The sequence below is a fragment of the Zalophus californianus genome, chromosome X, assembly GCF_009762305.2.
Source record: "Zalophus californianus isolate mZalCal1 chromosome X, mZalCal1.pri.v2, whole genome shotgun sequence".
NCBI classification, from domain to species: domain Eukaryota; kingdom Metazoa; phylum Chordata; class Mammalia; order Carnivora; family Otariidae; genus Zalophus; species Zalophus californianus.
Window position 1 is genome coordinate 89,510,300 of NC_045612.1, and position 67,406 is coordinate 89,577,705.

Consider the following 67,406-nt stretch of genomic DNA (forward strand, 5'->3'; position numbering starts at 1 on the left):
ATATCTCAGCTAATTAGTTACAGCAGAGTTCTGATGTTTACCTTCAATTTCTTCTTACTATAACCCTTGGCCAGGTCTGGCTAGAGTAAACGCCCCCATTTTGATTTTGTCAGTATCTTCATCTTCTGTCCACTAATTGGCCAGGGTGGCCAATTGTCATCTCAACCCATGCTGACCCACATTGCAGTACTCACTGTTTTATATTAGGACTGATACATGGATTGGGCAGGGAATTTTTCTGTTACTTTACTTTAATTTTTTTAAAAGATTTTTAATTTATTCATTTGAGAGAGAGCGAGAGAGTGAGAGAGAGAGAGAGAGAGAGAGAGAGGGAGCAGGGGAGGGTCAGAGGGAGAGGGAGAAGCAGACTCCCCATTGAGCAGGGAGCCTGACCCAGGGCTCGATCCCTGAGCCAAAGGCAGATGCTTAACCCACTGAGCCAACCCAGGTGATCCTTAATTTAATTTTTAATTAAGTTTTTAATTTTAATTCCAGTATAGTTAACATACAGTGTTCTCTTAGCTTCAGGTGTACAATGAAGTGATTCCACAGTTCTATACATGACTCAGTGCTCATCACGACCAGTGCCCTTCTGAATCCCCATCACCTACTTCACCCACTTCCTCATCCCTCTCCCCTCTGGTAGCCATTAGTTTGTTCTCTATAGTTAAGAGTCTGTTTCTTGGTTTTGTTTTCTCTCTGCCAGTACTCAGAGTTAAGAATTCACGTCACAATGTCTACATCACCAATGATTCCATAGCTATTTCCACTTGCTAATGGAGAGATACAGGGAAAAATGGATACTTAAGGAGGATGGCTCCACATTACTTTTCCTTTTGGAAAAGGTATGCCCATTCCCTGCCTGTGCAGAAGGGTTTCACACATCAACCTCAGGTTTGGCAGAAACAAATAACTTTCAGGCTGAGTTATTTCTAGTAAATGATCCTCTCAAAACTAGGGATCCTTAAAACGTGTGCACATACGTGTCCCAAATGTCAGAGCTAGAAGCAGGCCTAAGTACAGTAGATAGAAAGAAATAGAAATGGGTGGAAAAGGGGCGCCTGGGTGGCTCAGTCGGTTGAGGGGCCGGCTCTTGATTTCAGCTCAGGTCATGATCTCAGGGTCCTAGGATCATGCCTGAGTCAGGCTCTCCACTCAGCAAGGAGTCTTCTTGAGATTCTCTCTCCCTCTCCCTCAACCTCTCCTCCTGCTCACACTCCCTCTCTTTCTCTTTCTCTCTCTCAAATAAATAAATAAATCTTTTTCAAAAAATTAAAAAAAAGAAATGGTGGAAAATAGTAAATGGAGAGTATTCTGGAGCAAAGACTTAGAACAGGAGCTACTAAGGATAATAATAGCTTCCCACCCTTACTAGCTTCAAGGTGCTTCACCATCCCTTGCTGGTTCTCATTTCCCTGCCTTCATCTTTGTAAATATTCCCCTTATTACATTCGGATGTGCTTTCTGTTTCCTGTTGCTGAAACTCTAACGAAGTAAGAGTCAGTGAAATGGATATTCACTATAGTTGGCAAAAATTCTAAACATTTCTGAATGGCATCGCTATCTGTTATGTAAGCTTGTATTTTTTTTTTTAAGATTTTATTTATTTATTTGACAGAGAGAAAGAAAGAGCGAGCACAAGCAGGGGAGTGGCTGGCAGAGGGAGAGGGAGAAGCAGGCTCCCCGCTGAGCAGGGAGCCCGATGCGGGGCTCGATCCCAGGACCCCTGGATCATGACCTGAGCCGAAGGCAGACGCTTAACGACTGAGCCACCCAGGCGCCCCTGTAAGCATGTATTCTGTGCTATAACTCACCTTTCCATGTAACTTGTGATACAGGAAGAAAATGCTTTGTTCCTACCTTTTAGTGGCTTCTGGTCTGCCAAGATGACAAGATTGACACACAGTATTATAACACCACAAAGGAATTGCCATAATGCTGCTAAATATAATGGGCAAATGAAAGATTTACCCAAGTTCCCTTGGCCTTTTTGGTAAAATTCTCTATTGGCAACATGAAGAAAGGAATCACTGCTGGGTTGATGATCTATTACCTTCCCATGACTTTGTAAAGACAGAGACCTCCTTCTTGGCAGACATCTAAGCAAAGACTCAGCTTGCTTATTGGTGTTTGTTATATCTTTTTCTTTTTTTCTTAAAGATTTTTATTTATTTATTTGAGAGAGAGAATGAGAGATAGAGAACACGAGAGGGAAGAGGGTCAGAGGGAGAAGCAGACTCCCTGCTGAGCAGGGAGCCCGATGTGGGACTCGATCCCGGGACTCCAGGATGATGACCTGAGCCGAAGGCAGTCGCTTAACCAACTGAGCCACGCAGGCGCCCTTGTTATAACTTTTTCGTATAAGACCTTCCCGAATCAAGTCTATCTTGGGCCAGGTTTCCCAGAGCAGAGACTGCAAGGAAGACTCAGGTAGAAGCTATTTCTGAAGGAAGTGCTCCCAGGAGAAACCAGTAAGGGGGATGGGGCAAGCAAGACGGGAGGGGAAAAAAGCCAAGAGTGTGAGTTCAGGTGATGTCCCAACGGAAGCTCAGGAGTGTAAATTGCGCCTCAGAGTTTGTTGCCCTTGTGACAAGGGAAGGGGGATTTTTCATATGCCTGAACCAATTAGTTATGGCTAATGGGCTGCCCAGGGTAGGAGGGTGAGGTGGGAGGAACATGAACCTGCCAGCGGGTCCAGCAAACTGGATCCAGTAGCCCAAGGATAGGTTGCTGAAGACAGTTGCAGGTGTGAGCAGTTAGGAGCAAAGCAAAGCACACAGAAGCTAGCGGATGGATACGCAGAACCCATAAAGGAGGGTCTAGGGGATCTGACCAGAGTACCAGCATTATCTGCTACACAGCCTTTCCAGAGGCACATCTGCAACTGGTTAACACACAGTGAAGCAAACTGGAAGGGAAAAACAAACAAACGCGACTTTCCTCATATGCATATGTTTAGGTTCTGGAGACTCTGGAAGAGATTACTAGTGATATCTTGTTCCTAAGGTGCCCAACAGTATCCCAGGAAGCTGGACTTTTCAGTGCTAACACCCAGACAGTCCGATGTAACCTAGGATGGTGGGTCACCCTACCTGTATCTGAAATGCCACTCAAGGAAGACCTCTCGGGTGGTGTTACGGAAGATCTAACCCAAGCAGAGCCAGCCGTGAGTGTAGAGAGGTTGCAAACCGCCCCTGATGTAGCACTTGGTGGTTTTCAGAGCTGCATTTATTTTATTTTTTTTAAAGATTTTATTTATTTATTTGAAAAAGAGAGGGAACAAGAGAGAATACAGGCAGGGAGAGATGCAGGCAGGGGGAGAAGCAGACTCCCTGCTCAGCAGGGAGCCTATGCGGGGCTCTATTGATCCCAGGACCCTGGGATCATGAGGTGAGCCCAAGGCAGCTGCTTAACCAACTGAGGCACCTAGGTGTCCCTCCAGAGCTGCATGTAGAGTCTGGAAATCTGGAAAGAAAACTGAGTCTCCACAAGGGGCCTGGGGGCTGCAGCAGAGGATGGGGGAGGGCTTCAACTTCGGACTGCCTTTCAGGTACAGCAATGGCTTTTATGACCCAGGACAGACACAGGGAGTGCGCTTCTCAAGATGCATGTCTAAGGAAGACTCTCATTCCCCAGGATAAGAGAGGGTGCAATTCTCCAGAGAGCATCACAGGAATGGGGCTAGCTCAGGATCAGAAACTCTCCAGGGAACTTTCCTGGGAGGTTTCTCCCGGATAAAATTCCCACAATAGTGCTTTCATGTTCCCTATTCTCCAGAGAGAAGGGCATGGGTGGAAGATGTTTGACACACGTTTGAATTTTGTGTGTGTCACTGTTGAGTTCTATTGATGTGATAATAAATTTCCATTTAGCAATATTCTTGTTTAGCTTCGGTTCAAATCTACTGTGAATGATGATGAGTAATAACACTTCAAATTATATCAATTTTCTATACGAGGAAAATATGCCATTTTTGTGACATTTTTGTTTTTGAAAAGGGGAAATCAAAAGGTGATTCATGACTCCAGCTTTTAACTTATGTATGAGTCGAAAAATTTTCTAAAGAATGTTGTCATGATGATTTCATCCAGGATAAGCTGAAAATGTTTGAGTGAGGGTTTTGAGTTATTGAATTACAGATAAGTTTGTATGCAGGTGTCAATCGCAATGGTAAGAATCTTTTGGCTTTAGCGGTTCCCAGAGCTAAAGTGAGGTTTCATTTATTTTATTTTATTTTTTTAAGATTTTATTTATTTATTTGACAGATACATCGAGAGAGGGAACACAAGCAGGGGGAGTGGGAGAGGGAGAAGCAGGCTTCCCGCGGAGCAAGGAGCCCGATGCGGGTCTGGATCCCAGGACCCTGAGATCGTGACCTGAGCCGCAGGCAGGCGCTTAAGGACTGAGCCACCCAGGCGCCCCTAGAATGCGGGTTTATAATCCTAAATGCATATATCAAATATTTAGGGACTTTTTAAAAAAGATTTTATTTATTTATTTGACAGAGACACAGCGAGAGAGGAAACACAAGCGGAGGGAGCGGCAGACAGAGGCAGAGGGAGAAGCAGGCTCCCCGCTGAGCAGGGAGCCCGATGAGGGGCTCGATTCCAGAACCCTGGGACCATGACCTGAGCCAAAGGCGGACGCTTCACCGACTGAGCCACCCAGGCGCCCCTCTGCCTATCATTCTTAAACATTCTACAAGGAAACATTTACGCTTAACGACTGAGACACCCAGGCGCCCCTTAGGGAGCTTTTAAATGCCCCAGGGCCTACACCCCACTCAAGAATGAAATCTGGATTTTGAGAGTGGAGTCCGGGCGGTGGGCTTCATGGGCCCGCGATGGGTGGCAGTTTCACGGGGCCCTACACGGACGAGGGCCCTGCGTTGGGTTTAATGCTCTGCCACCGTCTTGAAAACTCTTAAGTAATTTTTGAACGAGGGGCCCTGCAAATTATGTAGCAAGCCCTGGGTCCGGGCATTAGCATCTTTTTAAAAGCTTCCCAGGCGGTTTCAGCGTAGGAAGCACTGAATAAAGTGCACTAATAAAGAAGCCTTGGATCAGCTTGCCAGCAAACAGTGGACTCTCTGCTGATGAAAGAACCCGGAGCCAAAGCCTCTCAAAAAGACTGGCGGTTGCCCCGCCCCGGGGCTGCTGTGCTGGGCCCTTCCCGAGGCTTCTGACCCCGCCCACCTACCCTGGAGACTGAGCCAGGAGACCTGCTAGGGGCCAAGCGGTGTGAACCTTGTGGGAAGCGTCTACCACATCTCCTACATCCAGCCCGAGAACCTAGGGTGAGACAAACAAGGATGGGCGATGCCTTTCTCCTGGTCCACTGCTTTGGAAATGAACAGGCGGAGAGGGCTGGGTTTACCCTGTACCCTCTGCCAAGGTGAGGTGGGGAGAGCAACCCTTACGTTTCCCTTTGAGCCAGGTACCCGGAGAGGTCTTGAAACCCTGTGAGAGACTTTGCGAGTCTTCTCCTGCTAGAAATCTCGGACCCCTCGGCACCAGAAGGAGTGACCTGACCGTTGGCAGGACAGAGACTAGAGAGAAAAGAAGGCAGAAAACCCCAAAGCCCTGAGTGCCTTTCCTTATTGTCCTAGCTCTCTGGAGGGGGACTGAACCTGAATCTTGTGTTCTTTGAGTGAGAGACACCCTTCGTCATCTCTGTGGTTGGAACACTTGGACTTCTGCACAGAAAGCAAGGCGAGACCAAATTATGCAAAAGAACGGTCTCGAATGGACAAGTCCTATGGTTCAAAAATTGTCAGGTAGATCTATGTTAATACATTCAGAAATAAAAATTGAGCTGATGAAGAGGAGGGACACAAAGTGCTCATCATGAATCTTGTTTACTTTGTACACTATCTCATTATTATCAAGTCTTTGCTACAACAAAATAAAATTAGACGAAAAAAATGAACTGGCTTATCCTCTTCAATAGGTAAGCACGTTGAACATTCTTCAGTCCTATTCCGGAAACATATGAAGTTTTAACACATATTTATCGAGCACCTACAATGTGGCAGATACTGTTGCAGGGGCCTGGGCCTCAACAGTTAACACAATAGACAAAAAAAAAAAAAAAAAAAAAAAAAAAATCCCAGCCCTCAGGGAACATGTTATTCTAGTGGGGAGAGTTGGACAATAAAAATAAATGAGTAAAATATAAAGGATGTTGATGGGAACAGATGCTACAGAGAAATAGAAAGCAGGAAATGGAGCTGCTGGAGGTTGGAGGTCCGTGGGGGTTGGGGATTCAGGGAATATTTAGATGATCACTTTGGCCTTGGGCAGTGGGGAAGTTTTGTCCTCACTTCTGGCTGGGATTGGCTCCCGTTACCCTGCTACCCCCCCGCTCCCCCCCCCCCCCCCGCACCCCAGAAGGCTTAGTGCCCTGAGACCCACCTGCTGGGTAGCATCTCCAGACACGAAATCAGCCACCCTAATGAGACCATCGAGTAGGTCTAGCAGTTGATGGAGTTCATGTGCCTTGTAAAGAAGAGCGACCCTTTACTGCGAATATCCTAACAAAAATACCACGAGTAGACCACTAACATTTTGGGTTGTCAACTTTTCTTCAGGGGCCCGATTTCAGATTACAAAAAAAAAGATCGGATATAAAATTGGTTTGCATTCTACTGTGACACTTTGATTCAATCTGTGGGCTACCGTTGAGCTCCGCCCGCGTATTTTCATGAGGGAATACATCTAGTGAGGTCTCAAAGCAACTCCTGACTGCTTCACACATTTTCAGAAGTTTTTAGAGTCTAGGTATCGAGATCCAACAAGAGACACACAGGGAGAATTATTCCAGTTTTCCTTTCTTCAGAGAATCGACGCTTTCCTTTTTTTTTTTTTTTTTAAATATTTTATTTATTTATTTGACAGAGAGAGACACAGCGAGAGAGGGAACACAAGCAGGGGGAGTGGGAGAGGGAGAAGCAGGCTTCCCACGGAGCAGGGAGCCCGATGTGGGGCTCGATCCCAGGACCCTGGGATCATGACCTGAGCCGAAGGCAGATGCTTAACGACTGAGCCACCCAGGCGCCCCATGACGATGCTTTCCTTTTTATTTCTCCTGGCACTTCTGGCTAAAGCACCGCTCTATTTATGTTCAAGTTGGTGCGGACTTCTCTCAAAAGTATTTGGTTCTGATGGTGACTGTGGGTCTATCTCGGGGTCTGTCCCCGGCATACATCGCAAAATGAGTTCTTCTCTAGGCAGGGGCAGCTCCAGCATTTCCATTAAGGAAGGACACGGGGGCCCGCTTCTAATTGGAATTTGGAGGTGGGGGCGGGCATAGGGAGTCCTGCTGGGGCCTGCTTGAGGTTGCATTTGCATTGCAAATACATTATTTTTCTTCAGTTTAGGTATTTTAGGGGAAATGGCTGGAGAGGGGTTGAGAGCTGGTGGAGGGTGTTAGAGAGGCTCAAAGCCTCCCGCCCTGCCTCCACACTACCCTTTAGGGTCACAAATGCTTCCCGGTCTGGGAGGAGCAAAGAGAATAAAGCTCCTAGCTGACCTGTCACTCCTATGTTCCAGTCCCGTGTCACGATCGGAGTCAAGTCTAGGAGTTCTATATAGAGCTCTGAGATTAAGTTTGCCTTGGGCTCTCCTTTGCTTCCTCTTCTCTGCTTTAACCTTCACCGAGCTCCTCCTAATCTCTGCTTCTCACTTCAGCTTGGCAAATATTTATGGAGGATACTCTATGAGCTCAGCATTCTACTAGGCATGGGGGGGGGGATAGAATGATGAACTGATAAACATACAAGTTGGGAACCGACATGAGTTCAGGCTGGGAAGTCTTCCAGACTCATTTACATTTTAATTTGGGATTACTGAAGACCAAACGCTCTAACACAAAGGGAGGAAGCTATTATAACCCAACAACTGGAGGTAGGATTGAATCAGTGGAGCCTGTGGGGTGTTGGGGGTGCAATGTGTGCAGAGGACCCCATCCTGCACATTTTTAAGTCATGCCACCTAGGTATCACGTAATCTCAGAGGAAGGAGAAAAATCTCCAAACGTCTTTAGACACGTTAAGATTCTGTGACTATGATTCTTAGTTGTGGCCAAGTCCCATTTTGGGGGAGCCATGAGATTAGATAAATGCTCAAGATTCCTTCCAATTCCTGGATGATTCCACCCTGCTGTTGTCCTTCATGTACAGAGATGACTCCGCCTATCATTTTTTTTTAAAAGATTTTATTTATTTGACAGAGAGACAGCCAGAGAGAGAACACAAGCAGGGGGAGGGGCAGAGGGAGAAGCAGGCTTCCCGCCGAGCAGGGAGCCCGATGCGGGCCTCGATCCCAGGACCCTGGGATCATGACCTGAGCCAAAGGTCAATGCTTCATCGACTGAGCCACCCAGGAGCCCCTCTGCCTATCATACTTAAACATTCTACAAATAAACATTTACTCTGTGCTGGATATGAGAGATTATGGGCTGGCATCTCCCGGAGTTGATGATTCCCTGGTATATTGGTTTCCTAGGGCTGTGGTAAAAAAGTACCACACAATGGATGGCTGAAACAACCGAAATTTATTGTTTCATGGTCAAGGGGGCTAAAAGTCCACAATCAAAGCATTGGCCGGGCCTCTAAGGAAGGATCCTTTCTCTTGTCTCTTTCCATTTTGGGTAGTCCCAGGTGTTGCTCGGCTTGTGTCTCTTCTCTTCCAGCAAAAACACCAGTCATATTAGAATAAGGGCGCACCCTACTTCAGTATGACTTCATTTCAATTTACATCTTAAATACATCTGTAAAGACCTTATTTTCAAATAAGGTCACATTCACGGGTATCATGGGTTAGGACTTCAACATATCTTTTTTGGGGACACAATTCCACCCACAACATCTAGTGGCCAACAATGTTTGTCTATGTCGAGGAATAAGGTTTCGATCGGCAGCCATGAAACAGACCAAAACAAAATGGTCCTCGGGGTAGGAAACCATGATCTGACTAATCTGATGTGCTTCTCAGTTGTGCTAATGAGTCATACATGTATTTACCAGATCTATCACACTGGCTTAACCCTTCCTTCCTTCCATCATGGAATGATATGGTTAAATATTTGGTGCTCGGAAATTTATGGGAAGATCTGGACAGAAAAAGTTACTCTAGGGGTAACCTGGTTGGCTCAGTCAGAAGTGCATGGGACTCTTGATCTTGGGGTCATGAGTTTGAGCCCCATGTTGGGTGTAGAGATTACTTAAAATAAGTAAATAAAATTTCAAAGAAAGGTATTTTCCTGTGAGTAAGGGAAATATTGAAGTACTCCTTAGTTTATCACATACCCAAAAACCATAAGAGAGCTTACCAAGAGTTTCATAACTGAAGGATCTGTCGTAAGTATTCAGGTTTATATTTAGCTTTGAATTATACATATACACTCCCCCCCCACACACACACATTTTAAGTAATTTAGCTTAGAGCATCAACATTTCAATCTGAGCATTATATGGGTACTATTGTCTCTGTCATTGTCTTGTGTGATAACTGGTGACATAGTTTCCTAGCACTAGGAGACCAATTATAGTCTGGTATTCTGCAAATTCGCATCAATGATGTTGCTCACTAATCCCAATCAACCAAAGTGAAGAAACTCAGTTCATGCTTTTCCTAGAGCCAGAAAAGGAGGCTGGCAAAATGGCTATCCTATCATTTTACCCTTACCCCCATAAATGATCTCCAATCCTCAATTATCACAGAAAAGAGAGGAGAGAAGACTATGCATAATATGTTCGGGCTCCCTGTGAGTTATAACACAGCCCAAAGAGTAAATGACCAAAAAAATTGTTAAAATCATTATCAGGAGAAAATTGCTCAAGAGGGGTAAGCTGGTGTGTTCCAGAACTCTGTGCCGGGGTGAGGATCAGAAAGGATTAAGCTGTTACAACAAACTCGTGTTTTGTTTCAAGCTCACTGTTTTGAATTTGGACTGGTCATCGGAACTCTCTCTCCATGGGTCCACATGGGATGTTCAGATCTGTCCCTATCAATGGCATGGACATTTCAAAAAAAACTTTTGAAAACAAATGGAGGGTGACACAGGATGCCTTGGAGACTGCAGGAGTGTCTGGTTGCACTTTCTTATTTAAAGATTAGTGAAAAATTCTCAATAGCACGGGAACTAAAAGGGAAACGTGAAATGTAATGGTATTTGGTCAGTGGAGCAAGGGATTTGCAGTGGTGAAAGAAAATACAGATGAAGTTATTTGGATTGTGCTTTTTATATATCTCTTAGCATAATTCAGGCTTAGAAAGGATCCGGAATGTGATTTTGTTGGCTTAGTTTTTGACCTGAACAAAACGGATTTGCCAGTTTTGTTCTTCTTATTATTCAAATGGGACACACCCTCCTGGTTTTGAGAAATCTGATTGTCATCTCTTAGTCAGAACCGTGCTTGACGAAGTACTCTTTCCAATTTTGGATGGTTAATCATGCTGGATTTTTACCAAAGACCTCAAGGGAAACTTCACTTGAAGGACAAAGATGCTTGTCAAGTGAGCTATGGATTAGAATCTGATTCTTGGGTGGAAGTTCAATGAACATAGTTTAGGCCAAGGTAGATTCAGTAAGGCAGACACAAAGAAATAAAATACGCTTCTGGGGAATGGGCAAGGCAGAGCAAACACACTGGAACTCATTAAACAAGTAGCTGATGAGCAATTCATAACCAATATCTGATATATCATTGAAGACCCAAAGGTCACGTAATATCAACTCTATTGCAACACACATGCACCAAAAGAGTCTGGCTGGCCATTGTTCTTGAGCTAGCCTTAGCTGTTTTTATTTCATACAAAGTGTTTCTCCGGAGGCACCAAAAAAAAAAAAAAGAAAGAAAAAGATGTAAGAGTAAAATCGGATTTATCGGAGGCATTTACTTGGATTAATTAGGTAATAAAAGCATTTTCAAATTGCTAATTTACTAAGCAATGTCACCGGAATGCTGAATTACTTTACTTTTATTATGATGATCAAAAGAGATAAATGCAGGCCCAGCCACAAAACCAAAGCAGAGAGAAGAGAGGCAGCAGTCCTTCTTTGCATAATTACTGGTATTTGTTATCCTTGCCTTGAAAAGGGGATCATCAGTTTTTCTAAAGACTGTTTTCTTTGCTTCAGAGCCTCTTCTTCAGAATGCTGTTTATCATCCACGTTGTCCTCATTTACCCAGCAACAAATGCACTACGAATATGCTTTTCATTAGTCAATTTAATTTTGGTTCAGAATGTTAATTAAAAAGTGTGCATTTCATTCTTCTAGGGATGGAAATAAAAAAAAAAAAACACACTCTTGGTTCTCAAGTGTTAGGTTAAATTGCCAAGAGCAGAGTCGAAAACCAGGGTTAATCAGTGTGAAACTTAGTTATCAGGAGCCTGGAGTTGACTTTGATAATCGATTATAATTCATTTCCCTATCCCTTCAGGAAAACAAAGGCTCAAAAATCATGGAGTCTATAGCTTTATTTATATTTAGGGGAAAAATTTTGAACAAAACAAATATAAGAGGAAGCAGAAAGGAACTTTGCCTCAAAGAGAAAAACACTAAAGAAAAAGCTGCTAAACCAGACATCCCATCCCTAGAAAATGAATGAGAATTTTATCATTTCTTCGTTAAAAAAAAAAAAAAATCCGTCCTTTGCCAAATCCAAGAATGTTGCCAACTCGGGAGAAAAAGGATCCATTTTTCTACATAACCACATTTAATAATTTCCATGAAATTGACATTTTAGAATAATGGCAAAAAGCCAAATTATAAATTATGGATTCCTAACCCCTAAATTCTGAGCTCATTTTCTTAAGAAATACCTAAAATACACTTTAAAAACGAACCCAATTAATATAATTACAGAGGGCTTAAATAACACATACAAACTGGATCTGTTACTGTAAAACACAGCTGTTCTGTTATTTATATTTTGCTATTACTTAAAATTAGAAATGTGGCCACATATATTAAGTAACTTTTTAAAAAGAGTGAATCGGTTGTCTTCTGCATCATTAAATTTTTAAAAAGCCCCTACAACCAATTAGCTTGGAAATCTGATATTCATGCCTCCTCTGAATATTGCTGCGGTCGTAACGAGGAAAACAGCACATCCAGGTATTTAATGTAACAGAAACAAGGCACAGGCAGCAACTTGTATCCCCTGGCAGTTGACATGCTAATTTCTTTGCCTTCTCTCTTTTGCTGCTTACTCCACCCCGCTTCACCAACCCCCTTCCCCCCCAAGAAACGAGGCACCCTTCGGGCCCGTGGAAGGTGCCTTGCGGGGAGTGGAGCCGCCGGAAGAGCGAGGGCAGAGCGCGCGCGGTGCCCACACCCTTGACCGCGGGGTGAGCGCGGGTGGCCGCTGCTGGCGCGGGAGAGGGGAGCGGGTCAGGAGCGCGGGGTCTAGGCGGAACCCTTCCACCCCCCACCGCCCGGGTGTGGGGAGCTGCGACACGAGGCCCGGGGCCCGCAGCCCCCGGCTGGGCCCGGGCGGGGAGGGGCGGGCGGGGGGCGGAGCGCGGCGCTGCGCGGGGCGGCGGGAAAGGGGCGGGGAGCACAGTTCAGGCTCCGGCGAGCAGAGGGACGGTGGCAGAACCTGCGGGCTAAGGTGGGAGGCTCACCCTCAGGGAGGAAAGGAAGCGAGGACCGCACGGCTGGGCAGCGAGGAGACGTTTGGAGTCCGGGGCTCAGGCCGCCTACACCTCCTCCTGCAGCGGACACGGCGCAGCGGGCGGCGCACCGGCCCCTTCGGCTACCCTGCGCGCAGGTGGGCAGCCCCGAGCGCGGCGCTCTTGCTTCCTCCAGGGCCGCCGCAGGCCGGACGCCCTGGCGTCCAGGCCACCAAGCTCGGGGACGAGGACCGGGCAGGTCCGGGGGCAGCGGGAAGGTGCACGGCCCCTTGGTGTGCCCGCTTGTGCGCGCACGCTGTGTTAGGTGGGGAGGAGGTGCGGAGAAGCTGCCTCCCTGGGGATTCTCCCCCTCGGGTCTCACAGTCCCCACCCCCACCCCCTCCTCAAGAGCCGAGCCCCGGAGTGGCTTCGGAGGACTGCGACCGCCCGCCCCCCCCCCCCCCCCCATCTCGGTGGTGCGTGCAGGTCGCTCCTCTCTTCGCAGTCTACACCCAACAACCATCCGGAGGCCTCCTGCTCGGGGCTCTCGGGACTGTAGAAACCTGGGGAAACGAGAGAGTGGTGGCAGGACCAGCCGGTGCGTGTGCGGGGAAGGCAGGAGTTGCTGGAGTATTGTCTGCCGGGCGGGTGCCTGAGCCCGCGCGCTCGCTCGCGCTTTCGGGGGCCGGAGTGGGGTGGGGGGGAGGGTGGGATGGGGTTTGCCGAACTTATCTCCGAAGGCGGACGGTGCACATGCACTTGGCGCCTTGTGCACGTTTGGACGAGGGTTTAATGGAGGCACGTGGGAGCAGGACTGGTCGCTGGCGCGCCCCCAACGAGCCTCTTGGGATGGCCCAGCGCGTGTTCAGGGTCGGGAAGGAAGGGAGTGTAGTGTGTGTGAATGTCCGTCCTAGGGAGGAGGAGGAGAGTGGCTCCAGGAGACTTGATTTTCTTGGATTGGCTGCAGTTCTTTCAACCAAGCCAGACTTTCGGGGCGTTAGAGTAAATTGCAGGTAAGTGGGGAACGGATCTCTGATGGGGCCAAAAAAAAAAAAAAGCCCGCAGGGTTTTGCGGGTTCGGCGGGCGGGCTGGCTGGGTGGCTCCTGGAGCTAGCTCGCCTAGCGGCTGGGGGTGGGGCTGGGGGTGGGGGTGGTGCTTGCGTCTTTGGCTTAAGGTGCTGGTGCTGGGGCACTTGTTCTCGGTGGACTGTGGGACTCCGAGGAGGTAAAGAGCTGCGCGGCGCGGTGTGTTTGTTATTCTCATTTAACTCTAGAATCTGTATCTCTCTCTGTCTCTCTCTCTCTTACACACACACACACACACACACACAGGTTTGGTCTGTTAGTCTCAATTAACCCGAGATAATCTTTGTCTCTCTGTTCTCTCTTACACAAAACACACCCTGGTTTGGTCTGTTATTCTCAATTAACTGTAGAATCCGTGTCTCTGTCTCTGCCTCTCTTCACAGGCGCGGGCACACACATATCCCTTACATCTCATGGCTCCTTTCACTAACTGATAGTTGTTTGTGGATTTTTATTTATTGCTTGTTCTGCTCATAGATTTTGATTCATCTGACTTTTTTTTTCTTAAAGAAAAAAAGACCTACCTGTATGAAAATCTGTGGGGTGTCGGAAAGACCTTTCAGCACTCTACATTCACATTCAAAACGGGAGTAGGGCATTAGATGAAAATAACCCCACCTAACTGCTGTTTAGAATGGAAAAAGCACCAGTTCATTTTAGAATTGATATTATTATTCTAAAGAGACATTTTACATTTTATGACCGTGTGAGAAAGTACCCTTTGCCTGGATCTCTCCCTCATTTTTTTTCTTCTTTGTGGTAATTTACGGAATTCTTAATTACCCAATTAACAGAGTGATTAAGTTGTCTTCTGATTTGAAATGGCAGATCTTGAAATGGTTGTAGGTTGGCATGTGGATGAGTTCTGTGACTCCCATCTCGTTCTTTAATGAACTGATCAGAGAGAGTGGTGTTGATCTGAGACTTAATGCATGTTTCGATATCTGAGTAATTTACCAAACCATTGGGGGAGAGGGACTCCTTAGAAATTTTCCACAGAGGAGAAAGAACACTTTTATCTCTTGGAGCAAATATTTTGCTACTTGTTTCCCAATTGTCCCTGTTAGTTGCCTAGAAAAGATGCGTGGTTGATGAATAATACATAAAGCTTATTTCTTTTTTATGTCTACAGGTGGCAGTGTGGAAGCCCAAAACGGGAGCTTTCCAAAGTGGCTTCTGAAAAATAAGAGTGAATATACATGAGTAAGCTAGTACAGGAATCAGAAAAACCACAGGTATGTAGAACAATTAATACACCTAGCCGGCTTTATAATTATTGCATTCCAATATCTTGACATTTATATAGACTTTTATGAAGTGAAACCTATTTTGAGGTATTCTCCAAGGAGAAAACGGCTTATTCTATTCTAGACAATGTATTTAAATAAAATCCCGCATGTCGTTCTATTGCATTACTTTTTACTCTCCTAAAAAAAGCATTGCTTTTCTGTTGTAACCGTGTGGCTTTGCATTTAACCAGTTGTTGTTTGATACTTGCTTTGAAAAACACTTAATGAAACTGTATAAAATGGCCAGTTTGGGGGAATACTTTCATTTGGGACACTTTGAACAAGTCACCCTGTTGAGCCGACATAACTGCATCTGCTTTTTACAAAAACTACCTCTCACTGTTGACTTGGCGTACCACGTATCAGAATATGGATGCATTAGGCTGCTTCTTTTAAATCAGCCTTTTTTTTTTTTTTAACCACCTTCTCCGTTTTCTTCTACCAAGCTGAAAGCTGAACATACACGACGTACTTTCATAATTCACCCATTTCACTCAATTAACGGCAGGTTGCATATGGGATCAAAGACAATCATTGAGACCATTTTTCATTTTGACGCAGTTTAAAAGAATTTGCCTTTGAGGATCATTGAAATACAAAGTTTTGCGTATTAAGGCCGTTTTCCAATAGCTGGGTAGCACAGTGTTACGAATGGTAGAAGAAGGGGGGTGGTTTCGTCTCTGGATTTTTATCTTAGAATGGTGGGCCATGGCTCATGATACTCTCAGAAGGAAGCTAAAGTTATTACTATATTGGCTGTTAAGGGACAGGCATCAAAATGGCTGTTAAAGAGAATGAAGCCTTCTCTTTCCTAGGGGTGTATGCATTCATCACAATGCCGGAATGTGGTGATATCTTGTGATTTTTGACATTCTGCCTTTATGGCTGAAGAGGGATTTAATTAGCCCCTGCCAGTGAGGGTGTAAAACAAAGTCAGATGCTGTTCCTGAAGCTTAAAAAGGCCAAATTGGACACTTACCAGTAGAAGGCAAATTGGGAGCTCTGACTCAGAAAGTATAGGCTACACTAAGGACTGAGGAGCTTCAGGAAAGGTCGTGGACATTTAGGAGCACGTAAGTTTGCACTGCGTGGGACTTAGATTCCTTATCTGACTCCGGCGCCTGGAAAGTAACTAATCATCTCTCTAACGCTTCTAATAGGAATAGGGTCTAATCTTCTAGGGCAGAAAGGAAGAGAGCAACAAGTTGAGGTTTTATTCCATTTTTGAATCCTACCAATCTCATTGTAGAGACATGAGGTGCTGTAGAGATACTTTTGTTTTATGAGGTATGGCATCCATACAATAAAGTGTAAAATGCATTATTCCAACGTGTCCTGCTCAGTGAATTTTGACACGTGCGCACACCCATGTCAAGATAGAGAACACATCCACAACCCCCGATTTTCTCCTTTTTCCCCTTCTGGTCCGTTTTTACCCTGCTTCTAACCTGATTGAAGGTAGCCATATTATGATTTTTTTTTTTTTCACATTGTGATTTTAAAAAACTCCATCCATTAGTTTTGTCTCCTGTTAAGTTCCATATAAATAGTATGCTACAGAAGGGATCCTTGTGTATGTCTTTCACATTAACATATCTAGGAGATTCACCCATGTTGTTGCGTGTAGTAGTAATTCATTCTAGTTTATTGTTGATTTGCAGGTTCAGTGTATGGACATAGTACATTTGTTTATCCGTTCTGTTGGAGTTTTGGGTTGTTTTCAGTGTGTGGCTAATATGAATAAAGCAGCTATGAACATTGTTTTTTTATTTTTATAAAGATTTTATTTATTTGAGAGAGAGAGCACGCGGGGCGGGGGAGAGGAGCAGAGGGAGGGGAGGAGGAAGGGGGAAGGAATCTCCAGCCGCCGACTAGGAGGCTGAACAACAAGAGGACGACGCGGGGCTCGATCTCATGACCCTGAGATCAGACCTGAGCTGAAACCCAGGAGTCGGAGGCTCAACCGCCTGAGCCATGCAGGTGACCCTGAACATTCTTGCTACGAACATTCTTGCTATGAACATTCTTGCTTGCGTTTTTTGGTGCACATGCCCACTCATTTCTCTTGAGCACATAACCTAGGAATGGAGTTGCAGGGTAATAGAGGAGGCTTCTATTTAGCTTTAGTAGATAATTGGGCCAAATAGCCTGCCAAAGTGATTGTATCAATTTAAATTCCACAGTGGTGTAAGGAGTTCCATTTGATGTGTACTTTTGCTAACACTTGGTTTTGGGGCTCTTTTTAGCTTCAGCCGTTTGTGGTGGGGGGCAAATGGGTATCTCCCTGTGGGTTTTAAAATTTGAAAAAAATTTAGTTGTGGTAAAATACACATAACATAAGATTTACCACGGTAATCACTTTTGCATGTGCAGTTCGTGGCATTAAGCACATTCACCGTGTTGGGTAACCACCATTAGCACCATCCATCTCCAGAACGGTTTTCATCTTGCAGAACTGAAACTGTGCCCATGAAACAGTAAGTCCCTGGTCTCTCTTCCCCCAGCCCCTGGCAACCACCATTCTGTTTTCTGTCTCTGAATTTTTTTTTTTTTTTTTAAGATTTTATTTATTTGACAGGGAGAGACACAGCACAGCGAGAGAGGGAACACAAGCAGGGGGAGTGGGAGAGGGAGAAGCAGGCTTCCCGCCGAGCAGGGAGCCCGATGCGGGGCTCGATCCCAGGACCCTGGGACCATGACCTGAGCCGAAGGCAGACGCTTAACCACTGAGCCACCCGGGTGCCCCTGTCTCTGAATTTGACCACTTTAAGTACCTCATATGGGTAGAATCCCAGAGTATTTGTTCCTTTGTAATCAGCTTATTGTACTTAGCACAATGTCCTTAAGATTCACTCGTGTTGTGTTACGTGTCAGAATTTTTTTCAGGCTGAATGATCTTACACTGTATGCATATACCAAATTTTGCATATCTTTCTGTCGGTGGACACTTAGGTTGCTGCCACCTTTTGCCTATTGTGAATAGTGCTGCTCTGAACAGGGGTGTACAGATATTTCGAGACCCTGCTTTCAGTGTTCTGGGGCACATACCTGGAAGTGGAACTGCTGGGTCATACGGTAATTCTATTTAAATTTCTTGAGAAACCACCACACTGTTTTCCATAGCTACGGCACCATGTTTCATTCTCCAAAGTGTGGAGGGGGTTCCGGTTTTTCCACATCCTTGCCAACACTTGTTCTGCTCTTCCTTTTTTTTTTTTTTTTTTTAAGAGAAACTGCGTGTACATGCACGTGAGTGAGTTGGGGGGGGGGAGAGAGAGAGAACCCCAGGCCCCAGGCAGCCTGCACCCCCAACCCAGCACAGAGTCGGGGCTCAATCCCACAACCCTGAGATCACGACCAAGGCTGAAATTGAGTCGGACATTCAACCAATTGAGCCACCGAGGCGCCCCTGTTCTGTTTTTTTCTTTTTTTTCTCTTTTCTTTCCTTTTCGGTGTCCTCTCCACTCCCTTTTGATAGTAGTCATCCTAATGGGTGTGAGGTGGTCCTTATGGTTTTATGTTTCCTAGTGACTAATGTTAAATGCCATTTCATATACCTCCTGGCATTTCGATATCTTTTCGTGAAATTTTTGTTAAAATGTTTTGTCCGATTTTGAATTGGCTTTTTTTTCCTGTTTGAGTTCTTTTCTATTCTGTAGAGAAGTCCTTTGTCAGATACACGTATTATTACAAATATTTTCTCCCAGTGTGTGGCTTGCCTTTTCACTATCTTCGTGTAATCTTTTGATGATTTTTAATGAAGTCCAATGATGGATTTTCCTTTCCTTTTATGGCTCTTGCTTTTTGTGTTCTGTTTATAAAGCTTTTGCCTACTTCGGGGTTATTTTTTTAAAACCTCTCTTTTAGTTATTGAAAATATGTAAAGGCAATCTGTTTGGAAAATGCAGTATATTAATTATAAGCTCATTTCCAATAAGTGCCCTGAGAATGAAAGTTGGGAGTGTTCTTTGCTGCAGCAGGTGCCAGAGAAGGGGTTTGAAAAAGCGTGTTTTTCAGTATGATACGTGGGCACAGGTGCTGTTACTCAAAGTGGCCCCTGTTTTGGTCTCCCCCTAACACTGGTAATGTCCTCAGGGCCCCTCTGGAGTGGGAAGAACCCTAGGGAAGAGCCTGGTGATGACGTGGCTAGAGGAAAGAATGTGGCAAAATGGATGAGTATCCATTTTTCCTTAATTCATAATCCATACTTGCTGAATGATCCTTCCCCTCTTCCGTTCCCAAGGAGGGTTGCCACTGGTCGATGCTCCTTCTTTCCTTTGCCTCCGAAATATCAATGCCCCTTGGTATTCTGCCATTTATTAGCCTTTTCTCTTCTCCACCTAACATTTTTTCCCCTCGGTGCCCTGCATTCATGTTCACTCTTGGGTCTTGAGTTGTCCCTCTCCCTCTGCCCTGTGTTCAAAAGGCCCCGCATGTCTTTATCTCCTGCTCTTACCATCTGTCTTTCAACGGAAGGTCTAGATCTGTATCCTTACCTGCCTCCTGGACATCGCCCACTGGATATCCCATAGGCGCCTTTATAAAACACACGTGTTGTTCCTTTTCAGTCTGCTCCTCTGCTTTCCTGCCTTAAGTAATGTATTTACCATTGATCCAGGATCCCAAAGTAGAAATCTTGGCACTGTTGCCATCCTCGCACACGGCCCCTGTTCCGCTCAGAAGCTATATTTGGTTTGGTTCAGGTCCCCTGTGGGATTTGTAGTAATAGCCTTCCAACCGATCTCCCTGAGTCTCCCCCTTGCCTCTAATCCCCCACTTGGCATCAGCTTGCCTTTCCTAAGACACAGATTTAATCATGTCGTTTCCTACTCAAAAGTGATTTGTAGCTCTCTACAGCCTACAAGAGGCATTCAGGTTCCTTAGCATGATTTACAGTGTGACATCCTTCGTTATTTGCCTTCAACCTGCTTTTCCTGTTCCGTCATCTGCCATGTCCTCCCCACACTCCATCTGTCCTAAACTATTTGCCATTCCTAGAACATTCCTTGAGTTCTTCCCTGCATCTGTGCTTTTTGCACATGGCTCTTTCTCGTCTGCTTCTGATGTCCATTCCTATCTACCGGTGACTTCCTATTTTTTCCTCTAAAAACCAACTCCATTGTGACCTCTTTGAGTGAGCCTTCCTATCCTCTGAGTAGATCTTGTTATTCACCCTTCTTTTAATGTCATTAAAGAAGATGCCTAAATGTCGGCATGATTGCATATTAATCTCTGTGCTCCCAGTAATGACTGAGAGCACTGCTTCACATATGAGGGCATTAACTACCTGTTCACTGAGTGAATCCATTCCTTTTGTAGCGGTTAGCTTTTTGCTGCTTAACAAAACACCACAATATCATTTTATCAGTGGTTTATTTTTATTTATTATTTAGTTATTTGAGAGAGAGCGCAAGCAGCAGGGAGGGACAGAGGGAGAGGGAGAAACAGACTCCCTGCCAAGCAGGACCCCGGGATCATGACGTGAACTGAAGGCAATGCCACACAGGCTCCCCTAGTCAATGGTTTAAAACAACCAGCACTTAGTTTAGGTCTTGATTCTGCGAGTTGGCAGTTTGGACAGCACTCAGCCGGGCAGTTCTTTAGATCTGGGCAGGTTGTCTGCTGGGTGGGTTGTGGGGGGTGGCGCTGGCTCTTCTAGAATGGCCTCAGCTCTTCTCCACATACGGTTTTTAAAACTTCTCTTTTTAAAAGTAATCCCTATGCCCAACGTGGGGCTCAAACTGAAAACCCTGAGATCCAAAAGTCACATGCTCTACCGACTGAGCCAGCCAGGTGCCCCAACATTTTTTTTTTTTTTTTTTTTTTTTTTTTTTTTTTTTTTTACTCTTTAACCAGGCTTGCCCCGGGTTCTTCACACTGTGGGTGGCAGGGTCCTAAGAGTGTGGGGGCGCACACAAAGCCTCCTGAGGCCGTGGCTTGCAACTGCCACAAGGTTACTTCCTCTGAATTCTGTTAGCCCAAACAAGTCACAAAGCCAGCCCTGATCCAGGAGGTGGCAAAATAGATTTCCATCTCTTGAAGGGAGGGAGCTGTGTCATGTTGGAAAGGAGCAGAGATAGAGGAGGATAATTGCAGCCATTTTTTTTTTAAAGCAATATACTGCATTTACCTGGGAACAGGGTATGTGATTAGTGACTTGGGTCACCAGCAGAGAGGGCAGTTTTGACTCCAGATGCATCTAACTGTATCTAAGATGAGTCCAGCTAAGATGGTCCCATGTTTCCTAGCATCCTCCTTTGATTCTCCTGCCGAGTCCTCTGTCTTGATCCTTTTATCCAAAGCATATTTAAGACAGCCCCAGTTTCTTTTTGGCCTTGATGAGATACCATTGATGCTGTAGGATGGGGAAGCTGCTCCAGTGTGCTGGAGAACGGGGAAACCTCTCTTTCCTTCTCATTCTGGAAACTGCCGTGGATACCCTTGAGCACTGGGGACCTTCTTGTTATGATGCACGCTTTAGTATTTGCCATTGATTTGTCCCTAGCATCCAATTTAAAAGGCATTTTGGGGGAGGGAGAATGTCAGGAAATGAAAAGAGATCTGATTGATGGGGGTTGTTCATCTGTGTTCTTCCTCGCCATGGGTGAAAATTGAAGATCTCGTACTGAGAAACAGTAGTAGTTTACCCAATCTTAATGTGTGTGTGCTTTTGCAGCTGTTACAAACTGTTCAGAGTGGAAACCTGAATTTAAATATTGGGTTTTTTTTAGAAGATTTTATTTATTTATTTGACAGCGCACAAGCAGGGGGAGCGGCAGGCAGAGGGAGAAGCAGGCTCCCCACTGAGCAGGAAGCCCGATGTGGGGCTCGATCCCAGGACCCTGGGATCGTGACCTGAGCTGAAGGCAGACGCTCAACCGACTGAACCACCCAGGAGCTTCTGAATTTAAATATTTCTGATGTACTACCTATTCAAGGATTCTTTTTAAGGACTAGTGTACATTAAGAGGAAGTATGGTTACAATATATGTGCAGGAGCTTGGTTGAAATATACATGAAGTGTATACTGGTAAATATTCTTAGAAAAACATACACGAAGTGACCCTGACTTCCAGAGGTAGTAGAGTAACCTTGGATCAGTTTGAGTTTCTCCAGAACTTTTAGTACAAATTTATATGTGTTAATAGAGCTGTTGGAAGTAAAGAACGCAGATCTAAATTTTTCCTGCTTCAAGCCCATTTCTACTGATCCTAGCAACAAAGGTGAACTGTGAAGTGACCAAAACGCATGAAATAGGAGGCACTTGAAGGGCCTAAAGACCCCTTATCACTCTCACATGTTTGCCTCCTGCCTTGTGCCATTCCTCGATTGGCCACTGACAGAGGCGTGAAACCTCCACAACGCGACTAATCCTCTGTCAAAATAACAGATGTGTTACTATTTATGGGTGAAAAGAGAACTTTCACTTACGTTAACAAATATCTTAACATTTTTTCTTACGGCATGCTTTTATTTTGTAGAGAATGAACGATGTAGATCATATCTCACTGTATTCTATTTATAGATCAGTTTCTTACTGAATCTCTGTATTGTCTTTGCTGCTGGCTTAAAATAACGTAAATTCAAATGGCCGTAGTTCAGTATTTTTAGAAGGCCATGACTAGTTTGAGTTAGAAAAGTCAATATTTTTGTATGGTGACTAACATACAATAAAATAAAATTAAAAGAAAGAAAAATCAATATTTTTAACTATTCCCAATTGAGCAAATCAAGGCATTTTAACAGATTGAAATAGGATACTAATTGAGATAATATTGGCAGGTATTCATGTTTTGTTTTTCCAAGAGCTAGTTTGATAGCCTAGACAATAGTGTAAAATGTTTTATATACTGTATTCCTGGCATGTTGCATAATGTGAATTCTCACTGATGTATAAATACATAGCCTATACGTACTATAATACCTGGGGAAGGAGCGAGGGAGGGAGACGGAGAGAGACAGAGGGAGAGAGAACACACATCCTCCTGTGTAAGGTTAAAATCCTAGCAAAAGCTGTACGGAAATCATGGGTAAGCATAGAGCTGAGTTATTGAAACAGCCACATAGAACAGTGGTTTGGGTTTTACCAGGGCAGCCCAGCTGTATGTGTGTGGGGGGAGGGTCTTGGACTGTGTTTTGATAATGAAAATAAACAAAAACATGACATGTATTTGACCAGGAAAAGGTAATGGAGGAAAACAATGGAGTCTTAATGAATTTCCGGAAGAGGAAGAGGTATGGCTAGTTTAGCTAATCACAATGTCTCAGATTTGACGGGCGATATTTTTCCCCACAACATCTGTGGGAAATTAAAAGGCCACGTGTACTGAGGGGACACCAGGTGCTTTGGTGATAAAGAATCAATGCAGAGGGTCAGCCGTTGTCTTTTTCTTTACCTCTAGGGAGGGCACTGTGGGATATTTTCCTTTATTCACCATGCGTGTTCTTACCCATGTTACGGAGAAAGGCCTTTAGACACACAGAAATAGCCTGACTGCTGGGGTTTAAGTGATAGCCCCTGGCCATACCTTTCTCTACCTCTCTGACATGTTTTTCTGCTCTGCCTGTGAACATCAGGTTCACAGAGTGACCAGAGTCAGTGTGTGCGTGTGCGTGTGCGTGTGCGTAGGAGCTCTTCCCAGTGATGATGTTGGGTCTCCATATCTACGCGGTCAGTGAATGAGCACCTGGTGTGTGGTATTTTGCATCACCAGCAGGGATTTTCCATCACTATCAGTGAAAATATATATTCGTTAAAATCAAAGCATTACACCAAGAGTTCTCACATTTTATTAGATTTGACCTTGGACTGGTCTGGTGTGAGCATCACAAGGCTGGACTAGAAGTTAGAAGGATGCTGTTCAGGTTTCTAGTCAGCTTCTAAATAGCTGTGGGTGCTGGGTACATCTTTCTTAATGCTATGGGCTTCAGTTTTGGCCTCTCTAATGTGAAGGTTGGACTGTTCACCTCTAGCGTCCCATCTTATTCGGCTGCTCCATCAGTCTTAATGCCACGGTTGTGGCTTTTCCCCCTGATTTCAGTAAACTCCACGATAAAACTATTACTGGTATTAAAAACATTTTTTTAAAAGATTTTATTTATTTTAGAGAGAGAGCACGAACAAGGGGGAGGAACAGAGGGAGAGGGAGATTCAGACTCCCTGCTGAGCAGGGAGCCGCATGCCAGGCTGCATCCCAGGACCCTGAGATCGTGACCTGAGCCGACGGCGGACACTTAACTGACTGAACCACCCAGCGTTGATGTCTTTCATCAGTATTGGAAAATTTTCGGGGCACCTGGGTGGCTCAGTTGGTTAAGCAACGGACTCTTGATTTCGGCTCAGGTGATGATCGGAGGGTCATGAGACTGAGCCCTGAGTCAGGCTCCACACTCAGTGGGGAGTCTGCTGGAGATTCTCCCTTTCCCTCTGCCCCTCTCCCCACTTGCATGCTCTCTCTCTAAAAATAAATAAATCTTTCTTAAAAATTCTGAGCCATTATCTCTTCAAATACTGCTATTGCCCTGTTCTGTTTCTTACTTTCTTCTGGCTCCCCAATTACATGGGCAGGAGACCTCTTCATGTTCCTTATGATACGTTTTTTTTTTTTTTTTCTTTCCTCTTTTTTCAAAAAAGTTCTATTCTTCATTTATTTTTAAGTAATCTCTACACCCAACATGGGGCTCGAACTCACAACCCTGAGATGGAGTTGTTCACTCTATGGACTGAGCCAACCAGGTGCCCCTCCCCTTTTCTTTTTGGGCTTTACTAGGGGTGTTTTCCGTTAACTTATAATCCAAGTTTACTATGTCTAGTCTGCTATAAAACCCAACCCTGCTAATTGACCCATCTGAGTTATTTCAGACATATTTTTCTTAAATTAAGGTATTTTAGTTTTCTATGATGTCCATTGGATTTTTTTGCGTAGATTCTGATTCCTTTTTGAAATTCTCCACCTTTCCGTCCGTTTCCTCTTTTCCTCTCATTTCCTTTGACCAATTAATCAATTATTTCAAAGGTTTTGTCTACTGAATCCCATTATCTGGATCATCTATGAGTCTGCATCTGTTGTCTTTGTTTTCTCTTGAATATTGGTTACATTTTCTTGCAATTTCTCTCATGCCATAACATTATCATAATATTTAATTTTATAACAAGCAGTTTTGTGTGAAAGAATCTTACTAGTTCTACACCACGTCTTCCTCCAGAGAGGATTTCCTCCTTTTCCTCTGTTAGGTAAATATAGTGAGGAGCTGATCACCTTCGCGCCATCCGGAGTTGAGCTAAGTCAAGGCCAGGTTGCAGTTTTAGGAAGACTCAGCCCAGCTATGGCTGCCTGTGCTCCTCAGGCCTGGTTCTTCCAGGCTTTTGATTGAAACCCTAAAGGATCTTTTGTCTTTTTGGCCCTGAAACACTGTGGGAGATTAAACTTTGCCCTTTGGGGGTCTTGACCTTAGCTTCCTGTCCCCTTGATTTTAAATTCGTGTGACTGTTTTGGGGGCGCCTGGGTGGCTCAGTTGGTTAAGCGACTGCCTTCAGCTCAGGTCATGATCTCAGGGTCCTGGGATCGAGCCCCGCATCGGGCTCCCTGCTCCGCGGGAAGCCTGCTTCTCCCTCTGACCCTCCCCCTGCTTGTGTTCCCTCTCTCGCTGTCTCTCTCTCTGTCAATTAAATAAATAAATAAATAAAATCTTTAAAAAAAAAAAATGCTTAAATTCGTGTGACTGTTTTGAGAAGAAACCTGGCTATGTATTTGGGGGAGCATTCCTCTTTTAGTAAAAACTTCATCCCTGAAATGTTGTGAAACTGGAGACCTCACTCTGCCTTTTAATAAATAGCCTTTGGCCTTAATATCTCAGTCTTCCTCTTAACAGCTCTAGAACTGGACAAATGTGGGTATTTCCCATTTGTCACATTAGCCTCCATTAACGTGTTCACCAAAAAGTTTTGCTCACTTATTTTCCTCAGTAGAAATCCTTTCTCTTGGCAAGTCTTACCATGATGCTCCCAAGGGCCCTGAAGGAAGGAAATCAGAGGTTTTCTGCTCACCTCAGAAGGGCTCCCCTTCCTTTGACATACTTGTCCTTGAATCCTTTATAGTCTAACGGAAGCCTCATACTGTTTTTTTCTGCATAAAACGTAGAAGGTGGGATCTGCAGTTTCATAATATACATCATTTTCATGTCATCTATTCTCGTGGAGTCTTCGTTGAAACATTATTTTTTTTTAAGATTTTATTTATTAGAGAGAGCGAGAGAGAGCAAGAGAGGGAACACAAATAGGGAGAGTGGGAGAGGGAGAAGCATGCTTCTTGCCGAGCAGGGAGCCAGATGTGGGGCTCGATCCCAGGACCCTGGGATCATGACCTGAGCCGAAGGCAGACGCTTAACGACTGAGCCACTCAGGCATCCCGAAACATTCAGTATTTTTCAGCTTTGTGATAAAAGTAATTTTGGTAGTGAAGCACCTGCTGACTCATTACAATATTGCCAAAGGAGGAAAATGGGACTACTTAGACAATATGGTCCTCTTCAAAATATTTGCATTTCATTTTTTTTTTTTTTTTTTAGTTTTTCAATTTTAATTTGTCTAGAAAACACTTTTTAGGTAGAAGATGGTAATGGAGGCACTTTCAGTTGATTTAAAGTTCTCTCAGATGGGTTCCTTACTGGACACATTTACTTCTCTTTTGTACTAAAAGGAGGCATGACTCATTACAAACCCTCCCATTTGTGAGGAGAATTTGCTCCAGAGAAATCTAGGACATTAATAGGCAGCATCCATATGGTTTGCACGTGTAAAAAGGAGAGAATGAGCCCCTCGTATTATTTAAATTGGAACCATTTCAGTGTTAAGGAGCAGTTCTGTTGTTAACTTTTCTTAGAAGCTGCGTAAGACCTGGCCAGTGCCAAGAGCCCTAGGCCTGGTGGGAGCTCTGAGTTCTAGTATTGGCTTGGCCTCTCACAAGCCGTTTGTCCCAGGGGAGGCCTCCGTTTTCTCATCCTGAGAATGTTAGGACATTGGAACAGTTGATTTCTAATCCTTGACCATCTCTGCCCTTTGGATTCCTGTCATTTATCATGTGGAAATTAAGGTTGTACTTGCATTTCAATGAACTATTTGCCAGGCTCAATTGAAAGAATAAATCCCTGCAAATTTCTTTTGACCCCTGCATTCTCTACGCTTGTGACACCAAGTGGGAAATCTTAGATCCTGTGTCTCAGCGTCTAAGAAGCAATTTTTGTTTTGTTAAATCGTGTGTCTTGAGTCCTGAGTCCCTGGATTCGAGTCCTGGGTTTGTTACTTGTCTGCTCTGGGGCCTTGGGCATTTCACCAACCTTGGGCATTTCCTTAACTGGAAAATGGATAGAAGAATACTACAGCCATGCCGGTTTCACCGAAGAAGGCAAATGATTCATATGTGAAGGCGCTTTATAAACAGTCAAGAGCTGTAAAAACATCAGTTATCATTAGGACTGTAATGACACATCCCTTGTCAGCAGTAACCATCTGTTTGTTGTGGCTGTCACTATTAAAAGTGAGATGTGAAATCAGCCCAAGGGTATTTAAATTATATACACCTTGACTTTTGTTCCCACTTCGTTGTTTTTTTTTTTTTTTTCTTTTCTTTTTTTTTCTGGGGGCTGGGGTGGGTAAGCTGACACTGCAAAGGATAAACTCTCCGCTTGAAACCATTCAAACGTAGAGCTGGAAGGCCAGTGGGATTATTTTAGCAAATCCCCTTCTTTGAAAGATGCCGTTTTAAGAAGTTTAACTGACTTAGCAAAGGTAACAGAGCCGCTTCGAGATAAAACCGCAACTAAGACACACTGTTCTCTGTTTAAACCTTGACTTGTGCAGTGACTTCTACTGTTTTGGTCAGGGACCCGGATAAAGAGATTTCTTTCGCTTTTAAACATTGGGGTTCTCCATTTCTCTTCTCCCTAACCTTCCGACATCCTTGACTTCTCTCCTGCCTCACAGCCAGCCCTCCCTTTCTAACCCTTTCTGGTGGTGGTGCCTCGCCCCACTCACCCCACTCTGGAGAAGAGAGCCCCCCACCCCTTCCCCAAAGCTGCTCCCCCCACCCACGTGTTCTCTGGATTCTGACTCCGCTTGCCTCTTCTGGCATTTATTTATTCTAAAAGTTATACTGTCTCTGTCCCATGTTGTCTTTCTTTCCCTTACAGTTGGTTCTTCCCCTTGGCCTACGAAGGTGCCCAAGCTTCTTGTAGGATTTTTTTTTTTTTTTTTTTTTTTTACTTACAACACCACTTCTCAATATTTGGCTACTAGGAGGAGAAATTGGTAAGCAGAGTCCCTCCTTTCTCAAGTTCCATCCATTCCTTTTCTTTTTCTTCAATTTAAAAAAAATTGTGACACGCCCATAATGTAAACTTTACCATGTTAACCATTTTTATGTATGTAATTCAGGAGTACTGAGTACCCTCGCGTTGTTGGGCACGTTGTTGGTCCTCTCCAGGAGCCTTTTCGGCTTCCAAACTGGAACTCTGTCCCCATGAAGCACTGACTTCCCACAGCCCCCTCCTCCCAGCCCCTGGCAGCCACCGTCATTCTTGGTCTTTATGGGTTTTCCGTGCATTCCTTCTATAGTCTTGCACAAATGCAGGGACTGGCGCTTGGTGGTGGCCAGAAAAGTTCTCTGCCTCCTTCCCCTGCCTCTGTCTCATCCTCTGCTCCCCCGGTCCCCCATTTGTTGCAATGCGTTTTCTGGTTTCTCCTGGGAACGATTCGCTGCCCAGCTTCTGGGCACTTTTACTTCCTTCTTTGGCCTCGGATCCCTTGTCAGAATCTAGGCCGGCTTCCTCCTCTCCTGATTCTGTCAATGGTGCTCTTCTGCACTGCCCATCAGAAGCAGCTCATAGGCACCTGCCTGCTCTGCCCCTTTCTGTGCTCACCAGCCAAGGGGGGCTGTTTCCTTACACACCCTTGGCACACCATGCTGAGCCTCCATGCCTTCAGCCCCTTGCTTCTCTTTTCTTCATACACATTTAACCCAAATGCCTTTTTCAGTAAAGCCTTCACCCACAACCTTAGCTTCTGCTCCACAGAACTTCAGAAGTCTGATTTCAGTGTTACTGGGATTTCACTTCGTCCCCCCTCTCCCTTGAGTTGGTGAGTGATTCATGGGTAGAGACTGTGGCTGATTCTCCATCAGACGTGGCCCTCACACTAGGCCCTTTGGCAGGGCTGAATAGATGGAGAGCATTCATTCATTCAAGGACACCTCTTATAGAAATGTGCTTTTCTGATTTAAGAGACTGAATGTTGATCAACCACAGGGAACATCGGAGTATAAGACCAGAAGAGAGCGACTCACCTTGTGCTCTGTTGGGGGAATCTATGATATCAGCCAGTTGGTTAAATATGGAGTCATTGTACATGAAATCCCACAGTGTGCTGGGTAAAATAATGGTCCTCCAAAGATGTCTATGTCCTAATTCCTGGAACCTGTGAACACGTTCGATAGGAAAGGGGAATTAAAGTTGCCCATGGAATTCGGTTGCTACTCAGGTGACTTTAAAATAGATTATCCTGGGGGCGCCTGGCTGGCTCAGTCTGTAGAGCATGTGATCTCAGGGCCGTGAGCTCGTGAGTTCAAGCCCCATGTTGGGTGTGGAACCTACTTATTTAAAAAAAAAAAGAAGAAGAAGAAGAAAAGATTATCCTGGATTACCTGGGTGGGCTCAGTGTAATCAAGGGTCCCTAAAAGGGGTGTGTGCTGTAGAATCAGCTAGTAGCTAATAAGTTCCTGGACTGCTGAGGGTCTTAAATTGCCTTGAACATTATCTTTGGTTAATGCTTCATTGATAAATTCCTTTCTATAACAGATCTACTTAACATCCGTTTTCTGTGTTATTAGCTGTAGTGAAAGAAAGGTATTTCATTGAATGCTTGTATAAATCAGGTGCTTTATATATATATATATATATATATATATTACCCTATTTAATGTGCTAAATAACCCAAGAAGTTGATATTATTAAGTCCATTTATGGATGAGGACACAGGCAGGGTGGTTAACTTACACAAGGTCACATTGCAAGTAACTTGGCGACCCTGAGTTTTTATTGCACATAAAAAGAAAAAATTCTTGAGGTGTGGCATTCTCACTTTTGCAAGGCATGCTCATGGCTTCTACAGTCTGATGGTATATTGTACAAAGTCTTGCCTTGAAATCGGAAAGGTGATTAAAAGTTAACCAGGAGTCCAACAAAATCTGGATTATATTTTGATATATTTCCCTTTTGTCCTCCGCCCCCCCCCCCCCCCCCGCCGTGCGTATGTATGTTGCAGTTTCCCAAAGCTGCAGTCCTAGTTTTGTTTTTTTTTTAATTTTACATTGTCTGTTCTTCCATATCCTGTGTCTTTATAATTATTATCTTTAATAGACAATAGGTGGTGTCCAATTTTTTATTGTTAAAAGGAATGCTGAAGGAACAGTTTCCAGCTGGGACATGCTGTTCTCTGGAGAGCAGGAGCCCAATCCAAACCACGCAACGCAGTTAAAACCTCGGCTTGGAGGTGGTCGGCACCGTATCTGCTCACATTTGCATTAGTCAGTGTGTGTCCTAGGGCCAAACCCAAAGTCAAGTAAGTGGGGGCCGTGTACTTCTCCCCCATGATGATCAAAAGGATGAGTAATCCTGTTATACAAAAGAAGAACATAAAAATAGAAATAAATAAAAGTAGCAGATAGAGACAGGCAGGTGGATTGTGATTCTGACCTTGAGCAGAGGCTCTGGTCTTCAGGCGCCTCCTCTGTGATGTGGAAAAATGAAAAGAAATGATGTCTCCAAAGCATGCTGTGCTCGCCTGACAGGTGAAAGGCTGCCAGCAAATACGAATTCCCTTTGACGGTGTAATTTTGCCATGGTACTGGATGTGCTATTTTAGTGTCTGTTTGGATGGAACTTGACTTTCTTGGGTTTTAACTCAAATACACACGAGTGCTGTGGATTTTCTCGTCATTAAAGAAAAGATGGGCCTAATTTCTGGATAATTCTCCTTAAGTCCCTTTAAAAAGTACACAACCACCGGGAAGCTAATGTCAAATTCCTGACCCCATTTCCCAAGCAGCCAAAATCAACATTTCCAAGGTGGGAGCTTGTTAGAATTGCACATCTTGGGCCCCACCTCTGACTTAACTGAATTGGATTCTGTATTTCAACAACATCCCCAGGGGATTCATATCTACATTAAAATCTGAACAGCACTCATCTAGATTGTCCTTAGAAATGCTGTTCTATTTTTATTTGTTTTTTTTTAGAGAGGGATGGAGGAGGGGCAGAGGGAGAGGGAGAGAATCTTAAGCAGGCTCCGAGCCCCAGAGATGCTGTTTTATTTATTTATTTTTTTAAAGCTTTATGGCTCTTTTTTTTTTTTTAAGATTTTATTTATTCATTTGACAGAGAGAGACACAGCGAGAGAGGGAACACAAGCTGGGGGAGTGGGAGAGGGAGAAGCAGGCTTCTGTGGAGCAGAGAGCCTGATGTGGGGCTTGATCCCAGGACCCTGGGATCATGACCTGAGCCAAAGGCAGATGCTTAATGACTTGACCCACCCAGGTGCCCCAGAAATGCTGTTTTAAAAGAAAAGTTTTCTTGGGGCGCCTGGGTCGCTCAGGTGGTTAAGCATCTGACTCTGGATTTTGGCTCAGGTCATGGTCTCAGGGTTGTGGGATCCAGTCCCGTGCGAGGCTCCAAGCTGGGCATGGAGCCTGCTTAAGTTTCTCTATCTCCCTCTTCCCCTCCTCCCCTCCCTCTAAAAAAAAGAAAGAGAAAGAAAAGTTTTTGAATTATTATTTGCCTTTCAGTTTGATCATAATACAATCAAAAATATTTAGGTAAGATTTTTCAAAAGCCTTCTTTTAGGGTATCTAGTATTTAAAATGGGCGTAGTTAGAACAGTAAGAATTTAGAATTGTTTTTCTCTTTCCCATCTTCTAAGAAAAACATTTATTATGACCTAGAAGGTTTAATTTTGATTATGAGCTTTTGGCCCATGACCCTTTGTTTGGCTTATTTGAATTTTAGAAATCTTAGATTTTAAGGGATCAAATGCCCAGCAGTATTAGAAATAATCTAACATGTAATGTTTAGAGTCTTTGGAAGAAAATGATAATTCTTAAATTAAAGAATCTTTTGTTATCTGGCGCCGTTATTTGATAGTAATCTTGTTCTGGAATTTTTTAAGTGTAGATTGTATGTCTAAGGACCTAACTCACTGGAGGGAGGGTGCAGACACTGAATGAAGTGGTGTGTGTTTGTTTAAAAATCCTTTACAAACTCTCAGATGCCCAGCCAGTGTAAGGTGTTCACCTTGGTTTAGGGCAAACCACAGCCTGTGGGGCCATATCTGTACCTGTGTTTATAAATAAAGCTTTATTGGAACACAGCCATACCCATTAATTTACTTCATCGTCTATGGCTGACCTGACGAAACGACGACGGAGTCACAAGAGACCATGTATGGCCTGCAGAACCTATAAACTATTTACTCTCTGGCCCTCTGCAGAAAGTTTGTTGACCTCTGGTATCAATTAGTGAAGGATAGCTTTTTGTATGTGTGTGAAATTCTTGTGTCTGAAGATTCTTGATTGTTTTTTTCTTTTTAAATAGAAAAAAAGGAGTCAGCCTAACATTTAATAGGGTTTTCTTTTTCTTCTTCCAAATTGTATGTTGTTTTTTTTTTTTTTTCAAAGATTTTATTTATTTATTTGACAGAGAGAGACACAGCGAGAGAGGGAACACAAACAAGGGGAGTGGGTGAGGGAGAGGCAGGCTTCCTGCGGAGCAGCAGGGAGCCTGATGTGTGGGGCTCGACCCAGGACCCTGGGATCATGACCTGAGCCGAAGGCAGACGCTTAACCACTGAGCCACCCGGGCGCCCCCAAATTATGTTAATATTAGGGCCCTGACCACAGGTTAAATTGTGGGATTTAACCTGTGGTTAAATACAATCCTGTGATTGTACCCTGTTTCTTTTTTTAGGTCTTTCAACCAGTCCTTCGCAAAGTGCTGGAGATAATGCTTTTATCAGCTGATGACTACGCAGATGGCAATAGTTCATCAGTGAGCTGTTTCGTGGCTATATGCTACTTCCCCCTCATGCAGCCCAAAGAATCTTTTTCTCTTGGAACCCACTAACCTTAGGCTCTTCCTTCCCTGGGGTGCCGCCTTGTGGTGACAAACTCACTGACAAACTCCCGCACTGGTTAGTCACGGAGGAAAGTGAGTCAGCCAGTGTGTGACTCATCGCAAACTCAGCTCAGAGTAACAAACCCCATCATACACCTCAGAGATCATGAGTCATTAGACTGAGACAACCTGCTGGTGGATACGATTTGGAAAAACTCCCCTATTGTGATCTTTCAACCCTTTCCCCTCCTACTATAAATGGGCTTAGAGTAAACATTAACAAAAGAAGAAAGACATTACTCATTAGTGTCCTTTGGGGATTCAGTCTTGATTTTAGCTAATTCAGTATTATTCACACTTTACTTTGTTCTGTATGGTTATGGGTATATATTTTAAAATTAAATATTTTAAAATTATATATATACACACATACACACATTTATATCTATCAATCTGTTTATATCTCCATGTATTTTGAGTGTGTGTACATGTATATGTATAACTAATTCTCATTTCTGGTAAGCCTTGTTACCTAAAGTTAAGAGAAGAGGCTGTGATTGTACCCTGCACGGGCCCTTTTGGTATCTGGACCCCCTCCTGTGAAAATTTTACTCAGGTAGGTGTTAATCCATCACTCATTTATGAGTCCACAAACAGGAGAACCTTTATGCAAAGAATCACATCCCTTTTCTTTCCACTTAAGTTATTTCTAGGGAAAATATGTTGACAAAGCATAGCAGTCCACTAATATTCCATCAATTCAAATAGCTACCATAGTAACTGCTAAGTTCTTCTCTGAAGAGTAGGACCAATTTTCGAAATCTGCATAAAGATACCATTTATTTGCAACTATTGTCAGGGGAGAAAAATACGTGTGTCCTAAATAATCAGTTGTTTAGCTATACATGCTGGGAGTTAATGTCTTCAACTCCAAACTACGTTGATAATGAGCAAACATATGAGCCAGCTTATTCTGCTGTAGCTTTTCACTTGTCCACCTGCATGAAGATAAAGAGAGATACGTTACAAGAATTGACAGATCTGGGGTGGATTCAGTGCAAATAGCACTTCAGAGACATTTGAAACTATGGTATTCAGCTAAGTGTTCCCATAGTTTAAAGCTATATTCGTTTCTGAGTGTTGCCAAGGATCCGAGTGCTATGAGCAGCTTGCAGCAGAGATTTGTGTGGTTGCTATGTGCAAAAGCCCTAGAATAAGCAAATGGGAACTGATACCAGGGTGGGTAAATATTACTATAGTAACGACTCATTTCTATAGGAGAAATTTGGAAAATAAACCTAGAATCCCTGGAACATGGGTAGAAATGCATGTTGCACAAAATGGACAGTACAGAAAAGCAAAAGTCAGGCTTCCACTTCCGTTAAGAATAAAGAAATTTAAAAAAAGTATAAAAAATATATAATTTAGTGGCCTCAAATAAAAATTTCAGCAATATATCAAAAAGATAATAAAAAAAAAGAAAGACCTCAAATGAACAATTTTCTACTTTTTCTAGTTCTTTCGGGAGTGAGCCAATCCTAATGTTAGCAGAAGGAAGGAAATTATCAAATTAGAAATTAAAAAAAAAAGAATACTTTTCTTTTTGATATGGGCTAATTGAAAACATTATGTTTTGAGTGACTTTCTCATGCCCTGTTGAGCATGGATAAAATCACAAGAGAAAGGAGGAGTGTTCCATTTTTTTTTTTTTTTTTTTAGCATCACACATTACCAAATTGTGCTTGTCGTATGAAATACAGTGTTGTAGAGAAGCTAATTGTATGTCTCCTTTAATTCCATCATATCAAATAACTCTTGATCATGAAATTCTTTTCTTTTTAAGATTGATTTATTTATTTGAGAGAAAAAGTTTGAGAGAACAAGAGCAGGAGGGGCGGAGGGAAAGGGGGAGAGAATCCCAAGCAGACTCTGCGCTGAGCGCAGAGCCGGACGAGGGGCTCGATCTCAACAATCCTGAGATCGCGGCCTGAGCCAAAACCAAGAGTCAATGCTTAACTGGCTGCACTACCCAGGTGCCCTGATCATGAAATGTTTTAAATACAGGCTGGATCTCTTGGGTTGCCCTTTATCTGACTCTTTCATTTTTAGTAGGGTAGAAAAAGGGCCACACCATTATTGAAGCAAATTTTTTTTTACTATGAAGTATTGACAATTAGGTTTCTTTTTTTTTTTTTTTTTAAGATTTTATTTATTTGACAGAGAGAGACACAGTGAGAGAGGGAACACAAGCAGGGGGAGTGAGAAAGGGAGAAGCAGTCCTCCCCACTGAGCAGGGAGCCCGATGTGGGGCTCGATCCCAGGGCCCTGGGATCATGACCTGAGCCAAAGGCAGACGCTTAACGACTGAGCCACCCGGGAGCCCGACAATTAGGTTTCTTTGCTGTCTTTTCTTCTGCTGTGGTGGTCTCAACCCTTCCTGCTCATTAGAATCACCAGGAGAAAGTTTTACAAAATATAGGTAACCTGGGTTCTACCTCAAATTTCTGGTTCGATTCTGATTCAAGGTGGAACATGGGCATGTGTGTGTGTGCGCCCACGCACGTATGTGTATGTGTTTAACCGTGTGGTTCTAATGTTTGGCCAGGGTTGAGAATTACTGTTCTAGACCCATAACAAATCCTTAACAATTAACCACGTTGTACTGATAATCTGTAAAATGGCGTAAAAACTGTAAGCTTAGGTAGTTGGCACCAGGTTATGTCTAGAGCGTCTGGGAGTCTCCTGCAGCTCTGAATTTCTGGGATTTTAGTCCCATGTCCTGTAGGTGATGTCTAATTATTAGCCAACTTACTTGAGACCCTTAGTAAGGAAATCCCTTTGTGAAAAAGGCCCAAGCTGGTGGGGTGGGATACCTGACTTAAAGAGGTGGCTTCACTCAGAATGATGGTCCCCCAATTCTGCAGTGAGAGATTTCTGTAAAACAGTCCTGTGAGATTTGTTTTATTTCACTGGGACAACTCGGGACACTGAGGCTTAAAGAGACTATCTCATTAGGACGTGGCAGAGCTAGGATTTGCGAGCGGATTGGTTTGTCTCTTGGACACATGCTTTTTCCCTGTTAACACACTGTTTCTCACAGGTTGGGTGGATCTTCCATGGCCTCGGTTGCTTGTGCTATGGTGCATGCAGAAATAAGATGGACTGACTGCTCGAGCAGCCCCTGTTGCCATGGCGAATACCCGTGTATTTGAACGCATTTGGACTAATGTGAACAAATGCTCATTAGTGATGGGTGACATGTATGTCCTTAATGCTTGCAGACTGTGAAGACTCTTATTATTTTTATGTATAAGTTCTGCTGTGGTCGTCTAACATATATATGTAAAAGGGGTTCTTACAGTCCTTTTCAGAGAAGAACGGTTGGAGCAGCCTACTAAAACCATATTTATTGAACGTATTAAATGTAATTTATTGAGAGTTCTGTAAAACTTGTCATCTAACAATGTGAGGTAGTTCCTGATGATCGATTTTTAGTAACTGAATAACTGGTAGTGCCTTTGCTCACAACTTTACGTGTCAGGTCAAGAGTGTAACCTTATTAATAATAATGGGGAAGTACCCACCTTCTAGTTACAGCAGAGATAATTACAAAAGCAATTTTCATTTACTGACCTTCTGTTACGTGACAAGACACTGCAGATGTATTCTCTCTAATCCTTATGAGTTAAGTGGAATTTTTATTTCGCAGTACAGAAAACTGGACTTGGCTAAAAAAAAAAACCTTCCCAAGACTGCAGTGCTAGTATGTGGTAGAGCTAAGAATGAAACTTAACTTTTCTGACTCTAAAACTTGGCTTAAAAGCTGTCGTGGTAGGAAGACTCTTCCTTCCTGTTAGTCCTCTGTTTTGTTTTGTTTTTTTAAATAAAGGCATTTCACTGAAAGTGTTTCTTCAAAGTGATTGTTCCAAATTAGTTTATCCTTATGTCTCAAAGAGCCATTTACCATATGGATCTCCCCTTTCCCCGTTTGGTAGCTGGTTCTTTGGGGATTTTTCACAACCTCTTATGTCTGTATGCGTGTGTATGAAATACAATATACGTGCAGAAATGTGGTGGAAACAGTGTGCGGCTGAAAGAGATAGTGTAAACAAGCACCCATCTAACCACCACCAAGGCCAAGAAATGGAACCTGGAAGCCCTCTTTCCCCTCCAGTCATTATCCCTTTCTTCCAGAGATGCCCTGACTTTATGAAAATCTCTTCCTTGTTTTGTTTTTTAATTTTACTACTTAGATATTTATCTCTAAATCATGTAGTTTTGCCTGTTTCTGAGCTTTATGTGAATAGATTAATATAGCAGATACTTTTGCATCTGGCTTTACTTGCTCAACAGATTCCGTAATACCATTTTCTGCATAAGGATCGTGCACATACTTTGTTAGACTTATTTCCATCTACTTGTTATATTTTTGTGTGATCAGAAGGGCATATTTGTCAAAATTTTATTTTTAACAATTGCTCTTACAAAATTAGTAATTAATTTTTTTGAGCTTTGATGTTACGGTCAGTAATGTTGGTAATAAAAATCCTTTAAAATTGTAATAATAGGGGCGCCTGGGTGGCTCAGTCGGTTGGGCGTCTGCCTTTGGCTCTGGTCATGGTCCTGGGGTCCTGGGATCGAGTCCCACATCAGGCTCCCTGCTTGGCGGGGAGTCTGCTCCCCCCCCGCCCCGCCCCCCTGCTCGTGCTCTCCCTCTCTCTCTCTCTCTGTCTCTCTCAAAAATGAATGAATCTTTAAAAAAAATAGAATTGTAATAATAGTGAGGCCTTTGATTTTTTTTTTTTTCCTATGAACATAGTCTTCTCATCTGTAAATAATACCCCTTTTTCCTTTTTTTTTTTTTTTTTTTTGACTCATATCTTTTTCTTGCCTTATTGTCATGGCCAAGACCTCTAGTACAATGTTGAGTAGAAGAAATGGTGGTAGACATCCTGTCTCATTCCCTTTAGGGGAGTGCTTTTGATATTTTACCAGTTAGTATTATGTTTATTATAGGTTTTTGGCACATATCTTCTTTTAGAGTAGGAATTTCCCTTCTGTTGCTCAAGTTATTTTTTTTAATCAATAGATGTCACTTTTTCTATATTGAGATGAGAATGTGATTTTTTTCTCTTAATCTGTTAATATGGTCAATTATATTGACTGACTTTTATTTTTTTTTATTTAAATTCAATTAGCCACCATATAGTACATCATTAGTTTTTGTATATTGACCGGCTTAAAAAAAAATTAGGCTGGAGACCAGATTTAAATTCAGTTCGATCAGGGTGTTACGATCCTTTTGAAATACTGCGGATTTGATGTGCCTAATATTTTCTTTAAGGTTTTTGAACCTGTGATCAGGAATGAGACTGGCCTATGGTTTTCAGCTCTAATTGTGTTTTTGTGCTTGGCTCAATCTAAACTTCAGGCTGTGGAAAGTGCCCCTTGCCCCTGTTCTCCGGAAGGGTTTATATAATTTAGCCTTAAATCTTGCATTAAGTGTTATTGCTTCCTTAAATTTTTTGGTAGAACATGATGGTGAAGCCATCTAGGTCTGCAGTTTATTATTATTATTATTTTTTTTTACTGTGGGAAGGTTTTTAATTACTCATTCAGCTTCTTAATGGACTGTTCAGGTTTTACATTTCTTGGGACTGTTTTGGTAGGTTGGATTTTTTTGACAGTTTTTCCAAGTTGTGCAAAGTGTTAAACTTTTTGGGATAAAGTTGATTGAAATATGCTGTTTAACTATCTTCACTATCTGCAGCTAATGTCTTTTTTCTCTGTTCTATTCCTCAGTCTTCATTCAAAGGTTTGGCATGCTTATTAGTATTCTCCAATGGCCAGCTCATACCTTTGCTGATTGTCACCATTTTGTGCTTGTTTTCTATTGAATTTCTGCTCTTATTAGTACTTCCTTCTGTGTGCTTTCTTTGGCTTTATTTTGGCCTGGAGATACATACTTAGCTTTGTAATTTTTAGCGGCTCTTATTTTCTAACACATATTTCTTTTTTTAAGTAACCTGTACGCCCAATGTGGGGCTTGAAATCATGACCCCGAGATCAAGAGTGTTACATGCTCTACCAACTGAGCCAGCAAGGTACCCCTCTAACATATATATTTCTTGTTTTAAGTGGTTTTGGCTTCGTCACACAAGTTTTAAAATGTAATAAATTTGTTATACAGTTTAAAATATTTTCTAGTTTTTACTGTTTTTATCTTTGACCTAAGAGTTACTTAGATGTTATTTAATTTTCAAATAAATTGGGGTTGATTTAGTTCTGCTTGACAAAACATCATTTCTATTTCCTTTAGTGTAGTTTTGCTAGTGATGATTTTTTTCAGTTTTTGTTATTCTGAAAGTATTTTCCTCACCTTCATTCTTTCTTTCCCTCACCTTCATTCTTTTTTTTTTTAAGATTTTATTTATTTGACAGAGCGAGCACGAGCAGGGGGGAGGGGCAGAGGGAGAGGGAGACAAGCAGACTCTCTGCTGAGCAGGGAGCCCCACACAGGGTTCGATCTCAGGACCCCCGAGATTATGACCTGAGTGGAAGCAGACACTTAACCGACTGAGCCGCCCAGGTGCCCCTAAAGATTTTACTTTTAAGTAAGCTCTACATCCAATGTGGGGCTCAAACTCACAACCCCCAGATCAAAAGTTGAATGCTCCCCTGGCTAAGCCAGCCAGGCGCCCACCCCTAATTATTGCTGCTTTGAATGTAATCTTCCTCTTTTCTCTCGCTCCTTTTAAAATTTTATCTGCATCTTTAATTTTCTGCATTTTTACTATATTGTGCTGAAAGCATAGATGTCATTTACCCCTTTTGGGTTTATTAGGGTTTCTTGAATCTGAGAGTGGAATCCTCAGTGAATTTTGGAAAATTCTCAGTTGTTATCTTTCTATATTGTTTCTAGCCCATATTCTCATTCCTCCATCTCCAATGAAATATGTGTTACTTATTTTAGTGTGTTCTCCATATGTTCTTCTGTTTCAGTTATCTGTTGTTGCACGTAAGTCACTAATAATTAGTGGCTTGGAACAGCAACCATTTCATTATTTAAATTTCTGTGGGTAGACTGGGCTCAGTTGGATGATTCTTCTGCTCTTGCTTAGGGTCGGTCATGAGACTGCAGACGGAAGGCATCTGGGGCTTAAACCTTGAAAATGCCTCCACGGACATGTATGGTGGCCTTGATGGGGACAGCTGGAAGGCTGATCTCGACAGGGATGACAGGAAATCCTAGTGTCAGGACAGTTAGGCTTCTTACATGGTGACTCTGGGCTCCTAAAAGGGCTTCTAGAAAAATGGAAGTGGTCAGGCTTTCTTAAGACATAAGCCCAGGGCGCCTGGGTGGCTCAGTTGGTTAAGCGACTGCCTTTGGCTCAGGTCATGATCCTGGAGTCCCAGGATCGAGTCCCGCATCGGGCTCCCTGCTCACCGGGGAGTCTGCTTCTCCCTCTGACCTTCCCCTGTCTCCTGCTCTCTCTCTCTCTCTCTCTCAAATAAATAAATAAAAATCTTAAAAAAAAAAAAAAAAGACATAAGCCCAGAACTGGTACCGTACCACGTTGACGCCCGCCATTCCTTTAGTTAAAGCTAACCAAAACTTCAGAGCTAACTCAGATTTAATGTGGGAGGGGATGACACAAGTTCATGAATACTGGGAAGCATGGTTCACTCTGCCCTGTCTTTAGAAACTAGCTACCACACCTCTTATCCCTGCAGTTTTGCCCATCCTTACGCCTCTCTGTAATTTATTTTGAATACTCCCCCCCCCCCCAACTTAACCTTTCAGCTTTCTTCATCTGTTGAGTTTCTTTAAAAAAGATTGATTTTTCACATGGAGAACTGATATTTTGTTCTTTTCCAAACCCGTGTCATTGAAAAAAAAAAGTTTCCAGTTCCCTACTGAATTGTTTTTTAAAGATTTTATTTTTAAGTACTCTCTCTACCCCGCGTAGGGCTTGAACTCACAACCCTGAATCAAGAGTCGCATGCTCTTCCGACTGAGCCAGCCAGGCATCCCAACCCTACTGACATTTTTAAGTTTGGCTTTTAGCTCCTTGAATATGTTAAGCATAGGTATTTTACAGTCCCAGTTCAGACAGTTCTAGTATTTGGAGTCTTGTTTGTTTGTTTTTGTTTTTTTCTGTTGTGTCTTGTGTTTCTGCTTTTTCTTGCTCATGATTGCTTTTCTTCATGCATAAACGGTTATGTTTGATTATGTTTGGATATTGTGCTTGAAAAGCTAAGATGCCTTACGCCTCTAGAGAATGTTTTTGTTTTCTGCTGTCAGATGCCTGAAGATACTAGCTTTCTGGAATCCTCTTATTAATCTAAGTCATCTGAGCCACCCAGATGACTTGAAGCCTGGCTGTAAGTCCATATGAGGGTTGGTGACTTTCTGTTCACTGTGTTTTGTTTTGTTTTGTTTTTAATCCCCAAATGAGGTGGTCTACTCATTGGGCCCCAACTTCTGTTTTTTTCTCCCCCAGAGGCCATCAGAAATAACCTTCATCCTCTCATTTTCCTAGGGTATCAGCAAATACAGCCATATTTTCACTTCTGTTTCATCTTTTTTACTTCCCAGCAACATGACAAAGTTAGTTTCAAGGCAAGAAAGCTCATCTCTTTCAAATACAGACAGACAACTTATTAAGAATTTGAAAGCCCGTGGTGACAAAAAAGTAAAAGCTCAGTTAACATTCCTCAGCAAAGGTCACCTGGAGTGCTATCACACATAACTCAGATCATTTTTTTTAAAGATTTTATTTATTTAATTTGACAGAGACACAGCGAGAGGGGGAACACAAGCAGGGGGAGTGGGAGAAACAGGCTTCCCGCCGAGCAGGGAGCCCCATGCGGGGCTCGATCCCAGGACCCCGGGATCCTGACCTGAGCCGAAGGCAGACACTTAACGACTGAGCCACCCAGGCGCCGTGCCCCTCAGATCATTTTTTTGAGGGGCAAGTCCCCAGGTCCACACAAGTTACAATACTGTAGCGTAGACAGACATCTATACAGGCGTTTATACATTTCATCGTGCCCAGTGTAACTCTCTGAGCAAAACAGCCCCATCTTTGTCGTCCCACCCACCTTGAGACTTGGTACTCAGTGGTTTTTCACAGTTCTAACAGCTCTTTGGTACCTTTTAAGGTATTTGTATTTTCTTGTACTTTGCTCAGCTGTTACCTTCAGTGGGTATATTGGCCACGATTATCTGGTTCAGTAAAAGTTGATACAATTTTTAGGATTGGTTTGCTTTTTAGCCTTTATTCCTTAGGTTTTATGTGCATTCTTTATACATCGAGGCAATACATATTAATGGTGATCTTGGAGGACCAGTAACTTGTCATACCCCTAGTTTAATATTTGTTCTGGTCAGGGTTGGCTTCCTGTGTTTTGCCTCCTCTATAAACTCCTTTATAACCCTAGACCATTAGAAGCGCATCCTAGGCACTGTCTGAGCCATTGCTTTTCAATATGGCTTATGTTCTTCCTGCATAAGAACTATCAGGGAGGAAGTTATTAAAAATGATCTCGTCCAATGACTGCAGATTTCATACAAGGAAGCACAACAAGAACAGTTAAGTACGTTGAATTTATTTATTTTTTAAAAGATTTTATTTATTTGAGAGAGAGAGCACAGGGGAGGGGCAGAAGGAGAGGGAGAAGCAGACTCCGTGCTGTGCGGAGAGCCCGATACAGGACTTGATCCCAGGACCCCGGGATCATGACCTGAGCTGAAGACAGTTGCTTAACCGACTGAGTCCTCCAGGCATCACTAGTACATTGAATTTGAAGTTATGACTTAATTTGTTCAGATACAGTTATATTTGGCACGATGAAATGCATATGTAGAGGTCTGTCTAAGAGATGCGCTTCTTGGCCATGAAACTAACCTTGTCATGTTGCTGGGAAGTAAAACAGGTGAAGCCAAAGCGAAACCATCCATCTCAGGAGGGAGGTGATCATTTGGCAGCCCTCCTCCTAGGAAAGCTGCAAGCATTCTCCCTCAAGCCTTCTTACCAATTGGCCAGCTCCGGAGACCAAAACACCTGTTCTGTCGACACCCTTTCCTGGTATTCAGGCTGTGGATGGAATGTCTTTTGAGAGTGAAGTTGACTCCATCTTAGAGTTACCTGAGATCTCCACAAACTGGTGGGTCAAGTTAAGAGTCTGTTAAGGTTTTGGGGATTGCTCCTTTGTTACTCTAGTTGTTTTCCATTTTTGTCCTTACTAGAAACTTGCTTAAGCTTGTTACTGTTTTATTTTTTGGTTGCTGTTTTGATTTACTGTTTGTTATCCTTCCCTCCTCTTTATCTTTACCATTATGATGCCCATCCAAGAGTATTCCTTTAGCGGAGGTGGAATGGTGGCTAGAAAAGCATCAGGTGACCAGAGTTCTTTCCTCTTTCTGACCTTTGGGGACTTAGTTTATTTCTGGGAGCCTTGGGGTCTTCACATCCAAAATGACAGGTTAGATGATGTTTATATTTGGGCTATCCATTTCTTAACAAAATTCTTAAAATTTAGGCATCTGCTATAGACTGAATGCTTTTTTCACCCCCCCCCCCAATTCATATGTTAAAGTCCTTTTTTTAAAAAAATTTTATTTATAAGCAAACTCCATACCCAGTGTGGGGCTCAAACTCACAACCTCAAATCAAGAGTCACATTCTCTACTGACCAAGCCAGCCAGGTGCCCCATATGTTAAAATCCTAACCCCTGAAGTGATCCTATCAGGAGGTGGAACCTTTGGGAGGTGATTAGGTTATGAAGGCTGTGCCCTCATGAATGCGAGAGACTCCAGAGAGATCCATTGCCCGCCTTCCACCATGTGAGGTTGCAGCAAAAAGAGGGCTGTCAGGAAGCAGGCCCACACCAGACACCGAATCTGCCAGCACCATGACCTTGGACTTCTTAGCCTCCAGATCTGTGAGAAATAAATGTTTGTGTTTATAAGCCATCCAGTTTATGGTGTTTGTGCACCATAGCAAGCCTGAACGGACTAAGAGAGCATCCGAGTAACAGTATTGCATACTCACTTGGATAGCTGAGTATCTCTGAGTTTAGAAGCATCCAGGCAGAAGCTAGACATTTGGGAGCCATCAGTTAAATGGCATTCAAAGTTATGAGCTCACATGAGGCCACCAAGGGAGGGAGCTGTAGAAGAGAAGAGGGGCCACCTGAGCACTGAGCCCTGGGACGCCCTACTATTGATGGTAAAGGCACACAGAAGGAACCAATAAAGACCAAATAGCTGTGGCCCGGCAAGTAGGAGAACCGAGAATATGGAGTGTCTTGGGAGTCAAATGAGAAAAGTGTTTCGAGAAGAGGGTTGTGTTAAATGCAGCAGCTAGTTTAGGTAAGGTAAGGACAGAAAGTTTACCATTGGCTGTAGCGATGTGAGGTCATGGTGGATCTTGATGGGCACCCTTTTGGTGAAGGGATGGCATGGAGGGTGTACACTTTAAGAGGGGGAGGGGAATTAGCAAGTTTGAGAACAGAGAAGTGGGGCTGTCACTGAAAGGGAGGGGGCATGGGGTCAAGGTTTTTATTTTTGTTTTTGAGTTGGGAGAACCCAAGTAATTGTAATGTTCACGTGCTGTTAAGGATGATCCAGTAAAGGGAAAAACATTTATGAAACAAGAGAAACTGGGGACAGTTACAGAACTGTTGTCTTGGATGAGGCAAGAAGGATCTAGTACACGAGGGGGTTGGCCTTACTTAGGAGTTTAGTGTATTCATGGGAGAGAAGGTAGAGTATGTAGGCGTGTTGGAAGTCATTAGCACCAATGTCAAATATGGTCCACTCTCTACCTTCTGGACACATGGTAGGATTGTGGTGGCCCGCCTCTTATGACACGGTGGGGTCATGGAACTGCTTGTGACCGGTGAGTTGTTGTAAGCGACACACGTCATTTCTTTGCTTTAGCATTTGACTGTCAGGGCAAACATCCTCAAAAGTTATTTTCCCCTGTGCCGTGGCCACCAGCAATGTTCCAAAAACTGGTTGCTCATCAACCTGCATCCCTGAGTAGGGACAACATAGAGCAGAGCCCCTAGCTGACCATGACAGACATTAGTGTCCTCTGTTGGTTTAAGTAGTTGTTCTTGGAGCATAAGCTTAGCCTATCCCGAGGGATGTAGGCACAGATGTAGATAGGAGGGTGTACGTGATGGTGGGGGCTTGTGGAAAGTCTGTTATGATCGTATCGGGTGTTGCAGTGAAGGAGGACAGTAAGCCATCAAGCTGAGATTGAGGATGGGGGAGAGGCATTGGAGATTGGAGGAGAGAGCAAAGGGGGTGGAGTAGTCGCGAGGGAGAATCTTCGAGTAATCGGACCAGCAAAACGTGTCACGATTATCAATCAGGCAGCACTCAGGGCCCACTTGAGGTTGGTGGCCATGATGAAAATGAATAGTTGGTGTGGGTGTGTTTTTTGTTACCACTGTTGACTGAGTGGGCACAGGCAGGGTGTAGGCAAAGAACTGGATTGAAGGAGGAATTGGATTTTGCCAAGCAAAGAAGATAGAGGGTGGACCGGGAGTTGGAGATACACACAAGAGTGATCGTGTAGCATATTCTTTTAGGACTTTTAATCAGCCTCAGGTATATTCTTAGGGTAGTTGACACTGAGGACTGAGAGACATAGTAAAAGTCAAAGTCAGGTCATGTAGACCTTGGTTTATAATTTACAAAGCACTTTTGCACATGGCAGAAGATGAGAAAGGGCAGATGGTACCTGGGTTGGCCATAAAACAGTGCAGCTCTTTTCTTGTGGGCTGATGAGAAGGCCCCTGGTGTGCCCATGTCTATGCTCTGTGCCTTGTGAAGTCTCTGCCATAGTGGGCCTTCTTCCTGTTCTTTTATTCCCTCCTTCCTTTCTCTTTTCCCCCTCTGTATTCCTCTTGAAAATACCTGTACTCCCCTGTGTGTGGCTTGAGCTTGACCATGATCCTCCTTGGCCTTCTTTTTCTTTTGTCTCTGCTTCTCTTCCCGTTGTTTCATTGTAGGATTTGGCTCTCCTTTGGGCAGGTGGGGAGGGAAGAGAAGATAGATGTGGTGGGTTCCCACAATTCAGAATTAGGCCTGGGGGTTGGATCTGTAAGCCCTGAGTCACCCACATGAGAAGCGTAAGTCATCCCTCTAGATCACCTGTGGATTCTCCAAATTACAAGTGAGAAAACTGAAGCCTGAGGTTACTTGTGTTATTTATGCAATAAGGGACAATTGTTTTTGCCTCACGACTCCCCCCACAACATAGGGAATGTGGCCTATTAATGGCAGGAATTGTCCCCAAATCTCCCAGTTGGTTTTATGTGCACAGTGTGCCTCTTTCAGACCACGTAGATTGAAATAACATCCCAAAGGGCACTCAGTCAAAGCTTCTGTTCTCTCTTTGCAGCTTCTAGGTACAGATGCTGGTTCTAATTCTGGAACTGTTTATAGGGATGCCCCGTGTTGGTGTTGGGTCACTAGAAAGCCAGAGGGGCCAGCTACTTCTAAGAGTTGTTAAATGTGTCTCTTGTGTTTCTTTCTTTAGATAGGGACGGGGGAGGGCTGGTTTGAGGAGGCTCTGCCGTCTACTTTTGTACTGAGCGTGAACCCTGGGCTGAGGATCCCAGGTGCCCATTCTCAGGACCTTGCATGCAGCCCACCCTGCCTGATTTGAGAGGCGGATGATGCTCACGTGGGGCCTCTGTGCTGTATCAGAGAGAAGCAATTCATACGTGGTGTGGTGGGGTTGATGTTGGGAGCCTGGTGCTGCCCACGTGGAGGGAAGAGACAGCCTTTGGCCATTGGGAGACGTCCTCTCTCGCTTCTGGGAATCCCCAGTGCTCTCATTGGGGCTTGCTTTTTGGTTATCTCCAAGCTCTTGAGCGCTTCCTATTAAAACATGAACCTCTTTGAGAGGAAGAGAACTTAACGAACTCCCTTGAACGCATACCGCGTACAGTCATTAAGTAGCATTTCCTGTGACTAGATCTGGGCACGATGGCTGTTGAGGGGTGAGGAGGATAGCATCAGGCCTTGCCTACATCACAGTTTAAGCCTCCCCTTGGCTTCCCCACAGCACGTTGGGGGGCTTGGTAGGGTTTGCCGATTTCAGCTCGGGGCCACAGATGATTGCTTGCCCTGTGACTCTTCGCACTGGCATCTCTGCTTTGTTCCTCAGCCCCTCACCAGGATGTACGCGCCTACTTCTGGCCTTTCCTAGCCCAGTATGCTGAGGTTGGTGGCGGTGAATTCGCCGAGATGGGGCGGGCAGAAGAAAAACGGTGGCGCCCAAATGGGTTTCCAAAACGAGCTTTCCCTTTTTTACGAAATAGACTGCAGTTTTGTGGAGGAGCATGCAAATCACCTAGAAGCGGTGCGAATATCTCGTTCTCATCTCGTTCGTGATTTCGTGTGCCTGAATAATGCTTGCGGTGAAATTCAAAGGAGGCTGTGTTCAGAATCCTAGGTCCCAACAGCCAGGGAGTCCTGAGTGACTGGGAAATGCGGTTACTTAGTAGTACCTGCTTAACGCGTAGGGCCAAGATACAGAGCTGTTCATTACATTTCTTTACAGGAGAAATAGCCCTGGATGTCCGAGGCCATTCCATCTTCTGTCTGCTTTCTAACCAGCAGAACGTGGAAATCGGGAGCTTTCGAAAATGGGGCAGTTTCCTTCGAGGTTAGCCCTTTCTGAAAGGAAGGCTGGCGCAGTAAGAGTTCACCCTGCCTTTTTGCTCTGGCAACTTAAGGGTTGTTATTGTTCTCACAAGTGTTGTGTCCGTAGAGTAACTTTTCCGTTTCGGGGGGCGGAATGCATGCCGGATTGGGGTTTTCGAGTAATGAGAAAGTAAAGAGAGTTTTGGAAGAGAGGGAGCCGGTGCAGGAACCTTTCACGAAGTCACAGTTCGGACCAAACACTTGGACCCTCCGGCTCCGCGTGAATTATTCATTTTGCTGCCATCGTGATAATAGCCACAGTGTTCGGGCTCTAAGACTGTCTTGTGATAATATCCTTCTTTTGCTAAAAGGCTACAGATCAGCAGCAGCCTCATTTGATTTCGAAGCCAATTCAGCATACCACGCATACCATTCGAGAAGAATGTGGGGATCCTGCCTGCTGTGAAAATGTCATGCATGCTTAAAATGACAAAGTTTGTCACAAGCAATGGCTGCCAGTACTTTTTAATTCTTCTTCTTGAATCTTCCAAGCGAGTTCACTGGAAGGGTTTTCATTTTCAGTAAGAAAACTCACTGAATTATTTGTTTTGTTTTCTAGCATCAAAATTGTTGAATTGGAAACGCAGAATATCCAAAACGTAGAGCGGAGGCAGTGTGTGTGTGTGCGTTTTAATTGTGGTAAAAACAAAACACCGCATAACAAAGAATTTGCCATTTCAGCCATTTTTAAGGGTCTACGGTACAGTAGTGTTAACTGTATTCACATGGTTGTGCCACAGACCTGTAGAACGTTTCCATCTTGTAGAACTTTTCCATCTTGTAAAACTCTTTAAGTCTGTACCCATTAAACAACGTCTCCCTTCTCCCTCTCCCCCTCCCCCTCCCCACCCCCAGCCCCCCCCCTTCCCCCTCCCCACCCCCAGCCCTCAGCTTTCTGTTTCTAGGATTCTGGCTACTTGAGATACCTTGTATAAATGCAACCAGGCAGTATTTGCCTCTTTGTGACTGGCTTATCTCACAGCCTGATGCCCTCACGGTTCACCCGTGTTGTAGCCTGTGACAGGATTTCCTTTTTTTAAGGCTGAGTAATATTCCATTGCATGTGTATTCCACATTTTATTTATCCGTTCATCTGTGAAGGTCGTGTGTCCTTTCATAAGGTGTTCTTACGGAAGCTTTTCTCGGGAGTTAAAGCTACCGAACCACAGAGAACATAGAAAAATCCAATTTGAGTCCCTCATGCCGAGCAATAGAACTTCTGTGATACTTAATACCAGACTTTTATACTGGCAAAGCTTGTCGGTTTCCTCAACCGAAATTCTAGTATAAGGGGTTTAGGTTCACCCTGCCCCCATCCCCCCGCCCTCCTGTCCCCACACACCTCCCTCTTAGAATTAGAGGCCCTCAGACTGGCCTGAGGGAATGATGTGCCTGGGAGGGAGCCCCTAGAGCCGGGGTCCCGCCTACACAGACTGAAGCATGTGCTCGAGAGCTGGCCTCAGGAGAGGGTGATAAGCGGTGGCGTTTTCTCCTCAAGTTGTGCTTCACTGACCCTCTAGAGGAAAGAGATAAGGGGAAAGGGGCGGGGTGGGAAAGCAGCTGTTGTAGCCCTGAAAGGATGGATGACCTATGAGCTCATTAGGGTTAGTAATGGGCTCTCTCACTGGACTCTGGATCTTTCTCACACATCAGCTTCACTGTGGATTCCAGCCCCGACTCAAAGCTGGAGCAGCTCTGGCTAGAGCAAAACCACACAAGCAATCTGCTCTGCCGTCTGGGTTTAGTCTAAACGTTGCCAGAGCAGAGGACAAAGGTTTGACTTGAAAGAACGAAACACACGGTTCGGGAGACTGAATCATGTCGTGTTACTTTCACTTTTTCTTGACTTTGGTTCTTCCTCTGAGGGAAAGGAGGAGGCAGATGGGGAGGCCTGATTTGGGTAGTGGCTGGGCTCCCTGTCCTCACAGATGCCGTAGCGGCAGTAATTTCCTGTCTTAACGCAGGTACGAGCTGTGAGGCTGAGCCTTTCCCCACTCCTTGTCCCTTTATTATTTTTGGATAAGACTGAGGAGCAACGGAGGGTGGGAGCCCCTCTTTTCCTTTTCCCTGCAGGTTGCCAGCCACACACAACACAGCGAGTGCTCTCCATTCTGTCCCTGAAAATGCGCCCCTGCCCACACTACGGGGACTGGGAGCGCCTTGAACTTCTTTGCCCTCCTCCTAAGGAACGCCCAGCAGGGTGCTGTCGGGTAGGTGAGAGCAGGAGAAAAGCTTCTGGAAATGCCCGGCAGCTTTAAGGAGAGACCTAAGGTGTCTGGGAGAAACGCTTGTGTGCTTGGAATGTGGCTCCCTGGAGACCCCCAACCCTTGGGCACGCCAGCCATTGGCGGCCAGGTATGGGGGGGAACACGGAGGCCTAAGGGCCAGGCATGCAGCTCTGTAGCAGTGACAGCCGGCTCTGGCCTGCCTCCCGAGATGGAATGCTGAGGAGGGAGGTATACATGCAGGTACTGCCAAGGGGCAGGGCAGTCAGCTGATGGATTTTCAGGTGTGAGTCAGGTGAGGGCCCAGACGATCTGTCCCCCACGGCGAAGGATCGCTTTAGGAGGCAGATGGAAGTCAGGGACTTTGTTTTGTGGATGACAATTTGGAGATGTGAAGAAATATTTTAATAAGATGTTGAGCGAGTCGTGCGTATGGCCTGTGAAAATAAGTGTACACTGTTGATTCCGCCTCCTCACATTTTTTTATGAAAATCTCCCAGGTCTACCACGAAGTTGAAAGCATTTTGTCATGAACACACATATGCCTACCACCTGGATTAGGAGTAGCATTTTTAAGATACTTGCTCTGTCACATATCTAACCATCTAGTTGTTCATCTAGCCATCCATTAGCCCATCTTGTTTCCTGATGTGCTAAAAAAAAATATTTACCCCTAAATGCTTCTGCATTATAAGTTCAATATTTGTTTTTAACTGTTTTTTAGATAAAGTTTGCATACAATGAAATGCACAAATCTTAAGTTGTAGAGTGCAGTGCTCTCTGTCATTTTGTCGTATTTTATAAAACTAACCTTCTGGTTCTAGTCTATAGAATTTCTATAAATTATTTAAGAAGTACAGGTTTTTGTATAGATTTTATTTACTTATTGACAGAGCACAAGCCGGGGGGCGGGTGGCAGGCAGAGGGAGAGGGAGAAGCAGGCTCCCTACTGAGCAGGGAGCCCCACATGGGGCTTGATCCCAGGACCCCATGACCATGACCCAAGCCAAAGGCAGACACTTAACCGACTGGGTCACCCAGGTGTCCCCATGCAGGTTTTTTTTTTTTTTTTTAAGATTTATTCATTCTAGAGAGAAAAAGAGAGAGCGCATGCACACGCGTACACACAGGCACGCACACGAGTGGAGGGAGAGAATCTCAAGCAGACTCCCCACCGAGCGCAGAGCCTGATGCGGGGCTCAGTCCCACAACCTTGAGATCATGATCTGAGCCTAAACCAAGAGTCAAACCAAGAGTCAGACCCTTAACCGACCGCGCCACCCAGGCGCCCCAAGAAGTACGGTTTTGAAAGTAGTTGGGAATGAGAGCATATGAGGAGTGTATCGTAAAGATTATGTTCACTGTAACGTGAAGTTTGTTCCTTTACCGCCCCTGGCCCTTCTTTGAGTTCTTTTCCCCTCCCACCCCCCTTCCCCCGCCACACACACTGGACAGAGAAGAAAGTAAAGCAATTGATCGGTGCAGATTATGGTTTTTTTAGGTCCAAAGGTGAAGGGCTAGCTAAGAAGTGACTTCTGGCTTTTGCCATTTGCCTGTTGGCAACCACTTCGACCTTTCCTTTTCTTAAGAAATTCCAGGAGAAACTGTCTAGTCCACACCGTTCACAACAGACAAAAACTCTCCCTCCATTCGGTGTAGGCATTCTATGAGGCCCCAGTAGTGGACTGTTCGGGTTACTTGGGGAGAGAAGATGTAGGTATGTGATGGGTCACGAAGGATCAGTGTGTAGTAGGAGGTCACTGGCAGCTGGTGGATAGCGAAGGGTTCTGGGGGAATACCTGCTTTGACGTGGTTCCGTGTGGATGGAGAGAAGAAGGGGAGAGGGCTTTCAAGGTCCCCGTGCAATGCTCCCAGCGGGCATGCTTTTTCCTTCAATCCCGTAGAACTGATGGCAGGTTTGAGGCGGTCTTGACCGATAATGTTGAAAAGGTAAATTGTCACGATTATGTCGGGCCGTAATTGATCCTTTTAAGAGGCCAGGACAGTTTATAGTTCCCTGGATTAGTTCCCATTTCTCACTTGGGGTTAACAGAAATCATACTGTACTAGGGCTTTTTTCCCCCCCCCTTTGGTCAAGAATGGTTATGCATTTCCCTATCGATTGTTTGAATAAATAAAGAATTTGTGTGAGCTGTTTCCAAATAAGATTATGAGACACGATGATCCCAGCAACTTACGTGGCATAAAGTTTCAATCTGAAGGTTTTGAAGCAAGTGTCCTGGTTTCACGAGAAGACAGAGTCGTGCTCCTTTTATTAATGGGGCTCTGGTCACTGTTGAAACCACAAACCAACCAAAAAGGCCCAGCAGCATTTCTTGAGTATAGTTACTCATCTCCTTAAATGTTGCAAAAAAAAAAAAAAAAAAAAAAAAAACCCCGAAGGGATAGGAAAACCAGAAAAGGGGAGGGGGGGGTAGTTGGTGATTTCGGAAATACAGTGACTAATTGCTTGTGCTGACTAATACCAGTGGACTCATAATGAGTAACAATAGTGAATTTAGAAGGGATATAAGTAGAAGGAGAGCTATTTAAAGGTTGCTTTAATACCAAAGACGGCTGAGTTGGTCCCACAGGTTAAGGATTCCCTTTGGGAAATTTGGAAGTAGTTCATTCGGTTCACCCCTACAAAGTTCTGTCTCTCCTTTATCTCGAGTCATCTTGAGGAAGTTGGATACCGGTTCTTCTAAGTATGGCTCCTTTACCACTTGGCTTCCTGGGGGGAATTTTGGGGACATGAGCTTGCTTGTGGTTTGAAGCGTTGAAGAAATGCTGGAGGTGTCCATTGAGAAGCAAGAACAACCAACTGATTAAAAAAAGAAGGTTGGTGGTGGGACCTGTGGACTAGAAACAAGAGGTTTGCTGGAATTTATGTTCTCAATTTTCGTTTCTAATCGTGCTATAAAAATATAAGAACTGACCAACCCATCCTTTTCATAACTATACATTCTTTTTTAAAGATTTTATTTATTTGAGAGAGAGAATGAGAGAGAGAGAGCATGAGAGGGGAAAGGGTCAGAGGGAGAAGCAGACTCCCCGGTGAGCAGGGAGCCCGATGCGGGACTCGATCCCGGGACTCCAGGATCATGACCTGAGCCGAAGGCAGTCGCTTAACCAACTGAACCACCCAGGCGCCTCAGTTGTTGTTGTTGTTTTTTTTTTAACATAACTATACATTTTTTAAATCGCAATTTTTAAAGTTGAAAATTACAGCATGTAAATAGAGCAGTAATACAACTGACCCAAAGGTGCAAAGATGGGAAAGTCCATTGTGGGATTTCCAGTTATCTGAGTGTTAACCAGAAAATGGGTTTTTTTTTTTTTTCATCCTTGTTGAAAATGTTTTTAAATGTTCATTTTCCTTGAAACTCCTTTTTCCCAATTCCACTTGACCCTGAGACCGATAAGGGGACTGGCTGTCATTTCCTGTCACGTAGGTATGTGATAGGTTGTATTTTTATTATTTTTTCTTTTTTTAAAAGATTTTATTTATTTGGGAGAGTGAGTGAGAGAGGAGAGAGCACGAGCAGGTGGAGGGGCAGAGGCAGAGGGAGAGGGAGAAGCAGGCTCCCCGCTGAGCAGGGACTCACTCTGGGATCTTGACCTGAGCCCAAGGCAAATGTGACTGAGCCACCCAGGCGCCCCCCCCCCCAGTCTTATTTTTACTGGTACTGATTATTGACTGGTCTCTTGTCCCCATTAGACTTAAAATCCCTGAGGCCAAGACGACCATGTGGGTTATTATTACAATACCAACACCCACCTAACGCAGTGCCTAGCACATAGTAGTAGGCACTTACTAGTTGATCAAAGAAATAAAATCATGAATCATACATTAAAAATGGATTTATCTAGGTAGTGTCTTGGGGACTATGATGTTGTATAGGATTTTTTTCTTGAAGAAGATCTCAAACTCCCCTAAACCTAGGACATGACTGCATACTTCGATTTTTAGCTAAAATCTTTAAATGAGTTTATTTTCCCATTGTTTTTTCTTTTTTAAAAAAGTTTAATTATTTATCATTAGTAATCTCTACCCCCAGTGTGGGGCTCGAACTCATGACCTGGAGATCAAGAGTCTCATGCTCTACTCACTGAGCCAACCCAGGTGCCCCTCCCATTGTTTTTTCTGTTCTATTTTGTTTCTCTCAGTATTTGGGACTTCCAGGCACTTAGGTCACTCATAAATTTTAGATGTGTATATATAGATAATATATAATTTATAAGATATATTTTAAATTATATAACATATAAACATGTATTATAAATTATATATGGATAAGTATTTTCCTCTTCTAGTATGATAAATAAGAAAATTATCTCAAAATGCATGAATTTGAACAGCATGAATAGGGAAGACAAAACTTCAAGTTTCCTTGGTGAAGGTATTATCTGAAGGTCTTTGAGAATTTATCAAATGGGCTATTCATTTAAATAAATTGAAGTCCATAGGTAAGTTCATGAGTTTTGCTTTTTTAAAGAAATCTAATGGTTTAGAAATAATGAATTGAAATTCTTATTAAAGCATATGAGTTTCTTTCAGTTTAATTTCTTCAACATGAAAAAGCATATCCTTGCACGTAAAGCTGGAGATAATTTAAGTAATTTTGTCTTAAATTTAGCAGGCTTATTTTTCAGTTAGAGGTGCTGAGAGCAGACTCACGAAGTATTATTCCCTCCAAAGCGGTGGTTAATTTAGATGAAGTTTTAGAGCACCAGAAGAAACATACTATAGAGCTTGGTGTTGTCTTTAAGGAAAATTTCATCTAAAAATTTTGTTTTCACAATTAGAGCGAGTTGTTTCTACAAGGAAATAGTTTGTAAGATCCAATTTGATTATCGTATTTTATCCTTTATAGACTTTGTTGGTTACATGAGAATGAGAAATGAATAGAGAGAGGCATTTATATGGACTTTTGATTGAAGAGTTGCCTCAGGCTTTTGCATGCCACTTTAAACTGAGAGCATCTCCTGTTTTTATGTCCTCTGGTTTGGGCTGGGGCTAGGTGTTGAAAAGTATTGTCTCTTTTTTGAAGAATCACCATTTCCAGTTCATTCTGAAGTACTATAAATGTTTATTCTGTAACATTCAGAGATCGAATGCTTTCCAATCTTATCTAAGTTCAGAACTTTGGAAATAAGTTAGTGAACAGCATGACTCTCTTTTCATTTTGACATATAAGCACCCCCAAAGGGGTTTAATCCTTTTTAGAAAAATTCACATTAGCGATGCTTGAAATATTTTTCCTAAAATCAAACTTCAGAATGGAATGGAACTCTGCTTCTCTGCAGAGAGCAATGGTAAGGAACACGGGTGACAGAAATGTTTTGCAAGGAAGTTATTGAATGGACCAGGAAATGCTGCAGATAAATAAGATTGAAATGCAAAAGCCAAACCATACCGGAACTGGTAGACGCCTAGTTATTTGCAGGAGGATGGGAAGTGTGTGTGTGTGTGTGTGTGTGTGTGTGTGTGTGTGTGTGTGTGTGTGTGTTTTAAGAGAAAAAGTGGGGAAGGGGCAGAGGGAGAAGGAGAGAGCGAACCCCAAGCTGGCTCCACACCTAGCACATGAGCCCTGTGCAGGGCTTGATCTCACATCCCTAAGATCCTGACCTCAGCCGAAATCAGGATGCTTAATTGACTAAGCCACCTAGGCGCCCCAAGGATGGGAAGTCTTTAATATTGGTCACCACTAAAGAGCATGGATTGCTTCAGACTGTAGAGAGCGTGTGGCACAAAGTAAGGGCTCAAGAAATGTGTTGAATGACCGAATTCATGATCTTAAAATTCTGGAATGCTAATGAAGCTTGAATCCTGAAAGAAGACATTTTAAGAAAATAAAGCAAACATTGTTTTATGTAGTGAGAGTCAAGTCATAGAGTCCGTTGTACAAAGATGGTGCCCACTGACACTTTAAAATAAGCTCAAGAAAAATTGCTATCAGGTGATGATGGAGGGTAGGTAAGAGGTGTCTCTGGTCACTGAAAAAAATAGGGCGCCATCTAGTGGAACCATTTCACTAGTGGCGTGTTTTGCATTAAACACTTAGAAGATTCAGGTTCTTCATAAAACCTATAACAATTGATTTTCTTTCTCAGTTATTTTTTAAGATTTTATTTATTTATTTGAGAGAGAGCATGAGCAGGGGAAGGGGCATTTCATTTCACTCCCCCCAATCTTTTTTTTTTAAAGATTTTATTTTTAAAGTAATCTCTACATCCAATCTGGGGCTCAAACTCATGACCCTGAGATCAAGAGTCGCATGCTGGGGTGCCTGGGTGGCTCAGTCGTTAAGGTCTGCCTTCGGCTCAGGTCATGATCCCAGGGTCCTGGGATCGAGCCCCGCATCGGGCTCTCAGCTTGCTGTGAAGCCTGCTTCTCCCTCTCCCACTCCCCCTCATGTGTTCCTTCTCTCGCTGTCTCTCTCTCTCTCTCTGTCAAATAAATAAATAAATCTTAAAAAAAAAAAAAGAGTCGCATGCTGTACCAGCTGAGCCAGCCAGACATCCTTTTTTTTTTTTAAAGACCCCTCCAGATCTTTTAAAATCACTTTTTATATTTGCCAAGTGCTTTAGAAAGTTTTACTTGTTCTGAAAATTAGTGAGAGGCAGGAGTGAATCTTTGACAATTTTCTCATTTTACTTAAAAGAAAATGGTGCCATAGGGGAGTTTTATATTTTGCCTTCACTTGAACAGCAGTTTCATGCGCATTGGAAGGTAGAAAAAAGGACGACAGATTACACAGCAATTGAAAAGTAAACCTCATTTCACCAATATTTTTTATTATGACAGTAACTGAAATTTAAAATGAAAGACAACTCTTCTAAAATTTTTATACTGTTGAATAAATCAAATGTTTTATTCCTCAAAAGTTGGTATCTTCAGTGCTTTCAAATACTCTCACAATATTTGTCTCATGTATATTTATCTTGTTTTTTGAAGCAATAACTTGTAACTATCAATTTCAAGAGTTTTAAAGTAACGTTTTGCTGTTTTGTATATAGAAACAAATACTTGTATTACAAGTTACTTTAAAAATATAGGTGATTTTTTGGTCCTTAAACATCAGTTATTTTGCTCTCAATATAATGGTTTGAGGAACCATGATTAAGTTAGAAGACGCTGTGTAGGAAAGATGAGAATGACAAGTTGAGGGACACAGTGTGAAGCTTATTTTACTGGTTTGTGGCTTCATTACCCAGAATACTGCCATTTGCACTGCGTGAGTATCCCCTGAATCTAATGACCACAGTGAATTCTGGTGTACCTGAAAGCAGTGGAAAGGCCTAGAATTTCCACAGAGGATATAACATTTTCCTTTAGTGCTGCCCCACACCCACCTGTCTCAGATCAACTCTGGGTGTAGAGGTGCCATTTGAAATGAAACTGCCTTCTAAACAAGAGGAATGACACAGGAAGGCCTCCCTTGGCCAACAGAAGACTAGCTTATTCAGAAAACTCATCATCAGGTTGATGTTGGCATGAGGGAAGGATGGGTTATTCCAAGACGCCAACGGTCTTCTGAGCTGTGGTCTGCCCATAAAGCAGTCAAGCTTGCAGAGGTTGTAGGACTTTGGGAAGCCAGAGTGTCTGCTTTCCCAGAATGCCTCACTAGACTGGGAAAGACAAAGGTGTTGCTTTTCCATGAACTGTGTAACTGGACCTTCTGCATTTTCTTGCTCAGTACATTTTAATTCCTGTCTTTCCGTATGTGCACAGGTCAAGTTCTTTGAGAGTTAAACACAAAACAGAATTGCCTGCTGTTAAGGCAACCTAGAGAAGCAGAGAAATCAGTGTTACAGGTTTCTTACCTACCATTAGGAACCCTCCTCTCATTTCCTTGACCCCAGGCAACCCATCGGGGATGGGGGTGGGAGGCACTTTCAGTTTCTTCTCACCTGGTGACCTCTTGGCTGACAAATAAATTAGTATGCAGTATTTATTCATATATGTAGCTGTTAGCTATTACTCCTTTCAGATAAAGTAGTTGAAACTTAACCAAAGCCTTGAGGAGGTAATAACTGAAGGCCAAGGACTAGCCATTTTAGGATTGCGAACATTCGAGCAAGTGAGCATTTTGCTGTTGCTCGGTTGCTACCCACACGGGGGCCAGCCCTGCCAGTGTCTAATCACATGAGAAGCACGCAAAGTAAATCTTACAAAAACTACTTATTATAAATATGGTTTCCTCTGGAACACAGGAAGCAAGCATTTGTCAGGCCTGTGAATGAAAGAAGGCTTTTCCGAGTGAAGCCGTTTACACAGCGTCCTAGATCGATTGTATTCTGTCTTGTGAACTGAACTTAAGAGCCACGTGTCCACATTCTGAAGGATATGGGAGAGATCAAGAACTTGCCTATTTGGCTGTGTGCTTCTAGAAATTTGTAGATCTATATGTTCATTCTAGACTGGAGCCTTAAATAGTTTTTACATTAAAAATAATTTTTGTGTTAATGTTTAGCAAGATTATGATTATTTTTTATGTTCCTCCATATTTTATTTTGACAGCTTGAGTTTATCATTCAGCATTTTCCTTAAAGTGCACACAGTTTTTATTTTTATTTTCTTAAGTAAGCTCTGTGCCCAATGTGGGGCTTAAACTCACGACCCCAAGATCAAGGGTCATGTGCTTTATCGACTGAGCCAGCCAGGCACCCTGTCATTAAGCATTTTTAATAACATTTTGGTTCCCTTTCCATATTTTTTTCTCTTAGAGTCAGTGTGAAAAATTGTATTGGTTCTGCTTGCAGTTGTTCATAAGTAAACATTTCTTTGTACTTTTTTTTTTTTTAAGTAGGCTCCACGCTGGAGCCCTATGCGGGGCTTGAACTCACGACCCTGAGATCAGGGTCTGGGCTGAAATCAAGAGTTGGACGCTTTACCGACTAGGCCACCCAGGCGCCCCTCTTTGTGCTTTTTAAGGAGAACTTCCTAAAATGCTGGAAGTCAGACATTTTCTACATAGTGTTAAGGTCTGAGGAGGCTAGTTGGAGTGACAAAGGAGGGTGCATGCTCCCCTTAGAAATACTGAGAGATCAAGTGTCACTTGGCAGACACTTTGTACAGTAGTTAGTATAAACCCACTTATTCCGAATGAATTTTCTTTAATTGACTCCCAATGTAGGTGCTTTGTTAACTTTTGACTACAGTAATAGTTACTCAGTTTTTAAAAATGGACTTTTATCACTGCAAATCAAGAATACTTCAAGCAGTTATAGAATAAGGCTGTTGGCAACAAACAGGCTGTTACTCTGTCCCCTAGGTTGGTCACTGTTACATGCTTGAGTCCTTATATTCTATTCCGTACTCTGCTCTGTACGGTTCTTAGTACATAATCAGTGTTGGATGTTCTATAGCTACATTGGATTCGCAGAGCATGTAACACCAAGTTGAAGGCCTATGAAAGAGTCTGTACAGTGTTTAGTGAATGCTAAGGTTTTCTCTGTATAGGAATTGATTAAAAATACATTTTTCTTCATGTACTCTAAATCTTGTATGCTTTTAAAATAGGCCTGGTTTGGGCTCCATTTGTTTTCATGACTTTTCCTTCATTATTATTTGACAGGGTTACAAAATGAGGCCTTTGCTGGTATGTTAACTTGATTGTCATTTGTATGTATCACAGAAGGACATGCTGTTCTTTCATCATCAATACTAAATCAGAACACTCTTTAAACCTTGGATTTTCTTTTGTCAACACCTCGCACTCCTAGCTGTGGGCTAAGCGAGGGTGTTGAGATTAGCATGCAGCCCTGGGTGCTTGGTAAGCTATTGACTTGATACTGTGCTCATTTTATGAGTCTGTAACAACTCCATACTTGGCAAAAGAGTTTCCAGCCTGTAAGAAGATGTATTCTGTCTTAAGACAGGCCTTGGCTAATAGGAGAGAGGTTTATGGCATCTGGGGAACAGAGTTAGGGAAGTTTGATTCAAAGAAAGGGGAGGGAGGGATGTGGTCTGTCCTGTTTTGGGGTGAACCAGGTGTCTAGGAAGTTTTCCTTTAAGCCTGCATTTACTCATTTGTGTCATTTAAAAATCCTGGTCCCTTTTCCCTGTCTCAGGAGCCACATATTAAAAGATAGGCATATTTGGTAATTAAATACTTGGCATAGACAGAAGTAACAACGATTGCTGTTTATAGAAGAGAAGCATAGTGTTTTAGAGTTTGCTAGATCCATCCCTCCTTTTTTTAAACAGATGGAGAAACTGAGTCCTGGAAGGTCGTGACATCCTTGAAGTTACACAGAGAACTGAAGTAGCATATGGCTCACCTAGAAGGTAAAGGTGAGAACAGCTTCTACTTGATGGGTACCCTCTTGAAGAGAAATACTTTTGCTCAGCTTGGTGAGTCTTGCCCTTCTGATTACATCACTTACGATTTTTAAAAATATGTTAAACTTACATTGAAAAAATACATATGTTGCTTTTAAAATGGAGGCTTTCGGTAGCATTTAAAAGATCTATCCATATGTTATGGTTTAGGCCAGATTAACCGGCCAATTTCAGATCTGTTTTTTTGGAAAGCTTAGATGTATATTCACTCGAAGTTTCTGTCAAATCACAGCTTGTAGAAGCTATTTCCAAACGGCCTTTCATTTACTGGTTAAATTAAGGATGCTCCTCGGGGCGCCTGGCTGGCTCAGTCAGAGGAGCACACGACTCTTGATCTTGGGGTCGTGAGTTCGGGCCCCACGCTGGGTGTAGAGATTACTTTAAAAAAATGTAAAAAAATGTACCAGGAGCCCAGGTACAGCACGACACCTGCCTGGCCAGCCTTTCCATGTACATGGGGACAGAGGGACAGCAAAGCACAGGGAGGCCCAGGGAAGGCTGGAAAGCTCCCAGGGGTTCTGATCTGCCACCAGGTTAGAGAATTCTTGTTGTAATGAGCAAAGGACTCCTTTCTTTGGGAAGAAGCTCAGAAAGTGACATGAATAATACAATCTTCTAGTTGGAATCCATGTTTGAGGTCAAAGGAGAATATGGGAGTTTTTCCTCCTACACTCTCATGGGTCTTCATTTGCTGAACACCTGTTGTGTGCCAGGCTCTAAAAAGTCTGACCATATTTAAGTCTGTAGTGCAACACTGTGAGGAGGAGATTATTGGCCTTATTTAGATATGAGGTCATAGATACTTAAGAGAGGCGTTCAAGTCACATGCCCAAGATCACACAGTTAGTAAACTGTGGAGGGTATTTGTTGGTTCTGTTTGTCCGTTTTCACCAAACCATTCTAAGAAAAATAACGAAATAGGGGCGCCTGGGTGGCTCAGATGGTTAAGCGTCTGCCTTCGGCTCAGGTCATGGTCCCAGGGTCCTGGGATCAAGCCCCACATCAGGCTCCTGGCTCAGCAGGGAGCCTGCTTCTCCCTCTCCCTCTGCCTCTCCCCCTGCTCCTGCGCACGCGCGCGCTCTCTCTCTCTCTCTCTCTCTCTCTCTCTCTCTCTCTCTCTCTCTCTATGTCTCTGTCTCTCTCTCTCTATCGCTGTGTCTCAAATGAATAAATAAAATCTTTAAAAAAAAAGAAAAGAAAAATAACGAAATAAATGCAAACATTTATTTGCATTTTGTTTGATACTCCCTTTCTCACTTGTGTATCAGTGTGAATGATAAGATAGTAATCTTTCAAGGCATATATTTCTGGTTTTGCAGAATTTTTAACTGATAATTAAACTGTGTTTATTTAAAAAAAAGTTTTTTTGAAGTTGCACTATATGTCAGACTCTATGCTAGGTGCTCCGGATACAGCAGGGAATGTATGTAAAAATAAGTATTATTCTTACCAAATCCTGAGATAAAACTAGAAGCTTTATCTGTGCATACGTCATCGTGTTCTTTCTTGACTCTCAAGGTGTTGAAACAAAGAGCCCAAGATTAATTGTTGTCATTTCCCATTGACTCAACAGAATTACTGAACTAATTGGGTACTTCTTGAGGTTACTTAGCGAGCTCCTGAGGGTCTGGGGGAAATGCAGGCTAAATCATTCTCTTATTAATAATTTTTAAGGAGGGAGATTCCATTAAGCTTTTAAGATAGCTGTTGCTTTAGACTCAGACAGCCTGCTGTGATCATGATAAATGATTTCTGCCCCATCAGAGTTGGCTGGTATAAATGTGCATTCTGAATACGTTTTAAAACCTTAAATTCTATACCTTTGACCAAAATAACCACCTTCAGAGGTTTTGAATTGACAAGAGAGCCCCGGCAGGTGGCCAGACACCTGTTTGGTGCTGGTGTGCTCTGAATCCACCTACACACTGTGGTGACAGTCTCTGACGTTACTCCTGTTTTTCTGTCCCCAAACTATGTGGTCAGTTAGCCCAACTTTGCAATGTGGTTTAGAAGCTTCTAGGAACGTCTCTTCTCGTAGTTATCTCAGCCACCTCACAGGTGACTTGACTTTTGTTTTTTCTTCCAGAACATTCTATGCTTCATATAGAATTACATGCCTACTTTTTTTGTTCTTCTGTTGATTGCTGTGGTGAAAAGAGCCTGACCTCCTGTTACAATTGAATTATCAGACTTCAGTCTGTTTTATCAAGCTCTCCCACATGGGAATTTACCATCTGTAAAGCTACTTTAACCTCAGGTCCTCGGCTTTGGGATTGCATTTATGCCTTGAAAAGTATAGGGGGAAATTAGAGACCCTTTAAAATGCTTCCATCAGGAGAGGGCCAGTTGTAGGGGAAACCTCTCCCAAAAGAATAACTTGATCAAATGTTTATAGAAGTTTCCCATTAAAAGTGTTAATATTTATCAAGTTCTGAGATAAGCTAGAAGCTCTATCTGTGCATGTTTCTTTCTGTTTCTTTCAGGCCTGTTTCAGGGCCTTCGTGGCTCCAGGGCTGTTTCCCCTGCAGTATCTGGGTCATGCTTGGCTTGAGTCACCACACAATGGCTCCTTCATCTTGGTTCAACAAAATGCCCAGGGCTAGAATCATTATTTCTTTTAATGTCTGCCTTTTTGTCTTAACTCCTTAGTCTGCTACTAATATGGCGTTCTCCATGTGCCTGTCTGAGATCGTGCTTCAGATATAGGACTAAAGCACTTTCTAGGTTGTAGACTTCACCAACAGGAAATTTTATTTAACCACCAAAAGATCACATATAACCATTCCTCAATTTACCAAGGTGAAATTTTTCCACTGGGACCACTATGACTCTAGTGCTGGCGGTGGAGGGTTGTGTCTTGAGAAGCCTTTTGAAGGCCATGTATTTACACTCACTCCCTGCATTTCTCCTTAGTAACTTCACACTCATTTCTATTTATCTGGGTAATTGTTTAATGTCTGTATTCCCTACTGAAGGTCAGATTCTATGATAACAGGCACTGTCATCATAATTGCCTCACATACCCAGTAGCTGTCCAGTCAGCATTTGTTTTTATGTGTAGTGTAAAGAGCACTGAGCTGGGGCCCTTGGAACGTGGGCTCCAGTCCCATTTTTGCCTCAACAAGTCTGCGACCTTGAGCCAGTCTCTTCCCATGTCTAGAACAGAGTCTCCTCATCTTGTGAAATAAGGCCATGGGCAGGGAGATTCATGAGGTCGCCTTCAGCTTTATGAGTCTCGGTTTGTGTCTGACTAAATGGAGGAAGAATTGAAGCCAGTCAGTTGAATGCCACGACTTTGTTTCCATACCCAGGCTGAGTCCATAGAAGTGCCCTGCCTTGGGCTGGGAATGGCTGGCCCACTGCCTTCTCAAGAAGCCTGTGCCAGAACCCGAGTCACCTCCTTTGGGACATCTGAGGGCAGAGTTTTCCAAACTTGTTCTGTAGCAGCTGCCTTCTCGTCACAATAATAAAAGAATTAAAAAGACTGCGCATTATATGTGGGGTAGAAGCCATGTTGGTGCTTAACCTGTCCCTGGGCATATGCTGTATGTAAGATGGAAGAATCTCAGAAGGTGGTTCAGAGAGTACTTGTTCTGGTGGAGAGGGTGGGGAGACCCCGTGGCCTTCCCTGGCCAGCTTTACACTTAGACCTGACCCCACCTCCCATACCTGCCTGCCACCCCTGTGGTTCCCAGCTCTCGTCATGGAACAACATTCCAGCCTGGCCAGATGATAGGCATTTGGGTGACTGCAGTTAACTGTACTGGCCTCGCGCTGTGGGACAGGCCAGTCTCAGAAACAAGGAGTCTGCAATTTACCCCCTCAGCACCCTTCCCTGAGCCTCCCTATAACCTCCCCCTACCGCTATCTGATTACTGCCAAGAAGATTGGAAACCTCTCTGCGACAGTCTGAAAGATCCTGGATCAAATTGTCTCTTTTCTCCTCCAGGAAGAGTCAGACAATCCAGTAAGACTCTCTTGTACCCATTCCTGAAAAAACTGCAACCTATCCAAACACACCTGAGTTGAAATCCATAACCTCAGTAGTCCTATAATTAATAAAACCGGATTCGTGGTTAAAAAAGAAAATTCTGAAAAAGACATTTCCAGTCCCAGTAGGTTTTGCCAGTAAATTCTAACAAGTATTTAAGGAAGACATAGCACCAGTTTTAGACCATGTCTTTCAGAACAAGAGGGTAAACTTGCCAGTTTATTTCACAAGGCCAGCATTAATGATAGCAAAGGTGGTAAAAAGCAAATTACAACAGTGACAAACCCACAGACCAATATCCTCGTGAACATGGACCAAAAAAATTCTTCAAAGGATGGAAGCAATATTAGTTGTTGAATTTATGTGTGTAGAGTTGTTCTATTTCCCTATCCTTTTAATGTCAGTGGGACCCCCTGTTTCATTAGTAAGAAATGAGTTTTTTGTCAGTCTTGCTAGAGACTTAATAATTTTGATATTGTCAGAGAACCAGCTTTTGTTTTCATTGATTTTTTTTTTTTTCCTATTTTTTTAACTTTCAATTTCATTTATTTCTGCCTTTATCCTTAATATTTCCCCTACCTTCTTGCTTTGGATGTATTTTGCTCCTTATTTTCGAGTTTATGCAGATGGAAACTTAGATTATTGATTAGAGACCCTTCTTTTTTTCTAATATAAACATTTAATATATGTTTCCCTGGAAGCACCATTTTTAACCGCATCACGCACATTTTGTTATGTTGCATTTTTATTTTGTTCAATACAAAAATATTTTTTCACTTGAGACTTTTTGACGCATACGTTATTTAGAAGTATGTTGTATAATTTCTAAGTATTTAGAAATTTCCCTTTTCTCTGTTTTTTGTTTCTCTTTTTGTTCTCTTTTGATTTCTAGCTTAATTTCATTATGATCAGAAGACATACTTTGTATTATTTCAATTCTTTTAAATTTGTTTAAGTTTTATACTTCAGGGTACAGTTAGTCTTGGTGGATGTTTTATGAGTACTTTAAAAGAATACATACTCTGTTTTTGTTACTGTTTTGTAAATACTCGATTTAATTGGTTGGTGGTATTTTCTGTTTGTTATTGCTATATATTACTGAGAGCAGAATGTCAAAGCTTTCAACTATGACTTTAGATTTATCTCTTTCTCCTTTGAATTCTGTCAGTTTTGGCTTCCTTTATTTTGAAGGTTTGTTGTTGGGTACAAATGTATTCAGGATTGTCATGTCTTGTCAAATTGACCCTTTTATCATTATGTAATATCTTTCTTTGTCCCTGGCAATGCAGTTGTCTTTGTTTTGAAGTCAACTTTATTTTATATATGTGTATATATATATATATAATTTTTATGTTTTTTTTTCAAGATTTTATTTATTTATTTGACAGAGAGAGAGACACAGCGAGAGAGGGAACACAAGCAGTGGGAGAGGGAGAGGGAGAAACAGGCTCCCCGTGGAGCAGGGAGCACACTGCGGGGCTCGATCCCAGGGCCCTGGGATCAAGACCTGAGCCGAAGGCAGACGCTTAACAACTGAGCCACCCAGGCCCCCCGGGAGATTTTTATGTTTTTTAAGTAATCTTTACCTGGGGCTCAAACCCACAACCCCAAGTTGCACGCCCCACTGACTGAACCAGCCAGTCGCTGCCCGCCCCCCCACTCCAGCTTTCTTTGGAATGGTTGTTTGCATGTTATACCTTTCCCCTTCTTTTACTTTTAACCTACCTACTAATACCATATTTCAAGTGAGTTCTTTTCAAAGATTTTATTTATCTGAGGGAGAGAGCTCGAGAGTGCAAGCATGGGGGAGGGGTAGAGGGAGAGGGAGAAGCAGAATCCCTGCTGAGCAAGGAGCCTGATGACCTGAACAGAAGGCAGATGCTTAACTGACTGAGCCACCCAGGCGCCCCTCAAGTGAGTTTTTGTTAAGATCTAGTTGGTTCCTATTTTTTTATTCATTCTCACAGTCTCTGTCCTGTTCAGACCATTTTAGTTGACTGTAATTATTGATATGCTTGGATTTATGCCTACCATTTTATTAGTGATTTTCATTCCTGTGTTCTGTGTTCTGCCTTTTGAATTATGTGACTATTTCCTAGTGTTTGATTTTTAATTGATCTGTGTGTCTCCTTGGATCTTTTATTGTGTACGTGTGCCTGCTCTAAGGATTACAATGTACATACTTTACAGGGAATTTGGAATCAGCATTTTACCACTTTAAGTGAACTGTGGAGACCTTACCACTGTTGTTTTGTTACACTTATCTTATGGTTACAGTGACATACACTGAAAACCCCATAGACAAATGTTCTAATTTTTGCTTTCAACAAAGAGCTCAAGAGGAGAAGTATAGTGTTTTATATTTACCCAGATGTTTCCCATTTCTGCTGCTCTTTCTTAATTCCTGATGTTCCGTGTTTCCTTGTGGTATCATTTCCCTTTTGTCTTAAAGAGCTTTCTTTAGCTATTATCTTAGAGGAAGTCAGCTGCTAGTAAGTGATCTTAGTTTTCCTTCATCTGAGAATGTCAGTATTTTGCCTTCATTCCTGAAAGATCTATTCGCTGGATATAGAATTCTGTGTTGGCAGTTCTTTCCTGAGGAGGGCTTAAAATATATCAGGCCACTTCTCTCTCTCTTCCATGGTTTCTAGTAAGGAATCCATGGCCATTTGAGTTTTTGTGCTTAGAGGTAATATGTCATTTTTTTCTCTCCCTGCTTTCAGGATTGTTTTGTGTCTAGTTTTCAGCACATTTTTTTTGTGGGGGGGTTATCCTAGGGGAGGGTCGCTCTGCTTTTTGAATTTGTAGATTTGTGTCCCTTGGGAAATTTAGCAAGTCTTCAGCCACTGGTTTGTTACATTTTGTTTCTGCAGTGCACTCTTGTTCTCTTTTTGGGACTTCCGTGACACAAATGGCAGACCTTCTGTTATTGTGCCCCAAACCCCTGGGGGCT

At 43.2% G+C, this 67,406-nt stretch overlaps 1 long non-coding RNA gene across 1 annotated transcript; it reads left to right on the forward strand.

The window, feature by feature from the left end:
- Positions 1 to 12,598: 12,598 nt before the first annotated feature.
- LOC113930241 lies at positions 12,599 to 60,468 on the forward strand. Its single transcript, XR_003522496.1, has 3 exons — positions 12,599 to 12,778; positions 14,839 to 14,941; positions 60,328 to 60,468. It is a non-coding gene; the product is annotated as an uncharacterized LOC113930241 (long non-coding RNA).
- Positions 60,469 to 67,406: the final 6,938 nt, after the last annotated feature.